We start from the raw sequence: 72,089 nt of genomic DNA on the forward strand, positions 1-72,089 counted from the left end.
TAAAACTAATTAATACTTAAACATACAAATTTAATTAAACTAAAACTAATTAATATTAAACATAAACCCTAATTAGGTTAATTAATAATAATAATTAAATTAAAACCCTAAAACATAATTAATGCACTCTAAGGTTGCAGCTGTCAGACAGCTCCGTGAGTGCTGATACTAGCTGCCCAAAAGTACCGCGAGTACGGAGGATGCAGGTTCAAGTGAGCTGCAGACCCAAATTATGCAGGTTCAGATTTTAATATTTTTTTTCTTTTTATAACTTTTCACAATAAATAAAAATATAAACTTTTTAATAAACTTAAAAATATAGATGTAGATTTTCTTTTCTTTTTTTATGTTTTTATATTTTTGTTTTTAATATTTAAAACTTATATTTTTACAAAAATAGATTAAAACTTAATAAAAATCTCTTTTTTTTATATAGCGTTTCGCTTCGGCGTTGAATTGTCCCCGGCAGCGGCGCCAAAAATACTTGATGTGTGCAGAGGTATATACGAAATAGTTATATTTTTGTTGCGAAATACTATTAAATATGATACAATTTTACACAAGTTATTTATTTATTTATAGGGTGGATATACCTAAACCTTGCTACAACACTTATAGGCAGTGTACCTAATCATACAGTAGTGTAGTTTTTAGTAAGTCCGGTTCGTCCACAGGGAAATAGCCAAGTTTAACGCAATATTTTTAAAATTATATTTGTATATATATATATATATATATATATATATATATATATATATATATATATATATATATATATATATATATATATAAAAGTAGTATTATTATTATAAAAGGGGGTTTTTACCGTTTAATGACCGGTTTGTCGATTTTATGTCTTAAGTTGCAATTAAAACCTAATGTAAAATATTAAATATACAAATGACTTAATTTAAATCGTAAGTAAACGACGATAATAAAATTGCGATAATTAAAAGTGCGATAAATAAAATGACAGTAAATAAAAGTTGCGATAATTAAAAAGTACGATAATTAAAAGTGCGATAAATAAATTGACAGTAAATAAAAGTGCGATGAAATATGAAATAAAGAAGTTATGCTTATTTAAACTTCCGTAATCATGATGTTTGACGTGTTGATTTTAGTTTATTACCATGGGTTAATTGTCCTTTGTCCTGGATTATTCGATATGTCCATCTGGTTTTTGTCCATAACAGTCCATCAGTCATAAATATAAAGTGCGAGTTTCCTCGTCAAATTATCCTTATACCTGAAGTCAAATATTCCAACTAATTGGGGATTTAAACTGTAATAAGGTTTTAATACATTGTTAATGATTACACCAGGTTTTCGACTGTGTGCAATCCAAGATTTTAATACTTTATTATCAATTACACCAAGTGTCCTTGTATGTAATCCACCCCTGTTTTAATGAGTCCATTGACTATTAATCCATTCCTGTGTCCGGTTAAATGAACGATTATTAGTACTTATAAATATCCCGCCCATCGTGTCTGATCGAGTGTATGTGGTTATTTATAGGTACGTCCAATTGTAAATCTTTATATTAAATTAACGAACTATCATTCAATTAAACAAATATAAAGCCCATTAATAGCCCATAGTCCAATTTCCACAAGTGTCATTCTTTTGTCCAAACCCCAATTATGGTACAAAGCCCAATTACCCCGTCTTTAATATTTAGCCCAACATCATGATTACTTCGATTTAAATAAGCATAATATTAACTTAGGTACGAGACATTAATTTAAAAAGGTTGAACATAACTTACAATGAGTATTAATAGTGTGACGCCCCGTACAAAATCATCGTATACGTATCATCAACAACAGGATCATTACAAGGTCAAACACTATATGCTATTTGAAAACCAGTTTTGCATTCATGAAAAGATAGCGTTTTACAAAAGATGAATAGGAAACATTAACATGAGTACATGATACTAAGGTCATTACAAAGCTATTATTTTGAAAATAACATAAGTTGCGAATGCAAAGTAAAAGTTCCATGCTTGAGACATCTCTAAGTAATGCAGCGGATAATCTAACACAGCAGGTCCGTAACATCAAGTCTATAACACCAAGATAGCAAGTCTAACAGTGGAAGCAACAACGTCTAAGCACCTGAGAAATACATGCTTAAAAAGTCAACACGAATGTTGGTGAGCTATAGTTTGTTTGTATTCAGTAATGTAATGTAGACCACGAGATTTCAGTGCTTCAAACAAGCGTTTCAAATCAGTAATTCATATCAGTATGACAAAGTATATGTATAACCGTAGGCACCCGGTAACTAGACTTAACGTTTATAACCCCCTGAAAGTACACTTGGCGAGTTCGTACGTCTACGAAGTATTAAACACCTGTTAAATGCTAGCGCTACTAGCCCGAGTGGGGATGTCAAGCCCTATGGATCCATACCTTAATATGCACGTCTACGGGTTCAAAGACCAATAGTTAAATGTTACCGTACCTAGGGGAATATTTATGCCGTTGTATAACCCACACACATATAAAGTTTAAGTACTCGTGCCTAGCATGTAAAACGTAAAAAGGCGCATGTATTCTCAGTCCCAAAAATAGTAAAAGTAGTAAAAAGGGATGCTATAACTCAAAGTGAATAAGCAATACAAGTTGATACGAAAGTGTGCAAGTAGAAAGTCGGTCCGAAAGGTCATCAACCTAAATCAAAGGTTACTAGGTCAGTAGGTTGTCTTTATAAGTTCTAATAGTTCATAAAATAAGTTTAAGTGTCATCATCATCATCATTCATCATCATAAAAGCTAAGTAAGTTAATCAAGTATAGTGGTCAAAACAATAGGCTGAATTGAATCAGCTGCTACGACCTCTACGTAAATCGAAAAGACACAAAATCAGTGGCCATGGCTCCGTATGGGAGTCCTATAGTTGCTGACCAATTTCTAGACTCAAACTCATCTTAGTTTGACCGTGGTGATGGTCTAAGTGCGAGTAGGTCCGAATTTTCAGCACAACGTTACAAAGGAGTATTGACTTTCGGAAGGCCATTGATCCTAAACCGTAACTCGGATTAAGACGAGGTCTAAACGGAAAATCATCTACTCGAAATGAACTAACTGAAAATCAACTTTCCAGTAGCCCAAGTGGTCTGATAAGATACAGAAAATAGTAGGTAAGGTGCTCCGGTGAGGTTCTTAGTACTTGATGCTCATCACGGTTCTCATCCTTGATGCTTGTAGCTTCAAGTGTACAACTCGTTGATGGTTTAGCATCACCTTGACTAAGATTCCACCATCAATACACAATATGTTAAGACCAAGTAAGAACACAACCCATGTATGAGTCTTAGATGGATGATGAACCAAGGTTACATCATATCCTTAGTCTTAACACAATTACAAGTCACAATTACAACTAAAGCTACAAACTTTACATCAAACAAGCAAGTATAAACATAATATAAGTTAAATGAGGTGATGGAACCCTAAGCTAGAGAGCTTGGATCCATTTCACACAAGTTTCAAGGTTACAAAGCTAGAAAGCTTGAACCTTTGAGTGTTCTTGAAGATCTTGAAGCATAAAGCTTGGATCTTGAAGATACATGAAGATTACAAACAAAAGTTTGAATCTTTTTCACAAAACAACATGATCAAAGCAAAAAGAACTTAGATCTAACAAAAAGATATGAAGATTCAAGCTAGAAAGCTTGCATCTTAATTGTTCTTGAAGATCTTGAAGCATAAAGCTTGGATCTTGAAGATACATGAAGATTACAAATAAAAGTTTGAATCTTTTCAACAAAACAACATGAATAAAGCATAAAAGAAATAGATCTACAAAGTTGATGAAGATTCAAGCTAGAAAGCTTTAATCTTCCATGTTCTTGAAGGATTCATGCTTGAATCAACAAGATATAATCAAGATCAAGTTAAAGGAACTTAATCTCCATGAAAGAATGATGATGATACACGAAAATGATGAAGGAAAAGAAGAAGAAAAAGTACAAGTAATACTAGAAAGGAAAGAAAGAAAGAAAGAACAAGTGTGTGTGAAAACCAAATGAGAGCAAGTGTTTGAATGAGGGAAAATGACTAGTATTTATAAGCAAAATAAATGACAAGGATTGATGACTTGGAAAGCCCTTAGGCCGTGGGTTTTGAGGGAGGGGGAGGGGAGACACCATTTTGCTTTTTGGATAATGGTTGTCTAAAGCATGTACTTATGCTAGAATCCCATGTGACAATATGGATAATCCTTATCCAAATGGCTAGTATGACTCATTAATTAATTTATTTTATTTATATTATTATTATGGGTCACTAGTAATAATAATTGGGCTAATTAATTGGGTCACTAGCTAGAGTAGGGTGGGCTTAAGCCCAACAAGGTAGAAAATCCAACAAGACTAACTATTGGGCTCTAGTAAATAAATAAATAAAATTAAGCATCCAAAGGCCCAAGTAATTATTATTATAAAATAATAATTAATATTTCGTTGTCATAATATTCCGGTTATGACAAAAGTCAAACGTGCGCGCAGTTCGCGCTTTATTCGAAACGTCAAGTAACGCTAACGGTTATAAAGGCATCCAATGATCAAGTTATGTATCCTACGTACTCTAAGGCACGTTTTAACATATAAATGGAAGTAAACCACATATATCAAGTTTCCAGAGTATAAAGTAACACAGTACGCACAAATACGCAGTTTCGCTAAAATACAAAGCATAAAAGCTAGTCGAAAAAGTCGGGTCGTTACATTACCCACCTGTTAATGGAAATTTCGTCCTGAAATTTGAGGAGTGACCAACAATGGTACTGTATTTGAATAAGAAGGAGCGTATCAAAGTTCTGTGAGACTCGTGGGCTTAGAAGTGAGTTATTTACCTTGAAAGGTACTTGGTCGTATAAAAGTAAGAATAGGTATATGCCATTGATTAAGTCTCTTATCCTAAGAGATCAACACATTGATTTCATTTCTGGTTAACATGAGTATGTCATCCGAATATATCCACAAAAGTAAAGATGTTGTTTTTAGCCTTACAGGCATCTTCAGAAGGTTGGATGCATGAATTACATCATGAATGTTACTAAACTCATCTAAAACATTGAGCGCTTATGTCGCAATACAAAGTTGACAGGTAGAATGGAAAACATGGTGATCATAACCATGCGATTTGATGTATGGATAGTGTTAGCCACGGATTTCACTAATCCCTTAATTTCGAAAGGAGACCACAGGCATAAAGAACTCGATATTTAAGAACGTTTCGTTTGACTAAATGAACTGAAATTTTAGCTGAAAGTGACTATTCGGACTTATATGTAATGCAAGCCATATTTATAGTGTCTTCAGGACGATCAGAACGAACAATGAAGGATACCGCCCAGTTTACCATACTGCAGGTGAACTTATCCTTAGATGGAATGAAAGCACAGTTCCATATTGTAACTTTATCCCTTCAGTTACATGTTGAAGTTAGGGTTAACATCGACTAGAACAACATATAGTTGCAACCAACGAAGGAAGAAATATATAGGGTAACCACATCAGTGTCGTAGATGTTATAAGCAGTCCCTTCCAAGAGGGTAACAAGATTCATAGATTCCTAAAGCATCTTACACTACAATTCCGAAAGAAAATAGCACGAAAGGTGTGGTTCTTGAATGAGAGTGAACTCTGAGCGGTTCGTTCTGAATTTATCCTTATACTTAAGGTTTAACGACCCGTCAAAATCGCTATTGACGCAGCCCGTTATCATCGGTCCCAAAAGCACGATCACGACCTCTATAAACAGCGGAAGCAATATCTAAATACCTGAGAATAAAACATGCGAGTAAAAGTCAACAAAAATGTTGAGTGAATTATAGGTTTAGTATAACAACTGTATAAAAATTAGACCACAAGATTTAATGTTGAGAAACATCTTAAAAATATTATTACATCTATCCCGTGAGCACCTGGTAACCCAACTTAACTCGTTTTATCTACCCTTTTATGGACCATACACCGTAGAAGTGTATCTTCTACGAAGGACTAAACATTCCCTTGAAAACTAGCGCGACTAAGAAGGAATGGGGCGGTCAGGCCCGATAGATCTATCATTAGGATTCGCGTCTACGGTACAGAGCTCGCAGTTATAAGTTACCAAGTTAAGGTATATTTTTGTACAACCCACAGATGAATAATTTTCCATTTTTGATTACTTATGTCTAACATGTAAAAATGAAAAACATGTATTCTCATCCCAAAAAGATTCAAAATAGTAGAAAAGTGTGGGACTATAACTCACCTTAGAGTGCAAAGTAGATATTAATACAACAAGCACAAGATAAAATGATCATGGATGATCAAAGACTCTAACCTAATTACGAAAGTAAGTAAGTAAAAGTCTAACTTAGGTCGGGTCAATGCATGATAGTCCTAGTGCTTGAAGTGGCTTTGGAATTATGTGACGAAAAGTTTGAATAGGTATTTATTTCGATATATTATAAGTTTAATTATTGGATTAATTAAATTATATAGCATAGGTTAAAATTAAAGATTTATTAAGTACAAATCATAAGTTTTATAACTTAAGTATTGGATTATTTTAAGAAATATTATTTTATCCTAAGTTAATTCAAAAAGTCTTATTCAGAAAGTCAGCAGTAGCGGTCAACAATCAACTTAAAAAAAATCAACACTCAACGTTAAAGTCAACATGGCCTAAAAATGATCTTTAAAACTTATTTATACTCATTTCAATCTTTAAAACTTATTTATACTCATTTCAACATCATATTATCATAATATTAGTCTTGCTAGTTAAAAGACTTAGAAGAATTATAATTTCAAAAATATTATAAAAATGACTAAACTGTCCACTATGAGAATTTTTATAAAAATCAGTAGGACCTCACTTGACAAACGGCCAATTCCCAGTGCTACGTTTTACCACAAAGAGACTACACAAAAATTTTCAGGAGCCAACTCGATTTGAGTAACTCGTGACAACCGATTCCATTTCGAAATTTCAATGATTTTGTTTTAGCTTTTCAGAAAAAGTATAAATATGACCAAGTGACCTACTTTGACTATTTTTATAAAAATTCACAGATCTTGGATTGACGAACGTGCAAAGTCGAGAGCCTCTCCTTACCACAAAGTTACAACATGATTTATTGTAGCACCTAATTCGTATTCAAATGATCTCGACGTTCGAAAAGATTTTGACATTTTAAGTTTCTGATTTTCAGCATTTCAGAAAAATGTACAAGTGCGCTCAAGTGAGCAACTTTGACAATTTTTAAAACGACGCTCGAAACTCAGTTTGACAAAAGAGCAGAACCAAGAGCTTCCCCTTGCTATCAAGATACTACATGATTTATTTGACGATTTTTACAGCTTTTAAATGATCGCGGTGATCGACACGATGACAAAAGTTCATTTTCTTCATCAGCATTCTAATAAGAAAATTTATTATTATAAACTTTGAAAAATCATAACTAATTCATAAAAATTGCAAACGACATGAATCAAGAGTTCAAACTTATTAATTTTTCGACGCGCACGCAACCGTAAACCCAGAAATTTGATATCAGGTCGCTCGCATACCGAGGTAACCCGATCAGACCTGAATATTACTATATATACGTATTAAAAATGTATGAATTTGATTTGGCCATAACTTTTGACTCGTTTATCGGATTTTGATGAATCTTATATACTTTTGCGTCTACACATCAATCCCAACACCATGGTCCCATCAAATCATCCTAGAAGTGGCACAATTTTCAAGGTCATGGCTGCTGTAAATTATATTAAATTAATTAATTATATCAAACTTAAATCATTCATATTTTTCATTCCGTTAATCCGTTTAACATGAATCCTAAACGAAAATCGCACTACTCGATGAGAGGAACTCAATGAGCTACAAATTTTCATCGTAAAGTCATGGTTCGGTTTCCAAAATTGCTATTTATAGATATGATCTGTTTTGATTAAACCGAAAAATCAAGTTTTTAACAATTTCCATTAAACCAAGTTTCACCACAACCATTAATCAAGCACTATACTAATCATACAATTTAATTAACATGTAAATAATAAATTATTGAAAAGTTAGGGTTTATAAAAATTACCTAACAAGAAAAGTAGAACTATAGAATCGTAGATCGGATCGAGAGAAGCACAAATACGCTAATCAACTTGGACGAAGCTTAACAATTATGAAAGTGAGTTTGTAAAATAGTGATGATGGTGATGGTGGAAACTCACAGCCATGATGAGGAAAAAGAGAGGAAAACGATTGTATTTGTGATTTAATTTTTATCTCTAATTCAATATGTTAACTATTAAATAATTCAAAAAAATTAAAATCTCACCAAATCCCCCAAGTGTCGGCCGCCCCTTTTTGGAGAAATTTTGTTATACTCTCTTTTTTTTTTTAAATCTTAATCTTATTATATATAATTTTAATAGAGTATTAAATAAATTTTAAACAAAAGGGTTTAATAATTTAAAAAAATGGAAAATATTATAAATTGCTAAAATGTTGAGGATCACCCATGTAACCGTCACTTTTTGTTTCCTTTCTCTTTTTATTATTATTATTTTTTAAATCTTATCTTTATTTTAACCTTATCCCAAATTTTGAATTTGCAATTTGATTAAATAAACACATGTTAAATTTTTAAATTAAATAAAACCAAACTAAATAATAAATTTTTTTTAAAACTAGTATATATATATTTATATTATATATTTTTTATATACATTTATTTAATGTATTTAAGATTACAGGTGGCTAAATACACTTTAAAAGAAAAAGATGGACTAGCCTATTGAGCTATCAAAATGATTCGACTATATTGGGCCAAATTGGCCCAGCTCAAAAACTTGGCCTTTTGACCTTAACCCGAACAATAAAATGAACTCGATTCGAATAAATAGAGCATCACGCGATTTATGATACGCGAGACGACTAAAAATGTATGAATTAATATAAAGGAATATTTTATTATTTCATTTGGCATAGAATGTCCTATAGAAGAATTCAGATTTTGTAAACACGAATATCTAATCGTTGGTTGAGAAACCAAAACGATTCTTCGAATAGAAACCATTACACGTTGAAACGTAATAACACAAAATCACAAAATTTTCATTAAACAATTAATATTGAAATATTATTTAATTTATTCATAATATAATTAGTCACATAAAAATGACATGGCAAGAATACCAATTAACGATAGTTAAATATTCATGGAAAAGATAACGGAAAAAGTAGGGTCGTGACAGTACCTACCCGTTAAAAGAAATTTCGTCCCGAAATTTGATTGTGGTCATCATGGCTAACAATAAAAATGTTTTCATTACGAACATGAGTTGAAAGATAGAGTTTTATCACTATTGAGTAATAAAACAATTCGATTACGTGAAGAGTATGAGTGAATCTATCACAAAAGAGTGAAATGAGGAAATTAAATGTTGCTGTAGTCATGATTGATTTCCGAAATTCAAGGGATTTAAAGAAAATATTGGTAATCTGTATAAAATTTGATTTTCCGGTAATTAAGGAAATTGGGATTTTCTTTGATTAAATTCGTAATCTACCTCGATTACTATGTCTGATATTTCTGCTATAAATTAACCTCTTCCGTTTCATTATTTTCACCACTCCTATACTTTCTTACTCAATTCATACTTCCAAAGATTATGAAAATGCTTAATCTAGTTCTGATCCTTGATCTTATTCTGACTATCGCAACAATCATCCTTCTATTCTAACTCCCACATGAGGAATCTGTTTACTTCTACTTCGCTCTTGGAGTAGTGGTTTTCATAATCCTTCTTTGCATCTGTCTTTCCATAATTATCGACATCTAGGGTAAATGATCTCTCCTATTTGCTGTGATTTATACTCCTATTTATTTTTCGAAGCTTCATGCTTTTGTTTTCTCTTTTCGACTTTAAGTACTACAAGTAATGGTCCAGAATTTGCAGGTATGGAGTTTCAAATGAACCTAATGTTCTAAGCAGGAAGGAACGTAATATCACAATTTGATTTGTTAAATTACCAGAATCACTGAGGATAGAACTATCAAGAATATATTTTCTTGATATGTTCAGAGATTAAGTAGAATGAAAGAGTCGTGTACATGGCACATGATGATTGTAAGGTCTGTGAGTCATCATGTTCCTTTAAAAATTTAGCATGACTTACTGTAATATAATCACGTTGGCCCGACGTCATTATAGTATACTAACTCATGCTTCAATTCCTAACACTTCTCCAGAAATCATTCATAATTTAAACTCAAATTTTACATAATATAGAAACTTAAACAGTTTCCTTTATAATGTAATAAAGATATCGTAAAGAGATAATTAATTGCAGACAAGAATCGTTATGAAGATATCTTCAGAAATATCGAGGATATTTATAACGAAGGATACGATGATATTTTAGAATTTCTAAAAATATTTAAAACCAAAGGATTATGATGAAAATTCTTCTGTAAAGATTTAGAATGCGTAAAGAGATCTTTTGTGATTTTCATCAGAAATCGAATCATCTAGATTCTTTGAATTTAGGTTTAGTCCTTGTGATTTATCCACAATCTCCTTCATGGTTTGCTCAATCCGTCTTTCAGTTCCAAATTTTTTTCATTGAGCATTTCCAACACTCCATTCTTTATTATTAAGCTTCTGGTCATTAAGACCATCTACGACTTTTGCTTCTTCATCAGCATTCTCAAGGTTAACGAATCTGAATCATCGGTTATAGTTCTGAGGTGTTTTCAAGAATTTTGAATTTAAGTGTTGAACGCATGATGTAATCGTCAACGGATCTAACGGTTGTCGAAGAAATGTTGTAAATTTCAAAAGTAATGAATGGTAATTTCAGTGGTTTGATGTGATAATTCATCACAGAATACGAATGAATATAATTCATGAATGTAGTGATCTTTAGGAAGATAACACCTGCTAAAGCTTTACTTGGATTCCGATATGTCAAAATCAGAATATGTAATTGAATTTGTATGAAAATGGTTGTTCTTTAGTGAACGGATACATATATCTTGTGAATGTAAGTAGTATAGTTAGTGACTGTTGAATCATAATTGAAGAATGTACAATGTAACATATCATTGTGAAATCTAAATATCTGTCGGGTATTACCTACCTGTTAAAATATTTTCACCATCAACAGTTTGTACAACAAAATATTTAATTACAATCTTTATGAAAATATACTTACATATATATTTTCCTTCAGATGTAATCATGGATTTAATGAGTTAATGTAATATTAAACTCATTTGATTTACGGTTGGAACGAGAATAAATAATCTCTAAAACTTTTTAGAAACGACATATTCTCCGCAGAATATTTCTCCAATCAAGTTATGAATCAATACTTCATCGTTTATTATTATTGGTATTCCTTGGTGTTTATGGTGCGTATGATATTGATGCTTGAGGTACAGATTGTGGTGTTGAGGCTTGCGATGCGGATGTTGTTTTTGGTGGTGTTGCTGTTGCTGATACTGGTGGTGCCTGTGATGCTTGTGATGCTTGCAAGTTGTGCATCATATTCTCCAAAGCCACCACTCAAGTGCGAAGCTCGTTGACTTCTTCTATTACACCGGGATGATCGGAGGTTTGGACGAGTGGATGAATAAGATCTAGAATTCTAGATATTATATACTCGTGGCGGGATATCTTGGAAATGAAGGTGAAAATGGTATTCCGAACTGGTTCGCCGGTAAGTGCTTCAGGTTCTTCGCCAATAGGGAAATTCGATGAGTGGAAGGGATCTCCTTCTTCTCACCTCCATTGATTAAGTCAGCTACGAACCCATCCCCAATTCATCCAGAAAAGATGATGACTGATTGGTTCGTTCGTTCCGGTTACACTGTCTATGGAGCTCGAGGAATCAAGTTAAAAATCCATATTATATGATCGGATAAAGGGTTTTCGTTATGAGATGAGTGTTGAATACTGAATGATATATTTGTCTCCTCGAATACGTATATATAGCAAAAATATTTTCGTAATTTACAGAGGGAATTTAAGAAAAGTGTCAGACAAAGTCTACTAGGATAAATATGATAAGATATGATTTGTCTATACTCCATTTATGCAATAATTGCAGTATGACATGTCGAGATAAAAAAATGATAAGTATGTAATCAGATAATCTTTCGATTAAAGACTTTCAATTCGTAATGGCCTATTCAGGTCTAGGGGCTTGAGCTATAGGATCCTTTAAATCGGTAATCCAAACCCTTTCCTCCTAGAGTTTCGTAGACGCCATCCGTCAAGAAAGTTCAATGATCAAAAATAACGAGAAAACAAAAATTTAAAAGTAATGAATATGAATAGTGATGACATTATAATGTCTTTGAGTTATCGAGAATCTTTATGAGTCAATAATGACATTTTCCGGTTTGCAAACCGATGCACGAAGGCATAAGGCACATAGGTACGTAATATAACAGGGAGTTATATACGTTTGAGTATAAGTAGTAACAAACATAGAAATTTCAAAAATCATGGATAACATTTCATGTATACATACGTAATGCACAAAACTATGATAGATGACATAGGAATGTCAAGAATTTCAGAAATCATGAGTGACATCCCTTGGTTCCCTTAACCAAAGTGGTCTTATAAAGATAACTCGCGTGAGTTATAGAATATTGTGAATCACAATGGGAGTTCCTCCCGGAGTGACAGAATAAGAGATATGTATATGTATAATGCAAGTAATAATATTTTAAAGCTATAGGTCAGGCTGTAGACTAGACTTTAATGCACCCTATAAATCTGGGTTATCCATGAGAATTTCAGCCAACATGGCCTGGATGGCCCACTCATAAAAATTTGATTTTATAAATTGGCCCGAACAATTAAACAAGCGCGATCCGAGAAAAATACCGCTATGCAAATTAAATACGCGAAAAGAATAATAATTCAAGAAATAAAACATTGGAATATTTTATTAACTCATATAACATCGGAATATCGTATTAAAATAATTCGGATTTGGAAATCTCGAAAGTCTAATCGTTGGTTTGGAAACCGAGACGATAAAAACGTTATACGTAGGAACATACAAACACATAGTCACACCTTTTTATTTAATATATATAATATAGGAATATTAGAATATAATTTAGTCACATAAAATGACTTCATAAAACTTTTCAAAATTTTGAGACTCATAATAACAAGTTTGCTTATCGAGTCGAAAGCATTCAATCATATAGAGAATTGACTTAAAAATAAGTTGAAATTTTTCTGCAAGAAATGATAAGTAAAATTTAAAATAAACACGTACGATCAAAGTCCAGACTCACTAATGCATCCTAACAACTACCGGTTAGACACACTAATGCAAATTCTGGTTCGCTAAGACCAACGCTCTGATACCAACTTTAACGACCCGTCAAAATCGCTATTGACGCAGCCCGTTATCATCGGTCCCAAAAGCACGATCACGACCTCGATAAACAGCAGAAGCAATATCTAAATACCTGAGAATAAAACATGCGAGTAAAAGTCAACAAAAATGTTGAGTGAATTATAGGTTTAGTATAACAACTGTATAAAAATTAGACCACAAGATTTAATGTTGAGAAACATCTTAAAAATATTATTACATCTATCCCGTGAGCACCTGGTAACCCAACTTAACTCGTTTTATCTACCCTTTTATGGACCATACACCGTAGAAGTGTATCTTCTAAGAAGGACTAAACATTCCCTTGAAAACTAGCGCGACTAGGAAGGAATGGGGCGGTCAGGCCCGATAGATCTATCATTAGGATTCGCGTCTACGGTACAGAGCCCGCAGTTATAAGTTACCAAGCCAAGGTATATTTTTGTACAACCCACAGATGAATAATTTACCATTTTTGATTACTTGTGTCTAACATGTAAAAATGAAAAACATGTATTCTCATCCCAAAAAGATTCAAAATAGTAGAAAAGTGTGGGACTATAACTCACCTTAGAGTGCAAAGTAGATATTAATACAACAAGCACAAGATAAAATGATCATGGATGATCAAAGACTCTAACCTAATTACGAAAGTAAGTAAGTAAAAGTCTAACTTAGGTCGGGTCAATGCATGATAGTCCTAGTGCTTGAAGTGGCTTTGGAATTATGTGACGAAAAGTTTGAATAGGTATTTATTTCGATATATTATAAGTTTAATTATTGGATTAATTAAATTATATAACATACGTTAAAATTAAAGATTTATTAAGTACAAATCATAAGTTTTATAACTTAAGTATTGGATTATTTTAAGAAATATTATTTTATCCTAAGTTAATTCAAAAAGTCTTATTCAGAAAGTCAGCAGTAGCGGTCAACGATCAACTTAAAAAAAATCAACACTCAACGTTAAAGTCAACATGGCCTAAAAATGATCTTTAAAACTTATTTATACTCATTTCAATCTTTAAAACTTATTTATACTCATTTCAACATCATATTATCATAATATTAGTCTTGCTAGTTAAAAGACTTAGAAAAATTATAATTTCAAACATATTGTAAAAATGACTAAACTGTCCACTATGAGAATTTTTATAAAAATTAGTAGGACCTCACTTGACAAACGGCCAATTCCCAGTGCTACGTTTTACCACAAAGAGACTACACAAAAAATTTCAGGAGCCAACTCGATTTGAGTAACTCGTGACAACCGATTCCATTTCGAAATTTCAATGATTTTGTTTCAGCTTTTCAGAAAAAGTATAAATATGACCAAGTGACCTACTTTGACTATTTTTATAAAAATTCACAGATCTTGGATTGACGAACGTGCAAAGTCGAGAGCCTCTCCTTACCACAAAGTTGCAACATGATTTATTGTAGCACCTAATTCGTATTCAAATGATCTCGATGTTCGAAAAGATTTTGACATTTTAAGTTTCTGATTTTCAGCATTTCAGAAAAATGTACAAGTGCGCTCAAGTGAGCAACTTTGACAATTTTTAAAACGACGCTCGAAACTCAGTTTGACAAAAGAGCAGAACCAAGAGCTTCCCCTTGCTATCAAGATACTACATGATTTATTTGACGATTTTTACAGCGTTTAAATGATCGTGGTGATCGACACGATTTTGACAAAAGTTCATTTTCTTCATCAGCATTCTAATAAGAAAATTTATTATTATAAACTTTGAAAAATCATAACTAATTCATAAAAATTGCAAACGACATGAATCAAGAGTTCAAACTTATTAATTTTTCGACGCGCACGCAACCGTAAACCCAGAAATTTGATATCAGGTCGCTCGCATACCGAGGTAACCCGATCAGACCTGAATATTACTATATATACGTATTAAAAATGTATGAATTTGATTTGGCCATAACTTTTGACTCGTTTATCGGATTTTGATGAATCTTATATACTTTTGCGTCTACACATCAATCCCAACACCATGGTCCCATCAAATCATCCTAGAAGTGGCACAATTTTCAAGGTCATGGCTGCTGTAAATTATATTAAATTAATTAATTATATCAAACTTAAATCATTCATATTTTTCATTCCGTTAATCCGTTTAACATGAATCCTAAACGAAAATCGCACTACTCGATGAGAGAAACTCAATGAGCTACAAATTTTCATCGTAAAGTCATGGTTCGGTTTCCAAAATTGCTATTTACAGATATGATCTGTTTTGATTAAACCGAAAAATCAAGTTTTTAACAATTTCCATTAAACCAAGTTTCACCACAACCATTAATCAAGCACTATACTAATCATACAATTTAATTAACATGTAAATAATAAATTATTGAAAAGTTAGGGTTTATAAAAATTACCTAACAAGAAAAGTAGAAATATAGAATCGTAGATCGGATCGAGAGAAGCACAAATACGCTAATCTACTTGGACGAAGCTTAACAATTATGAAAGTGAGTTTGTAAAATAGTGATGATGGTGATGGTGGAAACTCACAGCCATGATATAGAGAAGAGAGGAAAAAGAGAGGAAAACGATTGTATTTATGATTTAATTTTTATCTCTAATTCAATATGTTAACTATTAAATAATTCAAAAAAATTAAAATCTCACCAAATCCCCCAAGTGTCGGCCGCCCCTTTTTGGAGAAATTTTGTTATTCTCTCTCTTTTTTTTTTAATCTTAATCTTATTATATATAATTTTAATAGAGTATTAAATAAATTTTAAACAAAAGGGTTTAATAATTTAAAAAAATGGAAAATATTATAAATTGCTAAAATGTTGGGGATCACCCCATGTAACCGTCACTTTTTGTTTCCTTTCTCTTTTTATTATTATTATTTTTTAAATCTTATCTTTATTTTAACCTTATCCCAAATTTTGAATTTGCAATTTGATTAAATAAACACATGTTAAATTTTTAAATTAAATAAAACCAAACTAAATAATAATTTTTTTTTAAACTAGTATATATATATTTATATTATATATTTTTTTATATACATTTATTTAATGTATTTAAGATTACAAGTGGCTAAATACACTTTAAAAGAAAAAGATGGACTAGCCTATTGAGCTATCAAAATGATTCGGCTATATTGGGCCAAATTGGCCCAGCTCAAAAACTTGGCCTTTTGACCTTAACCCGAACAATAAAATGAACTCGATTCGAATAAATAGAACATCACGCGATTTATGATACGCGAGACGACTAAAAATGTATGAATTAATATAAAGGAATATTTTATTATTTCATTTGGCATAGAATGTCCTATAGAAGAATTCAGATTTTGTAATTGTAAACACGAATATCTAATCGTTGGTTGAGAAACCAAAACGATTCTTCGAATAGAAACCGTTACACGTTGAAACGTAATAACACAAAATCACAAAATTTTCATTAAACAATTAATATTGAAATATTATTTAATTTATTCATAATATAATTAGTCACATAAAAATGACATGGCAAGAATACCAATTAAAGATAGTTAAATATTCATGGAAAAGATAACGGAAAAAGTAAGGTCGTGACATAAGGGGATGCGCGTATGAGAAGATACGTGTGAAATGTCTCGTTCTTATTGATTAAAAACATTCCATATTAATTGATTTCGTTGCGAGGTTTTGACCTCTATATGAGACGTTTTTCAAAGACTGCATTCATTTTTAAAACAAACCATAACCTTTATTTCATAAATAAAGGTTTAAAAAGCTTTACGTAGATTATCAAATAATGATAATCTAAAATATCCTGTTTACACACGACCATTACATAATGGTTTACAATACAAATATGTTACATCGAAATCAGTTTCTTAAATGCAGTTTTTACACAATATCATACAAACATGGACTCTAAATCTTGTCCTTATTTTAGTATGCAACAGCGGAAGCTCTTAGTATTCACCTGAGAATAAACATTCTTTAAACGTCAACAAAAATGTTGGTGAGTTATAGGTTTAACCTATATATATCAAATCGTAACAATAGACCACAAGATTTCATATTTCAATACACATCCCATACATAGAGATAAAAATCATTCATATGGTGAACACCTGGTAACCGACATTAACAAGATGCATATATAAGAATATCCCCATTATTCCGGGACACCCTTCGGATATGATATAAATTTTGAAGTACGAAAGCATCCGGTACTTTGGATGGGGTTTGTTAGGCCCAATAGATCTATCTTTAGGATTCGCGTCAATTAGGGTGTCTGTTCCCTAATTCTTAGATTACCAGACTTAATAAAAAGGGGCATATTCGATTTCGATAATTCAACCATAGAATGTAGTTTCACATACTTGTGTCTATTTTGTAAATCATTTATAAAACCTGCATGTATTCTCATCCCAAAAATATTAGATTTTAAAAGTGGGACTATAACTCACTTTCACAGATTTTTACTTCGTCGGGAAGTAAGACTTGGCCACTGGTTGATTCACGAACCTATAACAATATATACATATATATCAAAGTATGTTCAAAATATATTTACAACACTTTTAATATATTTTGATGTTTTAAGTTTATTAAGTCAGTTGTCCTCGTTAGTAACGTACAACTAGTTGTCCACAGTTAGATGTACAGAAATAAATTGATAAATATTATCTTGAATCAATCCATGACCCAGTGTATACGTATCTCAGTATTGATCACAACTCAAACTATATATATTTTGGAATCAACCTCAACCCTGTATAGCTAACTCCAACATTCACATATAGAGTGTCTATGGTTGTTCCGAAATATATATAGATGTGTCGACATGATAGGTCGAAACATTGTATACGTGTCTATGGTATCTCAAGATTACATAATATACAATACAAGTTGATTAAGTTATGGTTGGAATAGATTTGTTACCAATTTTCACGTAGCTAAAATGAGAAAATTTATCCAATCTTATTTTACCCATAACTTCTTCATTTTAAATCCGTTTTGAGTGGGTGCAGCTGCAGCAGGATTTGAAAAAGGAATTGATCGTGATTTTGAACCTGTTCTTTCCATGACCCCTCTTAATTGAGACAGGAGATCAAAGACTTATGAATCTAAACAGAAAAAGTATTGAACTCTATTTTATGAATCTAAACAGAAAAAGTATAGGTTTATAGTCAGAAAAATAAGTTACAAGTCGTTTTTGTAAAGGTAGTTATTTCAGTCGAAAGAACGACGTCTAGATGACCATTTTAGAAAACATACTTCCACTTTGAGTTTAACCATAATTTTTGGATATAGTTTCATGTTCATAATAAAAATCATTTTCCCAGAATAACAACTTTTAAATCAAAGTTTATCATAGTGTTTAATTAACTAACCCAAAACAGCCCGCGGTGTTACTACGACGGCGTAAATCCCGTTTTACGGTGTTTTTCGTGTTTCCAGGTTTTAAATCATTAAGTTAGCATATCATATAGATATAGAACATGTGTTTAGTTGATTTTAAAAGTCAAGTTAGAAGGATTAACTTTTATTTGTGAACAAGTTTAGAATTAAATAAACTATGTTCTAGTGATTACAAGTTTAAACCTTCGAATAAGATAGCTTTATATGTATGAATCGAATGATGTTATGAACATCATTACTACCTCAAGTTCCTTGGATAAACCTACTGGAAATGAGAAAAATAGATCTAGCTTCAAAGGATCCTTGGATGGCTTGAAAGTTCTTGAAGCAGAATCATGACACGAAAACAATTTCAAGTAAGATTTTCACTCGAAATAAGATTGTTATAGTTATAGAAATTGAATTAAAGTTTGAATATGATTATTACCTTGTATTAGAAAGATAACCTACTGTAAGTAACAAAGGTTTCTTGATCTTGGATGATTACTTGGAATGGATTTAGAAAACTTGGAAGTAAACTTGCAATCTTGGAAGTATTCTTGATTTTATGAAACTAGAACTTTTGAAATTTATGAAGAACACTTAGAACTTGAAGATAGAACTTGAGAGAGATTAATTAGATGAAGAAAATTGAAGAATTAAAGTGTTTGTAGGTGTTTTTGGTCGTTGGTGTATGGATTAGATATAAAGGATATGTAATTTTGTTTTCATGTAAATAAGTCATGAATGATTACTCATATTTTTGTAATTTTATGAGATATTTCATGCTAGTTGCCAAATGATGGTTCCCACATGTGTTAGGTGACTCACATGGGCTGCTAAGAGCTGATCATTGGAGTGTATATACCAATAGTACATACATCTAAAAGCTGTGTATTGTACGAGTACGAATACGGGTGCATACGAGTAGAATTGTTGATGAAACTGAACGAGGATGTAATTGTAAGCATTTTTGTTAAGTAGAAGTATTTTTATAAGTATCTTGAAGTCTTTCAAAAGTGTATGAATACATATTAAAACACTACATGTATATACATTTTAACTGAGTCGTTAAGTCATCGTTAGTCGTTACATGTAAACGTTGTTTTGAAACCTTTAGGTTAACGATCTTGTTAAATGTTGTTAACCCATTGTTTATTATAACAAATGAGATGTTAAATTGTTATATTATCATAATATTATGATATATAATATATCTTAGTATGATATATATACAGTTAAATGTCGTTACAACGATAATCGTTACATATATGTCTCGTTTCGAAATCATTAAGTTAGTAGTCTTATTTTTACATATGTATTTCATTGTTAATACACTTAATAATATATTTAATTATCATTTAACATAATTAACCAAGTGTATCAATATCTTAATATGATTCATATGTACCTAGTAAGACGTTGTTATAACGATAATCGTTATATATATCGTTTTTGAGTTTCTTAAATTAATAGTCTCATTTTTATGTATATAACTCATTGTTAAAATACCTAATGAGATACATACTTATAATAAAATCATGTTAACTATATATATAACCATATATATATGTCATCGTATAGTTTTTACAAGTTTTAACGTTCGTGAATCACCGGTCAACTTGGGTGGTCAATTGTCTATATGAAACCTATTTCAATTAATCAAGTCTTAACAAGTTTGATTGCTTAACATGTTGGAAACACTTAATCATGTAAATAACAATTTCATTTAATATATATATAAACATGGAAAAGTTCGGGTCACTACAGTACCTACCCGTTAAATAAATTTCGTCCCGAAATTTTAAGCAGTTGGAGGTGTTGACGTATCTTCTGGAAATAAATGCGGGTATTTCTTCTTCATCTGATCTTCTCGTTCCCAGGTGAACTCGGGTCCTCTACGAGCATTCCATCGAACCTTAACAATTGGTATCTTGTTTTGCTTAAGTCTTTTAACCTCACGATCCATTATTTCGACGGGTTCTTCGATGAATTGAAGTTTTTCGTTGATTTGGATTTCATCTAATGGAATAGTGAGATCTTCTTTAGCAAAACATTTCTTCAAATTCGAGACATGGAAAGTGTTATGTACAGCCGCGAGTTGTTGAGGTAATTCAAGTCGGTAAGCTACTGGTCCGACACGATCAATAATCTTGAATGGTCCAATATACCTTGGATTTAATTTCCCTCGTTTACCAAATCGAACAATGCCTTTTCAAGGTGCAACTTTAAGCATGACCATCTCTCCAATTTCAAATTCTATATCTTTTCTTTTAATGTCAGCGTAGCTCTTTTGTCGACTTTGGGCGGTTTTCAACCGTTGTTGAATTTGGATGATCTTCTCTGTAGTTTCTTGTATTATCTCCGGACCCGTAATCTGTCTATCCCCCACTTCACTCCAAAAAATCGGAGACCTGCACTTTCTACCATAAAGTGCTTCAAACGGCGCCATCTCAATGCTTGAATGGTAGCTGTTGTTGTAGGAAAATTCTGCTAACGGTAGATGTCGATCCCAACTGTTTCCGAAATCAATAACACAAGCTCGTAGCATGTCTTCAAGCGTTTGTATCGTCCTTTCGCTCTACCCATCAGTTTGTGGATGATAGGTAGTACTCATGTCTAGACGAGTTCCCAATGCTTGCTGTAATGTCTGCCAGAATCTTGAAATAAATCTGCCATCCCTATCAGAGATAATAGAGATTGGTATTCCATGTCTGGAGACGACTTCCTTCAAATACAGTCGTGCTAACTTCTCCATCTTGTCATCTTCTCTTATTGGCAGGAAGTGTGCTGACTTGGTGAGATGATCAACTATTACCCAAATAGTATCATAACCACTTGCAGTCCTTGGCAATTTAGTAATGAAATCCATGGTAATGTTTTCCCATTTCCATTCCGGGATTTCAGGTTGTTGTAGTAGACCTGATGGTTTCTGATGTTCAGCTTTGACCTTAGAACACGTCAAACATTCTCCTACATATTTAGCAATATCGGCTTTCATATCTGGCCACCAAAAATGTTTCTTAAGATCCTTGTACATCTTCCCCGTTCCAGGATGTATTGATTATCTGGTTTTATGAGCTTCTGTAAGTACCATTTCTCTCATATCTCCAAATTTTGGTACCCAAATTCTTTCAGCCCTATACCGGGTTCCGTCTACCCGAATATTAAGATGCTTCTCCGATCCTTTGGGTATTTCATCCTTTAAATTTCCCTCTTTTAAAAATCCTTGTTGCGCCTCCTTTATTTGAGTAGTAAGGTTAGTGTGAATCATTATATTCATAGATTTTACTCGAATGGGTTCTCTGTCCTTTCTGCTCAAGGCGTCGGCTACCACATTTGCCTTCCCCGGGTGGTAACGAATCTCAAAGTCGTAATCATTCAACAATTCAATCCACCTACGCTGCCTCATATTCAGTTGTTTCTGATTAAATATGTGTTGAAGACTTTTGTGGTCGGTATATATAATACTTTTGACCCCATATAAGTAGTGCCTCCAAGTCTTTAATGCAAAAACAACCGCGCCTAATTCCAAATCATGCGTCGTATAATTTTGCTCGTGAATCTTCAATTGTCTAGACGCATAAGCAATCACCTTCGTCCATTGCATTAATACACAACCGAGACCTTGCTTTGATGCGTCACAATAAATCACAAAATCATCATTCCCTTCAGGCAATGACAATATAGGTGCTGTAGTTAGCTTTTTCTTCAATAATTGAAACTCCTTCTCTTATTCATCCTTCCATTCAAATTTCTTCCCTTTATGCGTTAATGCAGTCAAGGGTTTTGATATTTTGGAGAAATCTTGGATGAATCTTCTGTAGTAACCAGCCAATCCTAAAAATTGACGTATATGCTTCGGAGTTTTTGGGCTTTCCCACTTTTCAACGGTTTCGATCTTTGCCGGGTCCACCTGGATACCTTCTTTGTTCACTATGTGACCGAGGAATTGAACTTCTTCCAACCAAAATGCACACTTTGAAAAATTAGCGTACAGTTTTTCTTTCCTCAATACTTCTAGCACTTTTCTCAAATGTTCTTCGTGCTCTTGATCATTCTTTGAGTAAATAAGTATGTCATCGATGAAAACAATGACAAACTTGTCAAGATATGGCCCACACACTCGGTTCATAAGGTCCATGAACACAGCTGGTGCGTTAGTCAATCCAAACGGCATAACCATAAACTCGTAATGACCATAACGCGTCCTAAAAGCAGTTTTTGGAATATCATCCTCCTTTACTCGCATTTGATGATATCCAGAACATAAATCGATCTTCGAATAAACCGACGAGCCTTGTAGTTGATCAAATAAGTCGTCAATTCTTGGCAGTGGATAACGGTTTTTGATGGTAAGTTTGTTCAACTCTCTGTAGTCAATACACAACCTAAATGTACCATCCTTCTTCTTGACAAACAAAACAGGAGCTCCCCATGGTGATGTGCTTGGTCGAATGAAACCACGTTCTAATAGTTCTTGCAGTTGGCTTTGCAGTTCTTTCATCTTGCTGGGTGCGAGTCTATAAGGAGCACGAGCTATTGGTGCAGCTCCTGGTACAAGATCTATTTGAAATTCAACAGATCGATGTGGAGGTAGTCCCGGTAATTCTTTCGGAAATACATCGGAAAATTCTTTTGCGACGGGAACATCATTGATGCTCTTTTCTTCAATTTGTACTTTCTCGACGTGTGCTAGAACAGCATAGCAACCTTTTCTTATTAGTTTTTATGCCTTCAAATTACTAATAAGATGTAGCTTCATGTTGCCCTTTTCTCCGTACACCATTAAGGGTTCTCCTTCTTCTCGTACAATGCGAATTGCTTTTTTATAACATACGATCTCTGCTTTCACCTTCTTGAGCCAGTCCATGCCAACTATTACATCAAAACTCCCTAACTCTACTGGTATCAAATCAATCTTAAATATTTTGCTACCCAGTTTAATTTCTCGATTCCGGCATATATTATCTGCTGAAATTAATTTACCGTTTACTAATTCGAGTAAAAATTTACTATCTAACGGCGTCAATGGACAACTTAATTTAGCACAAAAATCTCTACTCATATAGCTTCTATCCGCACCCGAATCAAATAAAACATAAGCAGATTTATTGTCAATAAGAAACGTACCCGTAACAAGCTCCGGGTCTTCCTGTGCCTCTGCCGCATTAATATTGAAAACTCTTCCGCGACCTTGTCCATTCGTGTTCTCCTGGTTCGGGCAATTTCTAATAATGTGGCCCGGTTTTCCACATTTATAACAAACTACATTGGCATAACTTGCTCTGACACTACTTGCTCCACCATTACTCGTTCCGACACCATTTGTTCCTTTCGTTCTGTTAACCCCTGGTCTGTAGACCTCACACTTCGTCGCGCTATGACCATTTATTTTACACTTGTTGCAAAATTTGGTGCAGAACTCCGAGTGATACTTTTCACACCTTTGGCATAGCTGCTTCTGATTGTTGTTGTTGTTGCGGTTGTTATTGTTGTTGGGATGATTGTTGTAGTTGCTGTTGTTGTTGTTGTTGTTGTTGTTGTTGTTGTTGTTGTTGTTGTTGTTGTTGTTGATGTTGTTGTTGTTGTTGTTGTTGTTGTTGTTGTTGTTGTTGTTGTTGTTGTTGTTATTGTTGTTGTTGTGGTTGTTGTTGTTGTTGTTGTTGTTGTTGTTGTTGTTGTTGGGCCGTTTGTTGTAGTTGCGATTGATGTTGCGATTGGTGGGATAATTGTTGCGATTATTATTGTAATTGCTGTTGTTGTTGTATTGGTGATTCTTATCACCGTTTTCCTCCCACTTTCTTTTGACTTGCTTCACATTGGCCTCTTCAGCCGTCTGTTCTTTAATTCTTTCCTCAATCTGGTTCACTAGTTTGTGAGCCATTCTACATGCCTGTTGTATGGAGGCGGGCTCGTGTGAACTTATATCTTCTTGGATTCTTTCCGGTAATCCTTTCACAAATGCGCCGATCTTCTCTTCCTCATCTTCGAACGCTCCCGGACACAATAGGCACAATTCTGTGAATCGTCTTTCGTACGTGGTAATATCAAATCTTTGGGTTCGTAACCCTCTAAGTTCTGTCTTGAGCTTATTGACCTCGGTTCTGGGACGGTACTTCTCGTTCATCAAGTGCTTGAATGCTGACCACGGTAGTGCGTACGCATCATCTTGTCCCACTTGCTCTAGATAGGTATTCCACCATGTTAACGCAGAACCTGTGAAGGTATGCGTAGCGTACTTCACTTTGTCCTCTTCAGTACACTTACTTATGGCAAACACCGATTCGACCTTCTCGGTCCACCGTTTCAATCCGATCGGTCCTTCAGTTCCATCAAATTCCAAAGGTTTGCAGGCAGTGAATTCTTTGTAGGTGTATCCTATACGATTTCCTGTACTGCTAGATCCAAGGTTATTGTTGATATGTAGCGCAGCCTGTACTGCGGCTATATTTGAAGCTAGAAAAGTACGGAATTCCTCTTCATTCATATTCACGGTGTGTCGAGTAGTCGGTGCCATTTCCTTCAAAATAGTCAAATGGAACAAGTTAATCATACAGAATATTAAGAGTAGTTAATAGTATTTCGTAGCATAATATGAACTCATTTATAAAAGCTTTTTCTTCATATTAGCGTTTTATAAGTTTAAATTCGGGTAGTACCTACCCGTTAAGTTCATACTTAGTAGCTAATATACAATTCAACTACTACAATTCTATATGAAAAACTGATTATAATAATATTTCGCGTTCAAACTTTTATACAATATTTTACAAACTTACAATACCGCTTATTTTACATAAAGCATGAAATATAGCACACAATAACTTTGATACAAGATAGTTGTGAAGATAATTCTAGCTGGTACACAAGTCGTTCAGCAAAGGCAATAAATACACGTAATTCATACGTCCAGAAACAAGTCATGCATTCTGGTTTTACTAGGACTACTTCCCATCCTTGGTCTTGTGGAACATAACCGTTATGGTCGTTGATAAGACAGCATGTTGTAACGTCGTCAAAGGGACGAGGGTTACGTAATGACCAACAGTCTCGTAATAACCTAAAAACCTCATTTCTTACCCCAATTACCGACTCCGTCACTTGTGGGAACGTTTTGTTTAATAGTTGTAGCCCGATGTTCTTTTTCTCACTTTGGTGAGAAGCGAACATTACTAAGCCGTAAGCATAACATGCTTCTTTATGTTGCATGTTAGCCGCTTTTTCTAAATCGCGAAGTCCTATATTTGGATATATTGAGTCAAAATAATTTCTTAACCCGTTGCGTAAAATAGCATTTGGGTTCCCCGTAATATATGCGTCAAAGTAAACACATCGTAACTTATGGATTTTCCAATGTGATATCCCCCATCTTTCGAACGAAAGCCTTTTATAAACCAAGGAATTCTTGGAACATTCTTCGAATGTCTTACAAACTGATCTCGCCTTAAATAGTTGTGCCGAGGAATTCTGACCGACTCTAGACAAGATTTCATTAATCATGTCTCCGGGTAGGTCTCTTAAAATATTGGGTTGTCTATCCATTTTGTGTTTTTATACTGTAAAATAGACAAGAGTTAGATTCATAAAAAAAATACTTATTAATACAAGCAATTTTTACACATATCATAAAGCATAAGCACACTATATTACATATATTACACCACACGAATACAACTATCTTATTCCAACTCGCTCGTTTCTTCTTCTTCGGTTTAGAAAAACCTGGTGGTTTAGAGGTTCCCGGGTCATTGTTACAACTTAAGGGCTTCGGGGGTTGACGATACATATAAAGTTCATTGGGGTTGGAATTAGATTTCTCTATTTTTATGCCCTTTCCCTTATTATTTTCTTTTGCCTTTTTAAATTCAGTTGGGGTAATTTCTATAACATCATCGGAATTCTCGTCGGAATCCGATTCATCGGAGAATTGGTAATCCTCCCAATATTTTGCTTCCTTGGCGAAAATACCATTGACCATAATTAACCTTGGTCGGTTGGTTGAGGATTTTCTTTTACTTAACCGTTTTATTATTTCCCCCACCGGTTCTATTTCCTCCTCCGGTTCCTCCTCTTCCGGTTCTAATTCTTCTTCCGGTTCTGATTCTTCTTCCGGTTCTGATTCTTCTTCCGGTTCTTCTTCGGGAACTTGTGAAACAGTCCAATATATATTCGACTCTTCGTTATTATTAGGTGAGTCAATGGGATTTGTGCTAAAGGTAGACATCTATCACACAATATCAAACATGTTAAGAGATTAATATATCACATAATATATACATGTTAATAATATATAGTTTCCAACAAAAATGTTAAGCAATCATTTTTAAAGAAAACACGGTCGAAGTCCAGACTCACTAATGCATCCTAACAAACTCGATAAGACACACTAATGAAAATTTTCGTGTTTCCAGGTTTTAAATCATTAAGTTAGCATATCATATAGATATAGAACATGTGTTTAGTTGATTTTAAAAGTCAAGTTAGAAGGATTAACTTTTATTTGCGAACAAGTTTAGAATTAACTAAACTATGTTCTAGTGATTACAAGTTTAAACCTTCGAATAAAATAGCTTTATATGTATGAATCGAATGATGTTATGAACATCATTACTACCTAAAGTTCCTTGGATAAATCTACTGGAAATGAGAAAAATAGATCTAGCTTCAAAGGATCCTTGGATGGCTTGAAAGTTCTTGAAGCAGAATCATGACACGAAAACAATTTCAAGTAAGATTTCCACTCGAAATAAGATTGTTATAGTTATAGAAATTGAATTAAAGTTTAAATATGATTATTACCTTGTATTAGAAAGATAACCTACTTTAAGTAACAAAGGTTTCTTGATCTTGGATGATTACTTGGAATGGATTTAGAAAACTTGGAAGTAAACTTGCAATCTTGGAAGTATTCTTGATTTTATGAAACTAGAACTTTTGGAATTTATGAAGAACACTTAGAACTTGAAGATAGAACTTGAGAGAGATCAATTAGATGAAGAAAATTGAAGAATGAAAGTGTTTGTAGGTGTTTTTGGTCGTTGGTGTATGGATTAGATATAAAGGTTATGTAATTTTGTTTTCATGTAAATAAGTCATGAATGATTACTCATATTTTTGTAATTTTATGAGATATTTCATGCTAGTTGCCAAATGATGGTTCCCACATGTGTTAGGTGACTCACATGGGCTGCTAAGAGCTGATCATTGGAGTGTATATACCAATAGTACATACATCTAAAAGCTGTGTATTGTACGAGTACGAATACAGGTGCATACGAGTAGAATTGTTGATGAAACTGAACGAGGATGTAATTGTAAGCATTTTTGTTAAGTAGAAGTATTTTGATAAGTGTCTTGAAGTCTTTCAAAAGTGTATGAATACATATTAAAACACTACATGTATATACATTTTAACTGAGTCGTTAAGTCATCGTTAGTCGTTACATGTAAACGTTGTTTTGAAACCTTTAGGTTAACGATCTTGTTGAATGTTGTTAACCCATTGTTTATTATAACAAATGAGATGTTAAATTATTATATTATCATGATATTATGATATATAATATATCTTAGTATGATATATATACAGTTAAATGTCGTTACAACGATAATCGTTACATATATGTCTCGTTTCGAAATCATTAAGTTAGTAGTCTTATTTTTACATATGTATTTCATTGTTAATACACTTAATAATATATTTACTTATCATTTAACATAATTAACCAATTGTATCAATATCTTAATATGATTCATATGTACCTAGTAAGACGTTGTTATAACGATAATCGTTATATATATAGTTTTCGAGTTTCTTAAATTAATAGTCTCATTTTTATGTATATAACTCATTGTTAAAATACCTAATGAGATAAATACTTATAATAAAATCATGTTAACTATATATATAACCATATATATGTCATCGTATAGTTTTTACAAGTTTTAACGTTCGTAAATCACCGGTCAACTTGGGTGGTCAATTGTCTATATGAAACCTATTTCAATTAATCAAGTCTTAACAAGTTTGATTGCTTAACATGTTGGAAACACTTAATCATGTAAATAACAATTTCATTTAATATATATATAAACATGGAAAAGTTCGGGTAACTACAACGTGAACCCTAGGTCATAAAGAATGATTTACTCCAAGTCAAGAGAATCTCCAACAATGATTTCTTGTACCTCAACATAATGAATCCTAGAGATGATGTTTACGAGGGTGTTGCGATTAGCTGTGAAATATTGAGAGTAGAAACCTAACTAGTTCCTTTCCTTCAATCGGGTAACCACTGAGTGTACATCAGAAGACTGATTTATTGGCTCGCGTTTTTGCCAAGTCTAACCTTAAGAGGAACATTTCATGAGCGCAAAGACTTCTTAACAAATTTTTAAAAATCTGCCACCCAAAGTGGCTCAAGCGTTTTTAACAAAGATTTTAATAGTAAGCTTGATCCCTAACGGAGGGCGAAAAGAAGTGTGATCCATACATGGTGCAGTTTAATACGAAAACCTTTAATAAAGTCAACCAAGGAAGTTTTGAAAAACCTTTATACGTTTGATGTGACAACATAACGGAACGAAGTTCTTAGTAAATTTAGAAATATGTACAACGTGTACCATTTTTCATAAAACTATTTGACTTAAGTTAAACAACTCATGAAAGGAGCGATTGTTAAATAATTTGAAGGTATAACTTAGTAGGTATTAGCCAAAATAAGTAAGGGTAAATTTGTTAACTTAATTATATACATACATATATGATTTTATAAATCGCATAAGTGATCGAAAAATTTTATTACTTTCATTTGTCCATAAATCTCGTGAGGACCGCGTAAATAAACAACGTGTAAAAATTTTGATAAACATAGTTTTTCGTATTTCGGAGGTTATGAATTGAAAAAGATTGAGTGATAAATCTTTGAATCATCGGGTGACACATTACTAGGTAATGAAAACTAATGAATTAAATGTAGTTTTGATAACATAAGTCTTTGGGCAAAAATGTTCACGTGTGAAGCCGTTGCTAAAAAGTGAATTACGAAGGATAGAGCGTGAGGATGAGAAGTTAATCGCTTCTTGATTTTGCAGAATGCCAAACAGGTTATGACTAATATTAGAGTCGGAATACTGATGGTGTTAATATCACTAGATGAGAATAAGTCAGGACTTAGAGTTATGTATGAAAGAGCATCGTTCCACAGGTGTGGCAAATAAGATCCTTGGGGTAACGCAATAGCTTTGAATGGTTTAAGTGTTAGTGGATGCCCGAAGGCTCTGCATGACGTGGTGGTAAGTGTCTTCATCACATACGAACACACATGAATCTCTTGGTTTCGACGGTTGTAAGGTCTTCACGATGACTTGGATACGAATAAGCAACGAAAAATTTTATATTGACAAGCAACGAAAATTTTATAGGATTCGTTTAAGGTGACGATGTAAGAAAAGAAACGAAGTTCTTAGCAAACTAGGGTTATGTACAACACGTACCATTCAAGGTAAAATATCTTTTGAATAAAAGATTTGATTTGTAAAAGTGAAAGTAAAATTTCATATGTATTTGTCAAAAAGAAGTAATTATTTACTTTATTTTATATAACGTATACGATTTCAAAAATTTGCACGAATGGCAAATAAAATAAATTTATTTTTATTAAGTTTTGAGAGGATAGCAAAGTAAAATAGTGTAAGTAAAATTTTGGCAAACAAAATTTTCATATTTCGGAGGTTACAAGTTGAAAAAAGATTGATGAGAATCGAGTAAAAAGACTTTTGAAAATATCGGGTGATATTTGAGCAAAAATGTTACGAGGTAATGAAATATGTTGAATTTAAATGTGGTTGATGACTATTAGTAGGGCATAAGCCCTTTGACCAAAAATGCTTAAGTATAAAGTTGTTGCTTATAAGTGAGACACGAAAGGGAGAGTATGAGGACGGGAATTAACTACCCATTGATTTTAGAATTTCCGAATTGGTATGACTAATATTGAAGTAAGAAGGGTGATGGTGTGATTATTATCGATTAAGATATCTCTCAGAATAAGTTAGGACTTAGAGAAGCGTAAGAATGAGTATTAATTAAGATTCTTTGGTAGCATAGAATTTGAATTGCCGAAGTGACGGGATACATTTTCCTTTATGTGTCGTTGTGCAGGTTTTTCCATTGCATTGGTTACTTTTGTGGTTAGAAAGTGAGCAGATTTAGTGAGATGGTCAACAATAATCCAGATAGTGTCATAACTGCCTATTGTTTTCAGTTGCTTCGGGATGAAATCCATTGTCATCCCTTCCCATTTCCATTGTGGGATCTCAGGTTGTTGAAGTAACCCAAATGGCATTTGGCTCACTATTCTCGCGAGGTATACGAATAATCTTCTTACTATAAATAACTTTCGCTTTCATCCTTGAAAGCCAGTCCATTCCAACTATCTCATCAAAGCTTCCTAACTCAATGAGTATTAGGTTAACCCTAAAGTTCATTCCAACTTTTACATCAATCTTCCTAACCTGACGAGTATTAGGTTAATCTTAAGGTCCATTCCAACCAAATCTTATTATACTGCCGTGAAAATTTTTATCAACCTTCTCAAATAACATCTGCTTGTGCGCAGGTAACTAATCCTTTCCAACTACTACTGTAAAACTTCCAAGTTTTGTTGGCATGAGGTCATCTCCAAATGACTCACCTGTTAATTTTAAGGTACTACCTTAAATTATTCCTCTATCTCTGCCAGCTTACCATTAGTTTGTCATATAGAATACTTAACTCTCATGGTTGTTAATGGCTTACCAGTCATAACACTATGGTTCTTAGATGTAAGGTTTCTATCACTCTAGTATTAATCAACTTCGAGACGATAAACGTTGTGAAGAAATGTACCCTAACTAAAATCAGGATCCATGCGAGTCTCCATAACTGAGATAAAAATTGCTCTACCGCAAGTAAGGTTTTTCCTATTTGAGAACTTTTTCCTTAAGTGTCTAGGGTGTCTATATTTATAACAGATTTTCGGGTTATCAATTCCGCAATCAAGGCCATTCTTGTACAGTATCTAGCCTACGTGGTTATTCTTTCCCTACCTCTAACAGACCAGAATGCGTATGCTCAAGTGGTTCCTACCAAAATTTCCCTTGAATCACTTTATATTCCTTATATAGTAACATTGGGACTTCTGCATGATTCACTTCAATATAATTACGCTGGCCTGGCATCATTATATTGCACTAAATCGTACGTTCATTCCAATATCACTCCATATGGTCAATGTATCGTGATCACTTCCAGTTCTACTTAATTTCATCCAACAGTGCTTTACCTATGCTATCTCAAAACGAAATCTACATAATTAATCTCATGATTATCTCGGTGTGGGTGCGTAGGTTCCGCAGGTCATGCATCAATGCCTAAATGTCCCGAAATTTCTTCAAAATGTTCGGGTTCAGGTAATGTCATGATGTTCCTTTCTAGAAATTCAATCTGTATCTCGTATTGAGTTGTACGTGTAGCAAGTAGTAACATGATATGTTTCGAGGCGACTCCCAAGTCTTTGGGTATGGCTGAGCATCAGTAGAAGACACTATGACCTTATGAAAGGAGATGTCCTTCCGACTTCTCCAATTCCTAAGAGTGTTGGGGACCTAAGTCCAGAAGTGTCGTTAGATCGTCGAGTAGAAGTGTAGAATGAAAGAGATAAGTGACGGTCATGGAAGCGTACGGGATACGGGTCACCTTGCAGAAACTGAACAACCTTCTAATGTTCATACATTGTACGTGGCTAATTAGAGTGAGCTTGGGGTGCGGTTACTCTGACAAGTCCTCACATATCTCCTCCTCCGAGGATCAACTTTAGTGGGCTTGTAATCCGAGGGGTACTCCTCCTAGATTGCGTGAAGTAATGTTTCGATCTCTGGAAATGTGGAACGGTAGTAACAGGTGGATTACCATACTAATCCTTAGGGTTAGACGTGTGGGAACAGGGTTCAGAAAAACATCTGAACTAGGAAAGGTAAGTTTTCCAAGTCGGTACAGCGAATAGCAGGCATGAAGCAAGCACGTAATCAGGCACTACAGCAACCTAGATCGTCTATAGCAGTGCATAGCATGGCAATGAAAACGGTTCTAAACATAAGTAACATGCAAAAGTAGATAGTAGCATGCAGTAACGAGAATAAGTAGCAGCATGCAGTAAGTTTACATAACAGTAAAAGGAAACGGTAGCATGCAACAAGTTCATACAGCAGTAGAGGTAAGCAGTGGCATGCAGTATTAGTAAGCAGTGACATGCAGTAATATAACACAGTAGCATGCAGCAGGTTCCGCAGAAACAAGTAAACAAGCAAGTTGTAGATTAGTCCTATTAGCGAATCCTGACGGTCAAGACTCACTAATGCAACCTAATTCCCTACAACCAATGCTCTGATACCAACTGTGACACCCCGTACAAAATCATGTGTACTGATCATCAACAACAGGATCATTACAAGGTCAAACACTATATGCTATTTGAAAACCAGTTTTGCATTCATGAAAAGATAGCGTTTTACAAAAGATGAATAGGAAACATTAACATGAGTACATGATACTAAGGTCATTACAAAGCTATTATTTTGAAAATAACATAAGTTGCGAATGTAAAGTAAAAGTTCCATGCTTGAGACATCTCTAAGTAATGCATCGGATAATCTAACACAGCAGGTCCGTAACAGCAAGTCTATAACACCAAGATAGCAAGTCTAACAGTGGAAGCAACAACGTCTAAGTACCTGAGAAATACATGCTTAAAAAGTCAACACGAATGTTGGTGAGCTATAGTTTGTTTGTATTTAATAATGTAATGTAGACCACGAGATTTCAGTGCTTCAAACAAGCGTTTCAAATCAGTAATTCATATCAGTATGACAAAGTATATGTATAACCGTGGGCACCCGGTAACTAGACTTAGCGTTTATAACCCCCTGAAAGTACACTTGGCGAGTGCGTATGTCTACGAAGTATTAAACACCCGTTAAATGCTAGCACGACTAGCCCGAGTGGGGATGTCAAACCCTATGGATCCATAACTTAATATTCGCGTCTACGGGTTCAAAGACCAATAGTTAAACGTTACCGTGCTAAGGGGAATATTTATGCCGTTGTATAACCCACACACATATAAAGTTTAAGTACTCGTGCCTAGCATGTAAAACGTAAAAAGGCGCATGTATTCTCAGTCCCAAAAATAATAAAAGTAGTAAAAAGGGATGCTATAACTCACAGTGAATAAGCAATACAAGTTGATACGAAAGTGTGCAAGTAGAAAGTCGGTCCGAAAGGTCGTCAACCTAAATCAAAGGTTATTAGGTCAGTAGATTGTCTTTATAAGTTCTAATAGTTCATAAAATAAGTTTAAGTGTCATCATCATCATCATTCATCATCATAAAAGCTAAGTAAGTTAATCAAGTATAGTGGTCAAAACAATAGGCTGAATTGAATCAGCTGCTACGACCTCTACGTAAATCGAAAAGACACAAAATCAGTGGCCATGGCTCCGTATGGGAGTCCTCTAGTTGCTGACCAATTTATAGACTTAAACTCATCTTATTTTGACCATGGTGACGGTCTAAGTGCGAGTAGGTCCGAATTTTCAGCACAACGTTACAAAGGAGTATTGACTTTCGGAAGGCCATAGATCCTAAACTGTAACTCGGATTAAGAAGAGGTCTAAACGGAAAATAATCTACTCGAAATGAACTAACTGAAAATCAACATTCCAGTAGCCCAGGTGGTCTGATCAGATACGAAAAACAGTAGGTAAGGTGCTTCAGTGAGGTTCTTAGTACTTGATGCTCATCACGGTTTTCATCCTTGATGCTTGTAGCTTCAAATGTACAACTCGTTGATGGTTTAGCATCACCTTGACTAAGATTCTACCATCAATACACAATATGTTAAGACCAAGTAAGAACACAACCCGTTTATGAGTCTTAGATGGATGATGAACCAAGGTTACATCATATCCTTAGTCTTAACACAATTACAAGTCACAATTACAACTAAAGCTACAAACTTTACATCAATCAAGCAAGTATAAACATAATCTAAGTCAAATGAGGTGATGGAACCCTAAGCTAGAGAGCTTGGATCCATTTCACACAAGTTTCAAGGTTACAAAGCTAGAAAGCTTGAACCTTTGAGTGTTCTTGAAGATCTTGAAGCATAAAGCTTGGATCTTGAAGATACATGAAGATTACAAACAAAAGTTTGAATCTTTTTCACAAAACAACATGATCAAAGCAAAAAGAACTTAGATCTAACAAAAAGATATGAAGATTCAAGCTAGAAAGCTTGCATCTTAATTGTTCTTGAAGATCTTGAAGCATAAAGCTTGGATCTTGAAGATACATGAAGATTACAAACAAAAGTTTGAATCTTTTCAACAAAACAACATGAAAAAGCATAAAAGAAATAGATCTACAAAGTTGGTGAAGATTCAAGCTAGAAAGCTTGAATCTTCCATGTTCTTGAAGGATTCATGCTTGAATCAACAAGATATAATCAAGATCAAGTTAAAGAAACTTAATCTCCATGAAAGAATGATGATGATACACGAAAATGATGAAGGAAAAGAAGAAGAAAAAGGAAACTTACAAGTAATACTAGAAAGGAAAGAAAGAAAGAACAAGTGTGTGTGAAAACCAAATGAGAGCAAGTGTTTGAATGAGGGAAAATGGCTAGTATTTATAAGCAAAATAAATGACAAGAATTGATGACTTGAAAAGCCCTTAGGCCGTGGGTTTTGAGGGAGGGGGAGGGGAGACACCATTTTGCTTTTTGGATAATGGTTGTCTAAAGCATGTACTTATGCTAGAATCCCATGTGACAATATGGATAATCCTTATCCAAATGGCTAGTATGACTCATTAATTAATTTATTTTATTTATTTTATTATTATGGGTCACTAGTAATAATACTTGGGATAATTAATTGGGTCACTAGCTAGAGTAGGGTGGGCTTAAGCCCAACAAGGTAGAAAGTCCAACATGACTAACTATTGGGCTCTAGTAAATAAATAAATAAAATTAAGCATCCAAAGGCCCAAGTAATTATTATTATAAAATAATAATTAATATTTCGCTGTCATAATATTCCGGTTACGAAAAAAGTCAAACGTGCGCGCAGTTCGCGGTTTATTCGAAACGTCAAGTAACGCTAACGGTTATAAAGGCATCCAATGATCAAGTTATGTATCCTACGTACTCTAAGGCATGTTTTAACATATAATTGGAAGTAAATCACGTATATCAAGTTTCCAGAGTATAAAGTAACACAGTACGCACAAATACGCAGTTTCGCTAAAATACAAAGCATAAAAGCTAGTCGAAAAAGTCGGGTCGTTACAAATAGCGTAGCGTTACACGGACAGAATTTCAACTTACACACTTACAACATTCGCCACTATAACCTTATTATTATTAATCTTAAATTAAAATTAAAATTATAAATATAAATATATATATAAATTGAGAGAGAGATAGATAAAAGGTGTGTTCATCGAGCAGAATTCGCGGTCTTTTATAGGCCCACGTTTCACTGTACAGCTCCGCGAGTGCGGAGCTTTTGTGCTTCACAGCTCCGCGAGTGCGGAGGTTCGATTTCCAGCTCACACAATTTGGATCCTAGCTTGCCGACGGTTTTTAATATATAAATATAATATATATATATATATATATATATATATATATATATATATATATATATATATATATATATATATATATATATATATATATATATAATTTTATAGAATTAATTATATATTATATTATATTTATATGCATAGTTAATTTGTAATTTTAGGTCCGTTGCATCGCGCGTTGATAGTTGGTTCATGTCCCGGTTCCGAATTTTCGAACGCCTTTTCGTACGATTTAATATCTTGTACTTTGTGTTTCACGGCTTGTACTCTTGTAATTTTTAGACGTTTCTCATCAATAATTTGAACCACTTGGATTGTACTTTGTACTTTTTAGCTTTTTGGTCATTTGCGTCTTCAATTCGTCAAATCTGTCTTTTGTCTTCACTTTTATTATTTAAATGAATATCACTTGTAAATAGAACAATTGCAACTAAAAGCTTGTCTTTCTTGAGGGATAATGCTATGAAATATATGTTCGTTTTTAGCATTATCAGAGAGCTTTGAAGATTTGACTCTCTTGCATGCTTCAACTCTAATTCATCAGAAAATCACAAGATCATAATTCATATATATTTATGTGATTAGCAATAGAAGTTCTACGATCTCATAGATTGTAGAACTGTTGTAAACTTACTATCAAATTACTATCTTTGTGAGTTTACTTAGTGTTGTATTATCCTTTGAATTGTCCTAGGATTTTCATCACTAAAAGGGTGAGTCTTGTACTTTGTAACTAGAAGCATACGCTAGCTTAGCTATCATCTTCCTTAAAGGGAACTAGGAAGTTGATTAATTCCATTGGGGATTAATAGTTGGCCAAGGTGAAGACAAGTTGATCTAAGTTAGAGGTAATCTTTCAAAGGGATAAGAAGATTAGGTTTGTTGTCTACAAAGAGTACAAGACTTGTAAATTGGATCTCCAACGGGTTTGGAGAAAAAGCTTAGTGAAGCAAAACTCCCGATTAGTGAATCGGGGAGTGTATTAAGGTGGATTAGTTAACATCCATCCGAACCACTATAAATCCTTGTGTTTATGTTCTTTACTTTACTTTCCGCATTACTTCAAACATAAACACTACACACATTGAATTTGAGTTGATTAAGTTGATCAAGGATTGATCAAATCTTGTTGATCATCGAAAAAGTTATAAAAATTGTATTAAGTAAATATTCACCCCCCTCTAGTTGCTTACAGAAGGAATGATTGCAGCAGCCGTTATTTGCGTTGGAATTGACATCATCCTCGTAATTATTTTTGTTTGTATATATGTGCTCAATCCGGAGACGCTTTGACTTTTGCCCACTCTCTATGCTTGTAGACCCCTGAACTTCCATGGGAATTTATTTTTCACCGAAGAAATTTTCCCCGACCGCAACTCCGACATCTTTTCGGTCATCAATTCCAGCTGAAAAGTCATTTACAATAATATTTTCCTCTTTATCATCAAGGGGGTTACGAGAGCCGTCGTCTAAAAAACTTTTTCAAGCGGTAGAGTAGGTCTTATCCTCGTCGCAACCTGAGTTACCTCCATTGTGATTTCAAGAATGTCCTTTACGTACTCTACGACATGGACATAAAAGAAACATCTGTTATCAACGATTAATTTCACCGTTCCCCTCATAATTTCTGGATCCCAGATCTTGATCGGAACGATTAGACTTTGATTCCCTTCCACCTTACAATTTCTTGTGTCTAGAACTTTACCCACCATCCGACTATGGGTCTGAATGAGCTTTCCTTCCAACATGATGTTGGAACACTACTGATAGATAACCACATTAGCCTACACGTGGAGCCATGTGTCGTATACCAGTACTTGAGATTTGTTAGCCAATTTCGTACGCAATGATCCTCGTTGTCCATTATTGTATTTGCATGATTTGGTTCATCGAAAATCATCATAAGCTCCATTGCTCCCAAGTATTTGATGTTGAATCCTTTAATGTCTTCTGATGCGCGTAACTCCCTAAAAAGTTTCACGTTTTCTAACTTTTGACTTCCCTAATCATTGCATGCTCTAGTAATTTTCTGTTGATATGATCACCTCTGATCGTAACCGTTCTCTTCTTTTGTTTCTCTTTCCAATCTTGTTTAGTGTTACCATTTGGTTGTGACTTAACAACGTTACCTTTTACAATCCATAAACTTGCTTTGAAACGTGACGGTTGGTGATTGTTTAGGTTTGGGAATGTTGAGCCCTTGGTGATAATGTTTGTGAGCTCCTTCATTGCTTTGCCTAGGCTTTTGGTTTCTATCCTAGACCTTGTAAGCTTTGAGTGGTAACCCCTAGCATTCATATTATTTAAGGTTTTGATAACCTATCTTCATTAGAGACCCGAATATCAGTATACCGTACGAATCAAACCACAAAATATTTTTCAATCTTTTCGAAGGTGGAACAAACACTTCTTTTAGTGTTCCATATTTCTTGAAAACCCTTTAGAGATTAGTGTTGTTCCAAGCCTCCGGAAAATTGAAAAATATGAATGATGTGACATTACATCCAAAGAATCCGGGGTTCTTAGTAGCATTGTCATGTTGTGCCTTCCGATCTCCATCCATGCCCGCCGTTGTGTGATTGCTACTTCACGAGCCCTTGGTGTCGCCTCTTTTGCTTCCGGTTGTCGCTCTCACTCCTCTCACCATTAACCCTAAACTATTAAAGTTGAGATATTGACAACTAAAACATTTATTTATATATCAATATAATTATACTGTAATATGTAATATTTTTATTTTTTTTTAATTTATTTTAATAGAAATTGAAACTCAAGTTTATATTTTATTTTACGACTAAAGTTTAATACCTGTAGTTTAAGTTTATAGTTTATCAAACAAAATACCAAAAAAGAAACTGTAACAAGTCTCACGGTTATCAAAATCATTGAAAAATCAAATCAAATTTTTTGTTAAGACAAACCTATTTTTTTTTATCTAAACAAGAAAGCATTGAATGACAACAAGAAACATTATTTAAAACAAGTTAATTAAAGTCCACACAATTCCCTCAAAAGTAAATTTAATGTAAAAGCCTTGATATATTAATTTTAACCACCGGTTAAACTAATACCTCAAATTACTAAATTACCCTTTTGTCAACCTTGAAAGACCCCCTTTCTTCTTCTTTGTGTAATCAGTCCCCACCTATACATACACAAAAACCTTTATATACTTACACCCTAAAAAAACAAAAAAAAAACAATAAAATAAAAACAGAGAGTGGGGGCAAAGGTGCAGCGTTTGGTCTCTGCAATACTCAGCAAACTCTCCTTTTTTAAAGTGTCTCCGGTCTTCTTCCTGTCCCCTCTTTCCATTTCCACCTTTTTCATTTTTTTAACTTTATTTTTTCATTTTCCGGTAACATTCGCCGGAAACCACCACTCTCCGCCACATTCACTGTTAATAATCTAACACCGATGTTACTCTGATATGCTGTATTCTCTTCTTTCATTAATTTTCATATATAAACAATAATCGCTGATCCGGATTTACTTCAATGAAGACTCCGGCGAACGTTACCGGATCTATTTTAACGACGGATAATCCAGGCGAAGGTAAGATTTAACATATTCTCCGTATATACCTCATTTTTTGATTAAATAAATTAATTAAATAATCTTCAATTAACTAATCAGCAAGCTGTTGTTATTAACGATCTCCGTCAACAACAATAAGTGTATGTATATATTTATATCACTATAATGAATCTGATAAATATAAATAATAAATATAATACACAGAGAAGAAGACTGTAATAAATCCGGAGCTATGGCAAACGTGCGCCGGACCTCTGGTGAATTTACCGGCGGCCGGAACTCATGTTGTTTATTTTCCTCAAGGTCACAGCGAACAGGTTATTAGTATTTTATATTTAAATTTTATACAGTACTAAATTGCATCTTTATCTTTATGAGCTGCTATATTACGCATTCTCTCTATTAACGTGCGCTGCAACCTGATCATCCTTTTTACACTATAGTTTGTGTTTTTTTTGTGTTCATATGTTATATCATGTTTATTTTATTTTATGTTTGGTTAGAAATTTGTGTAATAATTTTTTTTCCAGGGACTTGTACCGTACAAGTTGGTTATGCTGTATGCCACCGAATTTTGATTTGGTTTGGCGGTGGTTAGAATTTGGACCAAAATGGTTGTACGGTACAAACGTGTAATGCGAGGCAATAATTTATTATTTATGGTTTTGTATATGTTATTCGAATTCGAATTGGTAAAAACTTTGATTTGATTTCATGTTTTTGAAAATAAAAGAATTTGTTATATAATGAAATAAAAACAAATTTAAAATCTGCTGCTAAAGTGCGCCTGCCATGGTGATGGTTGGTGGAAGAAGAGAATCTCTTTGTGCAAATTCCCTTTAGAATTTGCTTTCTTTAAAGCCTTTTATGATGAAAAATGCATAAATCTTTTAGTGAGTTGTTATTTTTATTTTTTCATGATCATTGCAAAGGTGTCTTGTGGGACCTACTACATTATTATTTGCATTAAACAGAATTGTTTTGACTATATTACTTGTGTACTATCATAAGTTTTTTGATTTAGATAGATAAGTTGATTATATTGATTTAGGACCCCTGTTAAAGGCCATTTTAAATATTATAAGTAAACACACGTATTTCGAAAGTAACGTTTTGAATTAGAAGTTACCATAATTCAGGGACAAACAAGAAAAATAGAGATAAAGTGCAGACTAATTTGCACTGATGACAAGGACATTCATATAAAATAAGAATTTTAATATTTTTATTTTTAACAAGTGAAGTATAAGTCATTGTTATAGAATTAATGATTATGTTATGTTGTACTACTAGTAACTAGTAATAGTAATACGGTTGCAACTTAAATAAAATATTTCTATATGTGATATGTGATATCATTATACTTTTGTGGCAATATGAACCCACCATGTTAAAAGCGTTATAGTCGAATATGTGTGATTGCCATTTTATGGTAAAACTAGAATAGTACCTATCAAAAGTGGTTGGCTCATTTTAATCCAATTAGAAATATATAAAAAATTAAATGTAAGCTTATTTCTTTATCGAACATAAATGACATTTTTATTCATTTGTTATACCGAAACACTAGTAAATTTAGTATTTTTGTCGGTTATTCGGTAGCACAAGTCTTTATACATATTGTAGTATTATTTTTTGTTACAATGTTATTACTATACCTACTGCTGTTCCTACGGGTGAAATATATAGTTAAACATTTTTGCGATTATATGTGCGTACAGGTTGCAGCATCAATGAAAAAGGATGTGGATGCACAAATTCCAAACTATTCAAATCTCCAATCAAAGTTGTTATGCATCCTTCATACTGTCACGTTGCATGTACGGAATTTATTATCAATAATGAATTAATTCTTATTATAATTTTTTTGAACAGCGAATAAGTTCTTATTAAGTGATTTCTTTGTATTATATTTTAGGCTGACCCTGAAACAGATGAAGTGTACGCTCAGATGACACTCCAGCCTGTTCCTTCGGTATATGCATGAATAATGAATATGTGGTAACTCGTTATATACGTTTCTAGATTAGTAATTTAACAAGTTGATGTTTTTATTGTGTGTAGTTTGATAAAGAAGCATTATTGAGGTCAGATTTTTCAACGAAAATAAATAAGCCTCAAACGCAATTTTTTTGCAAAACGTTGACTGCGAGTGACACAAGCACTCATGGAGGATTCTCTGTTCCTCGTCGAGCAGCTGAAAAGATATTCCCTCCTCTGGTAAGCCAGATTTCGTACCATGTAAATTGGTTTAATCATAGAGGTGTCAAAACGGGCGGGGCGGGTAACAGGTCAAAATGATTACAATCGATAGGTGAACTAACCTATCTATAAGTTAATTAGCAGAATTATTTGCCTATGCTTATTTCCTTATAATCTTTATCTTATTGTTTTACGTTTATGTAGGATTTTTCAATGCAACCACCGGTGCAAGAGCTTGTAGCTAGGGATTTGCATGATACCCAATGGACATTTCGTCATATATATCGCGGTTAGTTTATAATATTTTTCATAAAGTCAAATACTCATGAACTTTATTATTAGCAAATTTGGTGTTAATAATGTTCTCCAACTTAAATTCAGGGCAACCAAAACGTCACTTGCTCACAACTGGTTGGAGCCTATTTGTTAGTGGAAAAAGGCTATTTGCTGGCGACTCGGTCCTGTTTATTAGGTAATTTCACTAAATACAAAGTAATAATATTTATATTTATATAACTATTAGATATTAGAAATGAGATTAGAAAATTATCAAGTATTAAATTTGTTTGGCATATACTAGGGATGAGAATCAGCAGCTTCTATTGGGTATTAGACGAGCTAATAGACAGCCGACCAATTTATCGTCATCAGTTTTATCGAGTGATAGTATGCATATCGGAATCTTGGCTGCTGCGGCCCATGCAGCTGCAAACAACAGTCCTTTCACCGTCTTTTATAATCCAAGGTATATTAATAATTATTTAAAAAATTGACATATATATTTACCAACAATTTCATATGTGTTAAATTCTTCAAAACAGGGCTAGTCCTTCTGAATTCGTTATCCCGCTAGCCAAGTACTACAAATCAGTATGCAGTAACCAAATATCTCTCGGGATGCGTTTCCGGATGATGTTTGAAACCGAAGAGTCAGGAACAAGAAGGTAAGACCATTAATCTTATAAAATGCTACATGTTCTTCATCTTTTGTGCCCTAAATTTTATCTCGAATCATAATGTAAATTTGTGTAAATTGCAGGTATATGGGTACAATTACAGGCATAAGTGATCTGGACCCCGTTAGATGGAAGAACTCACAATGGCGAAACCTACAGGTACATTTATTATCTGACCTGCTTAACAAAAAACACAAGCCAAATCAGCTCATTCGTATGTAATGGGTTGAAATCGCCAGATGTGTTATGAATACTGCGTTTTGCTCATTGGTACTAACCGATTTATTATGCGAGTAGATTGGGTGGGATGAGTCGACTGGCGGGGAAAGGCGTACTCGTGTTTCCGTTTGGGAGATCGAACCCGTAACCGCTCCATTTTTCATCTGCCCCACACCTCCATTTTACCGACCAAAGCGTCCAAGGCAACCAGGAATGCCAGGTATGTTGATTAACTCATAATATTTAATTTATACTTTAATTTACAACCAATGTTGCATAACTCAGAATTACTCGATGAGTACTCGGTCAAACCCAGTCGAAACTCAGTCAAACTCGGCCAAAACTTGGTATTACTCGAAAAATTGGTCAAAACTGGTCAAAATAGGTTAACGTTGGTCAAAGTCAAACTTGGTCAACATAGGAAAGTACTCCCCGAGTTGCCTGAGTACTCCTTAAAAAGTCCCATCCAAGTACTCCCCGAGTAGCGATTTTTGCAACCTTGTGTACAACTTATAAGGCTTATTATTTTATTACAATAGATTAAGTAACAGAATTATCAAAGTTTGACTAGAATAAGAATAATAATAATTCCATTTTATGCAAACTTTATGGTATTGTCCGGTCCCCATCATACAATCATAAAAAATTGCATAAAAAGCCACAATGCCTTTTGGGATATATTTTACTGTTGTTCTGTCATATTCATTTTTTGACCAACTTGAACAGCAGTAACTTTTAAGTCAACAATAGATTATTACTGTCAGGAAAAAGTAAAAAAATAAAAAAAAAAAATCTTTTAACTTCTCATAATCATTTGAGCTATAAAAATGTACAGATGACGAATCAGCTGATCTCGACAATTTATTTAAAAGAACCATGCCTTGGCTCGGTGAAGATATGGCACCAAAAGATCCTGGTCTAAGTTTAGTCCAATGGATGAACATGCAGCAAAGCTCATCACTTTCTAACCCAGTACAACCCAATTATTTGAACCCATTATCCGGATCCGTTTTGCAACATTACGGAGCACCTCAAATGCTTACTCAAAACAACTTACAGTTCAATGGTCAAAGGTCAACACAGATTGATCAACTACAAAAGATGCCACAAACCGCCACCATGAGCCCATTAGCCTCAATGATGCAGCCTCAGCAACCGTTAACCGACCCAAGTCAGCAACTTATGAGACAGAATTTGACCAGTCAAACAATGCCTCAAAACCAAACTCAGTCCCAAAACCTTCCTCAGAATTTGTCAATGCAGAATCATCATCTATACAAAACAGTAGTTAGTCAGAGCCAGAGTCCAAGTCAAAGTCAAAGTCAAAGTCAACAAAACAACTTGTTGCCACCTCAGTTTTCAGATCAACAAGTTAGTCATCAACAGTTACAGATGTCTGATAATCAAATTCCTCTTCAACTTTTACAGAAGCTTCATCAACAACAACAATCACTTATGGGTCAACAATCTGCAACACAACAGTCACAAGATCAGCAGAAACCGTTGATTGACGTTGGTCAAAGTCAAAGTTTCTCGAGGTCAATGTCAACAAGTCAAACACTGGACACGAGTCAAGCTCCGGGCACACCAGTGTCTCAACAGATGTCAAGAAACATTAGCCAAGGGAATATGCGGTTTTCCCATCTTTCTAACCAACCGAAACTTTACCCGACCAATCAGATTTCGACAAATGGCAACAGCTTATTGACCGGGACTGTAGGTCAATCTGTGATCACGGACGATGTTCCGTCATGTTCCACCTCACCTTCGACTAATAATTGCCCAACGATGGTTCCATCAATGATAAATTCTGTTCATTTAATGAATAATGGTGTAGAAAATGGCAACTTTGTTAAAGGTTCTCCATCGATCAACGTTTCAAAAGGTCAAAGTCAACGGTTTTTGTCCCCCATGACATATTTGAATAATGTTAACGGGACCCACATGGAATTTTTGGATAGTTCATCTTCAGCTACATCAATTTGTGTACCTCAAAACGATAATCATATGCATCAGAACCAGAATCAGTCTTCGAATTCTCAACCAGCAATTCAAGATGATGAAGTTCAAGATATTCCATACGGAGTCAACAACATTGACAACCCTTTAGGGATGCCATCAATGATTCTTGACACGTTGACCACAAAAGGAATGGTGGGGTCCAGTAAAGATTTTGAAAATAATCTCAGCCCAGAAGGCATGAATCAGCTTGAACTCTCGTCATCAATGGTTTCTCAATCGTTTGGAGTACCCGATATGCCCTTCAACCCAATTGACCCCACCTTAGATGACAGCGCGTTGTTGAACACCGATATGTGGGCTCCACCTCCACAGCAGTTTCAACGATTGCGGACATATACCAAGGTTTTATTTTTAGTCACTTATTATGATTATGATCATGAGTAATGAGTATTGTGGGAGTCAACTTTGTGGGACTTACATATTGATTTTGTACATGTAGGTTTACAAACGCGGAGCAGTTGGAAGATCGATTGATATTTCTGCTTATTCAGGTTACGAGGAGCTTAAACAAGATCTGGCTCGAAGGTTCGGCATCGAGGGTCAACTAGAGGATCGACAACGAGTCGGTTGGAAGCTTGTTTACGTGGATCATGAGAAAGATGTTCTTCTAGTGGGAGATGACCCTTGGGAGTATGTCCATTTTCTTTCGTCTATTTGGGCAAAAATTTTCCCTTTTTATATCCTTTATCTTTATGCTATATTATACCTTGCAAACGGGCCAGGCTCGGTCAGTTTGGGTAACGGGTCAAACGGTATTGGGTTAAAATGTTTCATGGGTCAAACGGGTCAATTTTTTAAACAAGGTCCAAATGGGTCAAATTGGGTCGGTTTGGGTAACGGGTCAAAACGGTTTTGGGTTGAGATGTGTCATGGGTAAAACGGGTCAGATTTTAAACAGGTCCAAATGGGTCAAATTGGGTCGGGTTGGGTAACGGGTCATAATGGTCTTAGGTTAAAATGTGTCATGGGTCAAACGGTCAGTTTTTTAATCTGGTCTAAATGGGTCAAATTGGGTCGGGTTGGGTAACACGTTGAAACGGGTCTATATGCGTGAAAAAGTTTGTCAATAACAGGTTGTCTTCATCTAATTTGTCTTCATCTACACATTATATAGCGGCTATATATATATATGATTTTGTGTTACAGAGAGTTTGTGAGCTGTGTTCGGTGCATCAAAATCTTGTCGCCTCAAGAAGTTCAACAGATGAGTTTGGATGGAGATTGTGGTGGAGGAAGTGTTCTTCCGAATCAAGATTGCAGCAGCTCGGATGGCGGAAACGTTTAAAAAGAATCGTGTTATAACTTATAGTTAGGAATTTGTTGTTACCTAAGTTAACTATGGGATCCTGTTGTTTGGCGGTTATTTAGCCATTAAAAGGGTTTGTTCTCCTATACAGTTTCTCTGATGCAGCTTCAAAAACAGGCTGAATTTGAGAAGAATGAAAGGAAGAGCAGTGCTAGAGAAAATGTAGTTTTTATTTATTGGTTTCAGAAGGTAAATTGGACTCGAATGATAATTGTTTCATCATAGTGCTACAAAATGTTGTAATCTAGGTAGAGAGAATTGAGAGTGTATAGATGTGTAGACTTTTGTGTTGAAAGAAGCCTAATTAACGATAAATGTTCAATGCTTTTTTAATTGTTTGTTTAAAAACATTATGTCATTCAGGGTTGTTTATCGGGTCAATTATTTAAGATTACTCGGTTCGATTTGTTCAGTTTTCTGAAAATGAATTGAAAATCTAATTTGAATTCATTTTGATTCAGTTAAAACTGAAAAACTAAAAATATCATAACATAACCAAAACAATCATAAAAAATGATTTTAATTTAATTTTGAAATCGATTCGCGGTGGATATATTAACCATTTTAACATTTATAAAACTAGTTATGGATGTGAATTATTAATTTGAAATAAGTCAAAAAAGTATTTCAACTTTTAAATTGGGACATATCGAGTATTTTGAGTATATCATTAGTTGAATACGATATTTAGTTTAACCAAATTCAAAAAGGTAATATCGAAAATCAAACCCATTCGGGCTAAACTGTTTGAATTCATTTTTCGGTTTAACCAATTCTAAAAAGTAAAAACGAAAATCTAACTGAAAAAAATCGAATTCAGATATTTGAATTCAAATTCAGTTTATTATTCTTTTGGGTTTGGTTTAACATTAAACTATTTGAAAATATAATATTGAACACATTCTGTTTTTTTTATACTACGAGTAATTTTAAGCTTTTCACTATGCTTGAAAAACTAGAGGCAATACGTATAAATCTCATAGCTATCCTTGTATGAGCCAATTGTACCTCTTCATTTTTGTTACCAGCTTTTTTTCAATCTTTCTCCCTAAAATCCCCATTTCTCATCAAAATCTCATTCACCCTTGCCCTTTTTCATGCCCACAAGAACCCAATTCATCTTCAAGATTTTCGAACCCACCCGCACGAGCCATTGTTGTCAATTCTCTTCATTGTCTCCAGTGGGTGAGCCTCCGTCATTGTCATGACGGCGGCTCAAGCCCATTCGAGTCTGCACCACCTCCTTTATCTTTTCGCATTTCTTTCCTTCATGAAACAAGGAAATAGTTTAGACAACGACACCCTTATCGAGTTAAAGAATTCGCTTATAAACGGAGATAAGTTAACCACTTGGGACCCATTAACCGCACCATGCGATGGCAATGAACCCATTTGGGAAGGTATTCTTTGTGCCAATGACACAATTTGGGGTATTCGACTAGAAGGAAAAGAACTTGGTGGTAACATTGATACGGAAATCTTGACGAAATTGCCATTTTTGATTACAATAAGCTTTCAAAACAATAGTTTGGAAGGTCAATTTCCTGAATTTAAAAGGTTACATAGATTGAGAAGTATTTTCTTGACAACCAACAAGTTTTCAAAAACAATTCCGATGGACGCTTTTAATGGGATGAAGAGGCTTAAGAAGGTTTATTTGGCTAACAATGATTTCGAAGGTCAAATACCTTCGTCGTTGACTACATTACCAAAACTAAGAGATTTAATGCTTGAAAACAATCGATTCGAGGGTGCAATTCCTAAGTTCGTGAGCAATTACTTAACCAATGTAAACTTCGCAAACAATAATCTAAGCGGTCATGTCCCTCAACGCCTTCAAAAGTTTCCTAAAAGCCAATTTTCGGGTGAGTTACTTTGAAAGCTGACATATATGTAATCTTTTCTAGCTCCTTGCCAGTTGTTTTCATAAAATTCGCCGTTCAAAAAAGTAAAATAAACGTTACAAAAGACTAATTCTTGTAACTTTTTTATTATTATTATATGTTGATGATTAGGTAACGGCGAGTTTTGTGGGCCATCGTTTGGAGAGTGCAAGGCGATGATCACCACCGCCATGATCATCATGGTAGCATTGGTGTTGGTTGCTGCCCTTGTAGCGATTAGTGCAGCTATTTGTATCCTGCAACAATCTAGTTCATCTTCAAAAGATGATCTTCAAGTACTCCCCTACAAAACGGGTGTTTCATCTAACCATGATCAAATGGAGCAAGGTGTTGGTAAAACCACAGTTACTGCCAACAACGTTGACTTGTCTCTGACGTTAAATTTCTTGAAAGACGACACGGAAAAGTTTGACTTGGCGGATTTGTTGAAAGCATCCGCAGTGATCCTTGGTGGTGGGGTGTTTGGATCGAGTTATAAGACGACTATCACCCGCCAAAAAGTGCTAGTTGTGAAGAGATACAATCAAATGAATAATGTTACAGAAGATGAGTTTTTCAAGCATATGAGAAGATTAGGAAAGGTGGATCACCCGAATTTGGCGCCGGTTATCGCTTTTTATTATCGAAAAGAAGAGAAACTATTTGTTACAAACTATTTTGAAAACATCAGTTTGGCCGTTCATCTTCACGGTATAATAGCTTTCGTAAACATGATAATTTGAAGTGACAAGATGACAGGTTCGGGTAATGGGTCAAAACAGATTCAGGTTGCAATGGGTCAAGTTTGTGCTTAAGTACCCATACACACTTATGTCACATTTCTAAATTTCTTTTATTATTAAAAATCAACAATGCATTCAACCCATTCTACTCACGACACGTTCCATTATACTTCAATTAGAATTTGACCCATTTGAGATAAAACACCATTATACTTCAATTAGAATTTGACCCGTTTGAGATAAACAGACCCATATGGACACCATCCAAAGTTCCACTTCTGATCGTATTCATATGCATGGTGTTATCACAATTTAATGGTGATAAAAATTTCTTTCAGGAAGTCGGTCCGCAACACGAAAACTAGATTGGCCTACTCGATTGAAGATTGTGAAAGGTATAGCAAGAGGTCTTCTACACCTTTACGACAAGCTACCAAGCCTAATTGCACCTCACGGGCACCTCAAATCGTCAAACGTTTTACTGAATCGTGATTTCGAGTCACTCCTCACAGACTACAGTTTAGCTCCTATAACCAACCAAGAACACGCACGAGATGTCATGATCGCCTATAAATCACCAGAATACAAGAATCAAGGCCGCATAACAAAAAAGACGGATGTATGGAGTTTAGGAGTGTTGATTCTAGAGATCATGACTGGTAAGTTTCCTGCGAACACGTTACATCAAAGCAAAGGTGGTGACGTTGAGTTCATAAAGTTTGTAGACTCGATGTTGAAAGAGGAGGTGACGATCGACATGTTTGATAAAGAAATAGGAGCGTTTAACGAGCATAATGAAGAGGAAATGTTGAAATTGTTGAACATAGGGTTGAGTTGTTGCGAACCGGATGTAGAAAAGAGGTGGGACATTAGAGAAGTTGTTGATAGGATAGAGAAGGTAAAAGAAACGAGCGAAAACGATGACAACAAAGAAAGTTAATGACACAAAAATGGAATATACAACTTTGTTGTTGTTCATCTATCACCATTGAAGGTGATAAATCCATGGTTTAAGATAGCAATGTTTGATGAATCTAAAGGTATCTTCCATGGAGTTTTGGATCTAAAGTGAAAGATTACTTTGTTCCCTTCCTTCTTTCTTTGGCCTTTTAAAGGTTTAAAGAGTTGTTGGCCCAAGAATGTGGTGGAAATTCAAGAAGGTTTTAGTGGGAATTGGATCAAGAAGACAAGGCATGAAGGTTGAAATTATACTAGGTGATAGGTACACATGATGTTTTTCATACTTATGTAGTTAGTAGAAGTGTTTAAAATGTTAGTATGAATTAAAAAGTACATGTTATCTATTTTGTTTTAAGATTTTGCTACTTCAGTACTTCACACATACTATGCTTCTTAGTATGTCTCTAAACATAGTTTTGACATCATCATAGGAGATACAAGAAAATTTGTGAAGTCTTAATGTTATCTAGGATTTTTTCTAACCACAAAAAAACCATACCCAAGAGTTTCTTGATGACACAATCATAGGATAATACTGTTAGGCCGCATACATGTAAGTAAAAATGTCACAGGACCCTAGGACCCTGTTAGATCGCGTACATGTGAGTGAAAATACTCTAATGGTAAAAAAAAGCTTAACCTTATCTGTTTTTATGCTTATCCGATAACCTCAGGAACGATCATATATAACTTGGCTCGACTAACCTTATCAAATTATAGGACACTAACTTTAAGTTAGGTAGGTATCATCAACGGCTTATGCGAGTTGTATTTTGGAACAGCGGCCAACGGATTTACTTGATACGAGAAAGCAAATTGCCACAAGTCTATGACAATTTTCTTCACAAACATAGCCAAGCCCCTTGAGAATACAGCAAGAATGAATATAACCAATCATCATTTAACATAACTGAATAGTATATGACTATAAATTATGCCTACTTTGTTTATGAAAAACTAACTAATGCTTAAACTTGGATTACTAGAACCATATCTTTAGAAGAATAATCCAAGTTTCAAATAAAGAGTTAATTACACTGATGGTCCCTGTGGTCTTGGTTAAATTACGTCGCTAGTCCATAACTCTTAAAAATTATATGCTTCGTCTCTGTGGTTATAAGTCCAAACGGCGGTGGTCCCTGTGATCTTGGTTAAATTACGTCGTTAGTCCATAACTCTTAAAAATTATATGCTTCGTCCCTGTTGTAGTGACCCGAACTTTTCCATGTTTATATATATTAATTGAGATTGATATTTACATGATTAAATGTTTCCAACATGTTAAGCAATCAAACTTGTTAAGACTTGATTAATTGAAATATGTTTCATATAGACAATTGACCACCCAAGTTGACCGGCGATTCACGAACGTTAAAACTTGTAAAAACGACATGACGATATATATATGGGTATACATATGGTTAACATGAGATTATGATAAGTAAGTATCTCCATAAGTATATTAACAATGAGTTATATACATATAAACAAGACTACTAACTTAAGGATTTCGAAACGAGACATATATGTAACGATTATCGTTGTAACGACATTTAAATGTATATATATCATATTAAGATATATTAATATATCATAATATCATGATAATATAATAATTTAACATCTCATTAGATATAATAAACAATGGGTTAACAACATTAATTGAGATCGTTAACTTAAAGGTTTCAAAACAACACTTACATGTAACAACTAACGATGACTTAACGACTCAGTTAAAATGTATATACATGTAGTGTATTTAAATGTATTAAAATACTTTTGGAAGACTTCAAGACATATATCAAAACACTCATACTTAACGAAAATGGTTACAGTTACTTTTCCATTCTTTTCTTTCATCAAGAATTCTAGTCGTATTCTTACCCGTATTATACACAGCTTCAAAACGTACTTACTATGAGTATATACCAATAGGAACTAGCATGGGATTCCACTCTTGATTATGTCATGTATGACTAATCAATTTTAACTTCTACCATGAGCTAGTCAACTAACTAGAACTCCTTTTAACCCCACTCACCACTCACCAATTACCACTCATCATTCACTCCATTTCACTTCCAATTCTCTTTCTAATTCTCTCTCAACACACACACACACACACTATTATGAACGTATTTTTTCAGTAGTTAATCATCATCTTCATCAAAAATCACTTCAAGAATCAAGCTATAATCATCATAGGAAGAACACTTCAAGAACACTTCAAAAATCTCTTCAAGTTTACTAATTTACTTCCAAGCTTTCTAATCCATTCCAAGTAATCATCTAAGATCAAGAAACCTTTGTTATATACAGTAGGTTATCTTTCTTATTCAAGGTAATATTCATATTCAAACTTTGATTCAATTTCTATAACTATAAACTATCTTAATTCGAGTAAAAATCTTACTTGAACTTGTTTTGTGTCATGATCCTACTTCAAGAACTTTCAAGCCATCCAAGATCCTTTGAGGCTAGATCATTTCTTGTCACTTCCAGTAGGTTTACCTACTAAACTTGAGGTAGTAATGATGTTCATAACATCATTCGATTCATATATATAAAACTATCTTATTCGAAGGTTTAAACTCGTAATCACTAGAACATAGTTTAGTTAATTCTAAACTTGTTCGCAAATAAAAGTTAATCCTTCTAACTTGACTTTTAAAATTAACTAAACATATGTTCTATATCTATATGATATGCTAACTTAATGATTTAAAACCTGGAAACACGAAAAACACCGTAAAACTGGATTTACGCCGTCGTAGTAACACCGCGGGCTGTTTTGGGTTAGTTAATTAAAAACTATGATAAACTTTGATTTAAAAGTTGTTATTCTGAGAAAATGATTTTTATTATGAACATGAAACTATATCCAAAAATTATGGTTAAACTCAAAGTGGAAGTATGTTTTCTAAAATGGTCATCTAGACGTCGTTCTTTCGACTGAAATGACTACCTTTACAAAAACGACTTGTAACTTATTTTTCCGACTATAAACCTATACTTTTTCTGTTTAGATTCATAAAATAGAGTTCAATATGAAACCATAGCAATTTGATTCACTCAAAACGGATTTAAAATGAAGAAGTTATGGGTAAAACAAGATTGGATAATTTTTCTCATTTTAGCTACGTGAAAATTGGTAACAAATCTATTCCAACCATAACTTAATCAACTTGTATTGTATATTATGTAATCTTGAGATACCATAGACACGTATACAATGTTTCGACCTATCATGTCGACACATCTATATATATTTCGGAACAACCATAGACACTCTATATGTGAATGTTGGAGTTAGCTATACAGGGTTGAGGTTGATTCCAAAATATATATAGTTTGAGTTGTGATCAATAATGAGATACGTATACATTGGGTCGTGGATTGATTCAAGATAATATTTATCGATTTATTTCTGTACATCTAACTGTGGACAACTAGTTGTAGGTTACTAACGAGGACAGCTGACTTAATAAACTTAAAACATCAAAATATATTAAAAGTGTTGTAAATATATTTTGAACATACTTTGATATATATGTATATATTGTTATAGGTTCGTGAATCAACCAGTGGCCAAGTCTTACTTCCCGACGAAGTAAAAATCTGTGAAAGTGAGTTATAGTCCCACTTTTAAAATCTAATATTTTTGGGATGAGAATACATGCAGGTTTTATACATGATTTACAAAATAGACACAAGTACGTGAAACTACATTCTATGGTTGAATTATCGAAATCGAATATGCCCCTTTTTATTAAGTCTGGTAATCTAAGAATTAGGGAACAGACACCCTAATTGACGCGAGTCCTAAAGATAGATCTATTGGGCCTAACAAACCCCATCCAAAGTACCGGATGCTTTAGTACTTCGAAATTTATATCATATCCGAAGGGTGTCCCGGAATGATGGGGATATTCTTATATATGCATCTTGTTAATGTCGGTTACCAGGTGTTCACCATATGAATGATTTTTATCTCTATGTATGGGATGTGTATTGAAATATGAAATCTTGGGGTCTATTGTTACGATTTGATATATATAGGTTAAACCTATAACTCACCAACATTTTTGTTGACGTTTAAAGCATGTTTATTCTCAGGTGAATACTAAGAGCTTCCGCTGTTGCATACTAAAATAAGGACAAGATTTGGAGTCCATGTTTGTATGATATTGTGTAAAAAACTGCATTCAAGAAACTGATTTCGATGTAACATATTTGTATTGTAAACCATTATGTAATGGTCGTGTGTAAACAGGATATTTTAGATTATCATTATTTGATAATCTACGTAAAGCTTTTTAAACCTTTATTTATGAAATAAAGGTTATGATTTGTTTTAAAAATGAATGCAGTCTTTGAAAAACGTCTCATATAGAGGTCAAAACCTCGCAACGAAATCAATTAATATGGAACGTTTTTAATCAATAAGAACGGGACATTTCAGTTGGTATCAGAGCGTTGGTCTTAGAGAACCAGAAAATTTGCATTAGTGTGTCTTATCGAGTTTGTTAGGATGCATTAGTGAGTCTGGACTTCGACCGTGTTTTCTTTAAAAATGATTGCTTAACATTTTTGTTGGAAACTATATATTTTTAACATATGAATATTATGTGATATATTAATCTCTTAACGTGTTTGATATTATGTGATAGATGTCTACCTCTAGAACAAGTCCCATTGACTCACCTAATAATAATGAAGAGTCAAATGTAAATTGGAATAATTCGTGGACTGATTCACAAGTTCCCGAAGAGGAACCGGAAGAAGAGTCGGAACCGGAAGAAGAATCGGAACCGGAAGAAGAATCGGAACCGGAAGAAGAATCGGAACCGGTGGGGGAAATAATAAAACGGTTAAGTAAAAGAGAATCTTCAACCAACCGACCAAAGTTAATTATGGTCAATGGTGTTTCCGCCAAGGAAGCAAAATATTGGGAGGATTACCAATTCTCCGATGAATCGGATTCCGACGAGAATTCCGATGATGTTATAGAAATTACCCCAACTGAATTTAAAAAGGCAAAAGAAAATAATAAGGGAAAGGGCATAAAAATAGAGAAATCTAATTCCAACCCCGATGAACTTTATATGTATCGTCAACCCCCGAAGTCCTTAAGTTGTAACAATGACCCGGGAACCTCTAAACCACCAGGTTTTTCTAAACCAATGTGGACAACAACGGCTCGTATTAGGGGAACATCATATATCCCTAGAAACTTGGCAAAACGAACCAAGACCGAACAAGAAGAAACGAGCGAGTCGGAATAAGATAGTTGTATTCGTGTGGTGTAATATATGTAATATAGTGTGCTTATGCTTTATGATATATGTAAAAATTGCTTGTATTAATAAGTATTTTTTTTATGAATCTAACTCTTGTCTATTTTACAGTATAAAAACACAAAATGGATAGACAACCCAATATTTTAAGAGACCTACCCGGAGACATGATTGATGAAATCTTGTCTAGAGTCGGTCAGAATTCCTCGGCACAACTATTTAAGGCGAGATCAGTTTATAAGACATTCGAAGAACGTTCCAAGAATGCCTTGGTTTATAAAAGGCTTTCGTTCGAAAGATGGGGGATATCACATTGGGAAATCCATAAGTTACGATGTGTTTACTTTGACGCATATATTGCGGGGAACCCAAATGCTATTTTACGCAACGGGTTAAGAAATTATTTTGACTCAGTATATCCGAATATAGGACTTCGTGATTTAGAAAAAGCGGCTAACATGCAATATAAAGAAGCATGTTATGCTTACGGGTTAGTAATGTTCGCTTCTCACCAAAGTGAGAACAAGAACATCGGGCTACAACTATTAAACAAAACATTCCCACAAGTGACGGAGTCGGTAATTGGGGTAAGAAATGAGGTTTTTAGGTTATTACGAGACAGTTGGTCATTACGTAACCCTCGTCCCTTTGACGACGTTACAACACGCTGTCTTATCAACGGCCATAACGGTTATGTTCCACAAGACCAAGGATGGGAAGTAGTCCTAGTAAAACCAGAATGCATGACTTGTTTCTGGACGTATGAATTACGTGTCTTTATTGCCTTTGCTGAACGACTTGTGTACTAGCTAGAATTATCTTCACAACTATCTTGTATCAAAGTTATTGTGTGCTATATTTCATGCTTTATGTAAAATAAGCGGTATTGTAAGTTTGTAAAATATTGTATAAAAGTTTGAACGCGAAATATTATTACAATCAGTTTTTCATATAGAATTGTAGTAGTTGAATTGTATATTAGCTACTAAGTATGAACTTAATGGGTAGGTACTACCCGAATTTAAACTTATAAAACGCTAATATGAAGAAAAATCTTTTATAAATGAGTTCATATTATGCTACGAAATACTATTAACTACTCTTAATATTCTGTATGATTAACCTGTTCCATTTGACTATTTTGAAGGAAATGGCACCGACTACTCGACACACCGTGAATATGAATGAAGAGGAATTCCTTACTTTTCTAGCTTCAAACATAGCCGCAGTACAGGCTGCGCTACATACCAACAATAACCTTGGATCTGGCAGTACAGGAAATCGTGTAGGATGCACCTACAAAGAATTCACTGCCTGCAAACCTTTGGAATTTGATGGAACCGAAGGACCGATTGGATTGAAACGGTGGACCGAGAAGGTCGAATCGGTGTTTGCCATAAGTAAGTGTACTGAAGAGGACAAAGTGAACGCATACCTTCACAGGTTCTGCGTTAACATGGTGGAATACCTATCTAGAGCAAGTGGGACAAGATGATGCGTACGCACTACCGTGGTCAGCATTCAAGCACTTGATGAACGAGAAGTACCGTCCCAGAACCGAGGTCAATAAGCTCAAGACAGAACATAGAGGGTTACGAACCCAAGGATTTGACATTACCACGTACGAAAGACGATTCACAGAATTGTGCCTATTGTGTCCGGGAGCATTCGAAGATGAGGAAGAGAAGATCGACGCGTTTGTGAAAGGATTACCGGAAAGAATCCAAGAAGATATAAGTTCACACGAGCCCGCCTCCATACAACAGGCATGTAGAATGGCTCACAAACTAGTGAACCAGATTGAAGAAAGAATTAAAGAACAGACTGCTGAAGAGGCCAATGTGAAGCAAGTCAAAAGAAAGTGGGAGGAAAACGGTGATAAGAATCACCAATACAACAACAACAGCAATTACAACAATAATCGTAACAATTATCCCAACAATCGCAACATCAATCGCAACTACAACAAACGGCCCAACAACAACAACAACAACAACAACAGCAACTACAACAATCATCCCAACAACAATAATAACCGCAACAACAACAACAACAATCAGAAGCAGCTATGCCAAAGGTGTGAAAAGTATCACTCGGGGTTCTGCACCAAATTTTGCAACAAGTGTAAAAGAAATGGTCATAGCGCGGCGAAGTGTGAGGTCTACGGACCAGGGGTTAATAGAACGAAAGGAACAAATGGTGTCGGAACGAGTAATGGCAGAGCAAGTAGTGTCGGAGCAAGTTATGCCAATGTAGTTTGTTATAAATGTGGAAAACCGGGCCACATTATTAGAAATTGCCCGAACCAGGAGAACACGAATGGACAAGGCCGCAGACGAGTTTTCAATATTAATGCGGCAGAGGCACAGGAAGACCCGGAGCTTGTTACGGGTACGTTTCTTATTGACAATAAATCTGCTTACGTTTTATTTGATTCGGGTGCGGATAGAAGCTATATGAGTAGAGATTTTTGTGCTAAATTAAGTTGTCCATTGACGCCTTTGGATAGTAAATTTTTACTCGAATTAGCAAATGGTAAATTAATTTCAGCAGATAATATATGTCGGAATCGAGAAATTAAACTGGTTAGCGAAACATTTAAGATTGATTTGATACCAGTAGAGTTAGGGAGTTTTGATGTGATAATCGGTATGGACTGGTTGAAAGAAGTGAAAGCAGAGATCGTTTGTTACAAAAATGCAATTCGCATTATACGAGAAAAAGAAAAACCCTTAATGGTGTACGGAGAAAAGGGCAACACGAAGCTACATATTATTAGTAATTTGAAGGCACAAAAACTAATAAGAAAAGGTTGCTATGCTGTTCTAGCACACGTCGAGAAAGTACAAACTGAAGAAAAGAGCATCAATGATGTTCCCATTGCAAAAGAATTTCCTGATGTATTTCCGAAAGAATTACCGGGATTACCCCCACAGCGATCCGTTGAATTTCAAATAGATCTTGTACCAGGAGCTGCACCAATAGCTCGTGCTCCTTACAGAATCACACCCAGCGAGATGAAAGAACTGCAAAGCCAATTACAAGAACTTTTAGAGCGTGGTTTCATTCGACCAAGTACATCACCATGGGGAGCTCCTGTTTTGTTTGTCAAGAAGAAAGATGGTACATTCAGGTTGTGTATCGACTACCGAGAGTTGAACAAACTTACCATCAAGAACCGCTACTCACTGCCGAGAATCGACGACTTATTTGATCAACTACAAGGCTCGTCTGTTTATTCAAAGATTGACTTACGTTCCGGGTATCATCAAATGCGGGTGAAAGAAGATGATATTCCAAAAACTGCTTTCAGAACACGTTACGGTCATTACGAGTTTATGGTCATGCCGTTTGGTTTAACTAATGCACCAGCTGTGTTCATGGACCTTATGAACCGAGTGTGTGGACCATACCTTGACAAGTTTGTCATTGTTTTCATTGATGACATACTTATTTACTCAAAGAATGACCAAGAACACGGTGAACATTTGAGAAAGGTGTTAGAAGTATTGAGGAAGGAAGAATTGTACGCTAAGTTTTCAAAGTGTGTATTTTGGTTGGAAGAAGTTCAATTCCTCGGTCACATAGTGAACAAAGAAGGTATTAAGGTGGATCTGGCAAAGATAGAAACTGTTGAAAAGTGGAAAACCCCGAAAACTCCGAAACACATACGCCAGTTTTTAGGACTAGCTGGTTACTACAGAAGGTTCATCCAAGACTTTTCCAGAATAGCAAAACTCTTGACTGCATTAACGCATAAAGGGAAGAAATTTGAATGGAATGATGAACAAGAGAAAGTGTTTCAGTTATTGAAGAAAAAGCTAACTACGGCACCTATATTGTCACTGCCTGAAGGGAATGATGATTTTGTGATTTATTGTGACGCATCAAAGCAAGGTCTCGGTTGTGTATTAATGCAACGAACGAAGGTGATTGCTTATGCGTCTAGACAATTGAAGATTCACGAACAAAATTATACGACGCATGATTTGGAATTAGGCGCGGTTGTTTTTGCATTAAAGACTTGGAGGCACTACTTATATGGGGTCAAAAGTATTATATATACTGACCACAAAAGTCTTCAACACATATTTAATCAGAAACAACTGAATATGAGGCAGCGTAGGTGGATTGAATTATTGAATGATTACGACTTTGAGATTCGTTACCACCCGGGGAAGGCAAATGTGGTAGCCGATGCCTTGAGCAGGAAGGACAGAGAACCCATTCGAGTAAAATCTATGAATATAATGATTCATAATAACCTTACTACTCAAATAAAGGAGGCGCAACAAGGAGTTTTAAAAGAGGGAAATTTAAAGGATGAAATACCCAAAGGATCGGAGAAACATCTTAATATTCGGGAAGACGGAACCCGGTATAGGGCTGAAAGGATTTGGGTACCAAAATTTGGAGATATGAGAGAAATGGTACTTAGAGAAGCTCATAAAACCAGATACTCAATACATCCTGGAACGGGGAAGATGTACAAGGATCTCAGGAAATATTTTTGGTGGCCGGGTATGAAAGCCGATGTTGCTAAATACGTAGGAGAATATTTGACGTATTCTAAGGTCAAAGCTGAGCATCAGAAACCATCAGGTCTACTTCAACAATCTGAAATCCCGGAATGGAAATGGGAAAACATTACCATGGATTTCATCACTAAATTGCCAAGGACTGCAAGTGGTTTTGATACTATTTGGGTAATAGTTGATCGTCTCACCAAATCAGCACATTTCCTGCCAATAAGAGAAGATGACAAGATGGAGAAGTTAGCATGACTGTATTTGAAGGAAGTCGTCTCCAGACATGGAATACCAATCTCTATTATCTCTGATAGGGATGGCAGATTTATTTCAAGATTCTGGCAGACATTACAGCAAGCATTAGGAACTCGTCTAGACATGAGTACTGCCTATCATCCACAAACTGATGGGCAGAGCGAAAGGACGATACAAACGCTTGAAGATATGCTACGAGCATGTGTTATTGATTTCGGAAACAGTTGGGATCGACATCTACCATTAGCAGAATTTTCCTACAACAATAGCTACCATTCAAGCATTGAGATGGCGCCGTTTGAAGCACTTTATGGTAGAAAGTGCAGGTCTCTGATTTGTTGGAGTGAAGTGGGGGATAGACAGATTACGGGTCCGGAGATTATACAAGAAACTACCGAGAAGATCATCCAAATTCAACAACGGTTGAAAACCGCCCAAAGTCGACAAAAGAGCTACGCTGACATTAAAAGAAAAGATATAGAATTTGAAATTAGAGAGATGGTCATGCTTAAAGTTGCACCTTGGAAAGGCGTTGTTCGATTTGGTAAACGAGGGAAATTAAATCCAAGGTATATTGGACCATTCAAGATTATTGATCGTGTCGGACCAGTAGCTTACCGACTTGAGTTACCTCAACAACTCGCGGCTGTAGATAACACTTTCCACGTCTCGAATTTGAAGAAATGTTTTGCTAAAGAAGATCTCACTATTCCGTTAGATGAAATCCAAATCAACAAAAAACTCTAATTCATCGAAGAACCCGTCGAAATAATGGATCGTGAGGTTAAAAGACTTAAGCAAAACAAGATACCAATTGTTAAGGTTCGATGGAATGCTCGTAGAGGACCCGAGTTCACCTGGGAGCGTGAAGATCAGATGAAGAAGAAATACCCGCATCTATTTCCAGAAGATTCGTCAACACCTTCAACAGCTTAAAATTTCGGGACGAAATTTATTTAACGGGTAGGTACTGTAGTGACCCGAACTTTTCCATGTTTATATATATTAATTGAGATTGATATTTACATGATTAAATGTTTCCAACATGTTAAGCAATCAAACTTGTTAAGACTTGATTAATTGAAATATGTTTCATATAGACAATTGACCACCCAAGTTGACCGGCGATTCACGAACGTTAAAACTTGTAAAAACGACATGACGATATATATATGGGTATACATATGGTTAACATGAGATTATGATAAGTAAGTATCTCCATAAGTATATTAACAATGAGTTATATACATATAAACAAGACTACTAACTTAAGGATTTCGAAACGAGACATATATGTAATGATTATCGTTGTAACAACATTTAAATGTATATATATATCATATTAAGATATATTAATATATCATAATATCATGATAATATAATAATTTAACATCTCATTAGATATAATAAACAATGGGTTAACAACATTAATTGAGATCGTTAACTTAAAGGTTTCAAAACAACACTTACATGTAACGACTAACGATGACTTAACGACTCAGTTAAAATGTATATACATGTAGTGTATTTAGATGTATTAAAATACTTTTGGAAGACTTCAAGACATATATCAAAACACTCATACTTAACGAAAATGGTTACAGTTACTTTTCCATTCTTTTCTTTCATCAAGAATTCTAGTCGTATTCTTACCCGTATTATACACAGCTTCAAAACGTACTTACTATGAGTATATACCAATAGGAACTAGCATGGGATTCCACTCTTGATTATGTCATGTATGACTAATCAATTTTAACTTCTACCATGAGCTAGTCAACTAACTAGAACTCCTTTTAACCCCACTCACCACTCACCAATTACCACTCATCATTCACTCCATTTCACTTCCAATTCTCTTTCTAATTCTCTCTCAACACACACACACTATTATGAACGTATTTTTCCAGTAGTTAATCATCATCTTCATCCAAAATCACTTCAAAAATCAAGCTATAATCATCATAGGAAGAACACTTCAAGAACACTTCAAAAATCCCTTCAAGTTTACTAATTTACTTCCAAGCTTTCTAATCCATTCCAAGTAATCATCTAAGATCAAGAAACCTTTGTTATATACAGTAGGTTATCTTTCTTATTCAAGGTAATATTCATATTCAAACTTTGATTCAATTTCTATAACTATAAACTATCTTAATTCGAGTAAAAATCTTACTTGAACTTGTTTTGTGTCATGATCCTACTTCAAGAACTTTCAAGCCATCCAAGATCCTTTGAAGCTAGATCATTTCTTGTCACTTCCAGTAGGTTTACCTACTAAACTTGAGGTAGTAATGATGTTCATAACATCATTCGATTCATATATATAAAACTATCTTATTCGAAGGTTTAAACTCGTAATCACTAGAACATAGTTTAGTTAATTCTAAACTTGTTCGCAAATAAAAGTTAATCCTTCTAACTTGAGTTTTAAAATTAACTAAACACATGTTCTATATCTATATGATATGCTAACTTAATGATTTAAAACCTGGAAACACGAAAAACACCGTAAAACCGGATTTACGCCGTCGTAGTAACACCGCGGGCTGTTTTGGGTTAGTTAATTAAAAACTATGATAAACTTTGATTTAAAAGTTGTTATTCTGAGAAAATGATTTTTATTATGAACATGAAACTATATCCAAAAATTATGGTTAAACTCAAAGTGGAAGTATGTTTTCTAAAATGGTCATCTAGACGTCGTTCTTTCGACTGAAATGACTACCTTTACAAAAACGACTTGTAACTTATTTTTCCGACTATAAACCTATACTTTTTCTGTTTAGATTCATAAAATAGAGTTCAATATGAAACCATAGCAATTTGATTCACTCAAAACGGATTTAAAATGAAGAAGTTATGGGTAAAACAAAATTGGATAATTTTTCTCATTTTAGCTACGTGAAAATTGGTAACAAATCTATTCCAACCATAACTTAATCAACTTGTATTGTATATTATGTAATCTTGAGATACCATAGACACGTATACAATGTTTCGACCTATCATGTCGACACATCTATATATATTTCGGAACAACCATAGACACTCTATATGTGAATGTTGGAGTTAGCTATACAGGGTTGAGGTTGATTCCAAAATATATATAGTTTGAGTTGTGATCAATACTGAGATACGTATACACTGGGTCGTGGATTGATTCAAGATAATATTTATCGATTTATTTCTGTACATCTAACTGTGGACAACTAGTTGTAGGTTACTAACGAGGACAGCTGACTTAATAAACTTAAAACATCAAAATATATTAAAAGTGTTGTAAATATATTTTGAACATACTTTGATATATATGTATATATTGGTATAGGTTCGTGAATCAACCAGTGGCCAAGTCTTACTTCCCGACGAAGTAAAAATCTGTGAAAGTGAGTTATAGTCCCACTTTTAAAATCTAATATTTTTGGGATGAGAATACATGCAGGTTTTATACATGATTTACAAAATAGACACAAGTACGTGAAACTACATTCTATGGTTGAATTATCGAAATCGAATATGCCCCTTTTTATTAAGTCTGGTAATCTAAGAATTAGGGAACAGACACCCTAATTGACGCGAATCCTAAAGATAGATCTATTGGGCCTAACAAACCCCATCCAAAGTACCGGATGCTTTAGTACTTCGAAATTTATATCATATTCGAAGGGTGTCCCGGAATGATGGGGATATTCTTATATATGCATCTTGTTAATGTCGGTTACCAGGTGTTCACCATATGAATGATTTTTATCTCTATGTATGGGATGTGTATTGAAATATGAAATCTTGGGGTCTATTGTTACGATTTGATATATATAGGTTAAACCTATAACTCACCAACATTTTTGTTGACGTTTAAAGAATGTTTATTCTCAGGTGAATACTAAGAGCTTCCGCTATTGCATACTAAAATAAGGACAAGATTTGGAGTCCATGTTTGTATGATATTGTGTAAAAAACTGCATTCAAGAAACTGATTTCGATGTAACATATTTGTATTGTAAATCATTATGTAATGGTCGTGTGTAAACAGGATATTTTAGATTATCATTATTTGATAATCTACGTAAAGCTTTTTAAACCTTTATTTATGAAATAAAGGTTATGGTTTGTTTTAAAAATGAATGCAGTCTTTGAAAAACGTCTCATATAGAGGTCAAAACCTCGCAACGAAATCAATTAATATGGAACGTTTTTAATCAATAAGAACGGGACATTTCAGTTGGTATCAGAGCGTTGGTCTTAGAGAACCAGAAAATTTGCATTAGTGTGTCTTATCGAGTTTGTTAGGATGCATTAGTGAGTCTGGACTTCGACCGTGTTTTCTTTAAAAATGATTGCTTAACATTTTTGTTGGAAACTATATATTTTTAACATATGAATATTATGTGATATATTAATCTCTTAACGTGTTTGATATTATGTGATAGATGTCTACCTCTAGAACAAGTCCCATTGACTCACCTAATAATAATGAAGAGTCAAATGTAAATTGGAATAATTCGTGGACTGATTCACAAGTTCCCGAAGAGGAACCGGAAGAAGAGTCGGAACCGGAAGAAGAATCGGAACCGGAAGAAGAATCGGAACCGGAAGAAGAATCGGAACCGGTGGGGGAAATAATAAAACGGTTAAGTAAAAGAGAATCTTCAACCAACCGACCAAAGTTAATTATGGTCAATGGTGTTTCCGCCAAGGAAGCAAAATATTGGGAGGATTACCAATTCTCCGATGAATCGGATTCCGACGAGAATTCCGATGATGTTATAGAAATTACCCCAACTGAATTTAAAAAGGCAAAAGAAAATAATAAGGGAAAGGGCATAAAAATAGAGAAATCTAATTCCAACCCCGATGAACTTTATATGTATCGTCAACCCCCGAAGTCCTTAAGTTGTAACAATGACCCGGGAACCTCTAAACCACCAGGTTTTTCTAAACCAATGTGGACAACAACGGCTCGTATTAGGGGAACATCATATATCCCTAGAAACTTGGCAAAACGAACCAAGACCGAACAAGAAGAAATGAGCGAGTCGGAATAAGATAGTTGTATTCGTGTGGTGTAATATATGTAATATAGTGTGCTTATGCTTTATGATATATGTAAAAATTGCTTGTATTAATAAGTATTTTTTTTATGAATCTAACTCTTGTCTATTTTACAGTATAAAAACACAAAATGGATAGACAACCCAATATTTTAAGAGACCTACCCGGAGACATGATTGATGAAATCTTGTCTAGAGTCGGTCAGAATTCCTCGGCACAACTATTTAAGGCGAGATCAGTTTGTAAGACATTCGAAGAACGTTCCAAGAATGCCTTGGTTTATAAAAGGCTTTCGTTCGAAAGATGGGGGATATCACATTGGGAAATCCATAAGTTACGATGTGTTTACTTTGACGCATATATTGCGGGGAACCCAAATGCTATTTTACGCAACGGGTTAAGAAATTATTTTGACTCAGTATATCCGAATATAGGACTTCGTGATTTAGAAAAAGCGGCTAACATGCAACATAAAGAAGCATGTTATGCTTACGGGTTAGTAATGTTCGCTTCTCACCAAAGTGAGAACAAGAACATCGGGCTACAACTATTAAACAAAACATTCCCTCAAGTGACGGAGTCGGTAATTGGGGTAAGAAATGAGGTTTTTAGGTTATTACGAGACTGTTGGTCATTACGTAACCCTCGTCCCTTTGACGACGTTACAACACGCTGTCTTATCAACGGCCATAACGGTTATGTTCCACAAGACCAAGGATGGGAAGTAGTCCTAGTAAAACCAGAATGCATGACTTGTTTCTGGACGTATGAATTACGTGTCTTTATTGCCTTTGCTGAACGACTTGTGTACTAGCTAGAATTATCTTCACAACTATCTTGTATCAAAGTTATTGTGTGCTATATTTCATGCTTTATGTAAAATAAGCGGTATTGTAAGTTTGTAAAATATTGTATAAAAGTTTGAACGCAAAATATTATTACAATCAGTTTTTCATATAGAATTGTAGTAGTTGAATTGTATATTAGCTACTAAGTATGAACTTAACGGATAGGTACTACCCGAATTTAAACTTATAAAACGCTAATATGAAGAAAAAGCTTTTATAAATGAGTTCATATTATGCTACGAAATACTATTAACTACTCTTAATATTCTGTATGATTAACTTGTTCCATTTGACTATTTTGAAGGAAATGGCACCGACTACTCGACACACCGTGAATATGAATGAAGAGGAATTCCGTACTTTTCTAGCTTCAAACATAGCCGCAGTACAGGCTGCGCTACATACCAACAATAACCTTGGATCTGGCAGTACAGGAAATCGTGTAGGATGCACCTACAAAGAATTCACTGCCTGCAAACCTTTGGAATTTGATGGAACCGAAGGACCGATTGGATTGAAACGGTGGACCGAGAAGGTCGAATCGGTGTTTGCCATAAGTAAGTGTACTGAAGAGGACAAAGTGAACGCATACCTTCACAGGTTCTGCGTTAACATGGTGGAATACCTATCTAGAGCAAGTGGGACAAGATGATGCGTACGCACTACCGTGGTCAGCATTCAAGCACTTGATGAACGAGAAGTACCGTCCCAGAACCGAGGTCAATAAGCTCAAGACAAAACTTAGAGGGTTACGAACCCAAGGATTTGATATTACCACGTACGAAAGACGATTCACAGAATTGTGCCTATTGTGTCCGGGAGCATTCGAAGATGAGGAAGAGAAGATCGACGCGTTTGTGAAAGGATTACCGGAAAGAATCCAAGAAGATATAAGTTCACACGAGCCCACCTCCATACAACAGGCATGTAGAATGGCTCACAAACTAGTGAACCAGATTGAAGAAAGAATTAAAGAACAGACTGCTGAAGAGGCCAATGTGAAGCAAGTCAAAAGAAAGTGGGAGGAAAACGGTGATAAGAATCACCAATACAACAACAACAGCAATTACAACAATTATCCCAACAATTATCCCAACAATCGCAACATCAATCGCAACTACAACAAACGGCCCAACAACAACAACAACAACAACAACAACAGCAACTACAACAATCATCCCAACAACAATAATAACCGCAACAATAACAACAATCAGAAGCAGCTATGCCAAAGGTGTGAAAAGTATCACTCGGAGTTCTGCACCAAATTTTGCAACAAGTGTAAAAGAAATGGTCATAGCGCGGCAAAGTGTGAGGTCTACGGACCAGGGGTTAATAGAACGAAAGGAACAAATGGTGTCGGAACGAGTAATGGCGGAGCAAGTAGTGTCGGAGCAAGTTATGCCAATGTAGTTTGTTATAAATGTGGAAAACCGGGCCACATTATTAGAAATTGCCCGAACCAAGAGAACACGAATGGACAAGGCCGCGGACGAGTTTTCAATATTAATGCGGCAGAGGCACAGGAAGACCCGGAGCTTGTTACGGGTACGTTTCTTATTGATAATAAATCTGCTTACGTTTTATTTGATTCGGGTGCGGATAGAAGCTATATGAGTAGAGATTTTTGTGCTAAATTAAGTTGTCCATTGACGCCTTTGGATAGTAAATTTTTACTCGAATTAGCAAATGGTAAATTAATTTCAGCAGATAATATATGTCGGAATCGAGAAATTAAACTGGTTAGCGAAACATTTAAGATTGATTTGATACCAGTAGAGTTAGGGAGTTTTGATGTGATAATCGGTATGGACTGGTTGAAAGAAGTGAAAGCAGAGATCGTTTGTTACAAAAATGCAATTCGCATTATACGAGAAAAAGAAAAACCCTTAATGGTGTACGGAGAAAAGGGCAACACGAAGCTACATATTATTAGTAATTTGAAGGCACAAAAACTAATAAGAAAAGGTTGCTATGCTGTTCTAGCACACGTCAAGAAAGTACAAACTGAAGAAAAGAGCATCAATGATGTTCCCATTGCAAAAGAATTTCCCGATGTATTTCCGAAAGAATTACCGGGATTACCCCCACAGCGATCCGTTGAATTTCAAATAGATCTTGTACCAGGAGCTGCACCAATAGCTCGTGCTCCTTACAGACTCGCACCCAGCGAGATGAACGAACTGCAAAGCCAATTACAAGAACTTTTAGAGCGTGGTTTCATTCGACCAAGTACATCACCGTGGGGAGCTCCTGTTTTGTTTGTCAAGAAGAAAGATGGTACATTCAGGTTGTGTATCGACTACTGAGAGTTGAACAAACTTACCATCAAGAACCGCTACTCACTACCGAGAATCGACGACTTATTTGATCAACTACAAGGCTCGTCTGTTTATTCAAAGATTGACTTACGTTCCGGGTATCATCAAATGAGGGTGAAAGAAGATGATATTCCAAAAACTGCTTTCAGAACACGTTACGGTCATTACGAGTTTATGGTCATGCCGTTTGGTTTAACTAATGCACCAGCTGTGTTCATGGACCTTATGAACCGAGTGTGTGGACCATACCTTGACAAGTTTGTCATTGTTTTCATTGATGACATACTTATTTACTCAAAGAATGACCAAGAACACGGTGAACATTTGAGAAAGGTGTTAGAAGTATTGAGGAAGGAAGAATTGTACGCTAAGTTTTCAAAGTGTGCATTTTGGTTGGAAGAAGTTCAATTCCTCGGTCACATAGTGAACAAAGAAGGTATTAAGGTGGATCCGGCAAAGATAGAAACTGTTGAAAAGTGGGAAACCCCGAAAACTCCGAAACACATACGCCAGTTTTTAGGACTAGCTGGTTACTACAGAAGGTTCATCCAAGACTTTTCCAGAATAGCAAAACTCTTGACTGCATTAACGCATAAAGGGAAGAAATTTGAATGGAATGATGAACAAGAGAAAACGTTTCAGTTATTGAAGAAAAAGCTAACTACGGCACCTATATTGTCACTGCCTGAAGGGAATGATGATTTTGTGATTTATTGTGACGCATCAAAGCAAGGTCTCGGTTGTGTATTAATGCAACGAACGAAGGTGATTGCTTATGCGTCTAGACAATTGAAGATTCATGAACAAAATTATACGACGCATGATTTGGAATTAGGCGCGGTTGTTTTTGCATTAAAGACTTGGAGGCACTACTTATATGGGGTCAAAAGTATTATATATACTGACCACAAAAGTCTTCAACACATATTTAATCAGAAACAACTGAATATGATGCAGCGTAGGTGGATTGAATTATTGAATGATTACGACTTTGAGATTCGTTACCACCCGGGGAAGGCAAATGTGGTAGCCGATGCCTTGAGCAGGAAGGACAGAGAACCCATTCGAGTAAAATCTATGAATATAATGATTCATAATAACCTTACTACTCAAATAAAGGAGGCGCAACAAGGAGTTTTAAAAGAGGGAAATTTAAAGGATGAAATACCCAAAGGATCGGAGAAACATCTTAATATTCGGGAAGACGGAACCAGGTATAGGGCTGAAAGGATTTGGGTACCAAAATTTGGAGATATGAGAGAAATGGTACTTAGAGAAGCTCATAAAACCAGATACTCAATACATCCTGGAACGGGGAAGATGTACAAGGATCTCAGGAAATATTTTTGGTGGCCGGGTATGAAAGCCGATGTTGCTAAATACGTAGGAGAATGTTTGACGTGTTCTAAGGTCAAAGCTGAGCATCAGAAACCATCAGGTCTACTTCAACAATCCGAAATCCCGGAATGGAAATGGGAAAACATTACCATGGATTTCATCACTAAATTGCCAAGGACTGCAAGTGGTTTTGATACTATTTGGGTAATAGTTGATCGTCTCACCAAATCAGCACATTTCCTGCCAATAAGAGAAGATGACAAGATGGAGAAGTTAGCATGACTGTATTTGAAGGAAGTATTCTCCAGACATGGAATACCAATCTCTATTATCTCTGATAGGGATGGCAGATTTATTTCAAGATTCTGGCAGACATTACAGCAAGCATTAGGAACTCGTCTAGACATGAGTACTGCCTATCATCCACAAACTGATGGGCAGAGCGAAAGGACGATACAAACGCTTGAAGACATGCTACGAGCATGTGTTATTGATTTCGGAAACAGTTGGGATCGACATCTACCATTAGCAGAATTTTCCTACAACAATAGCTACCATTCAAGCATTGAGATGGCGCCGTTTGAAGCACTTTATGGTAGAAAGTGCAGGTCTCTGATTTGTTGAAGTGAAGTGGGGGATAGACAGATTACGGGTCAGGAGATTATACAAGAAACTACCGAGAAGATCATCCAAATTCAACAACGGTTGAAAACCGCCCAAAGTCGACAAAAGAGCTACGCTGACATTAAAAGAAAAGATATAGAATTTGAAATTGGAGAGATGGTCATGCTTAAAGTTGCACCTTGGAAAGGCCTTGTTCGATTTGGTAAACGAGGGAAATTAAATCCAAGGTATATTGGACCATTCAAGATTATTGATCGTGTCGGACCAGTAGCTTACCGACTTGAGTTACCTCAACAACTCGCGGCTGTACATAACACTTTCCACGTCTCGAATTTAAAGAAATGTTTTGCTAAAGAAGATCTCACTATTCCGTTAGATGAAATCCAAATCAACGAAAAACTCCAATTCATCGAAGAACCCGTCGAAATAATGGATCGTGAGGTTAAAAGACTTAAGCAAAACAAGATACCAATTGTTAAGGTTCGATGGAATGCTCATAGAGGACCCGAGTTCACCTGGGAGCGTGAAGATCAGATGAAGAAGAAATACCCGCATCTATTTCCAGAAGATTCGTCAACACCTTCAACAGCTTAAAATTTCGGGACGAAATTTATTTAACGGGTAGGTACTGTAGTGACCCGAACTTTTCCATGTTTATATATATTAATTGAGATTGATATTTACATGATTAAATGTTTCCAACATGTTAAGCAATCAAACTTGTTAAGACTTGATTAATTGAAATATGTTTCATATAGACAATTGACCACCCAAGTTGACCGGCGATTCACGAACGTTAAAACTTGTAAAAAAGACATGACGATATATATATGGGCAACATATGGTTAACATGAGATTATGATAAGTAAGTATCTCCATAAGTATATTAACAATGAGTTATATACATATAAACAAGACTACTAACTTAAGGATTTCGAAACGAGACATATATGTAACGATTATCGTTGTAACGACATTTAAATGTATATATATCATATTAAGATATATTAATAAATCATAATATCATGATACTATAATAATTTAACATCTCATTAGATATAATAAACAATGGGTTAACAACATTAATTGAGATCGTTAACTTAAAGGTTTCAAAACAACACTTACATGTAACGACTAACGATGACTTAACGACTCAGTTAAAATGTATATACATGTAGTGTATTTAGATGTATTAAAATACTTTTGGAAGACTTCAAGACATATATCAAAGCACTCATACTTAACAAAAATGGTTACAGTTACTTTTCCATTCTTTTCTTTCATCAAGAATTCTAGTCGTATTCTTACCCGTATTATACACAGCTTCAAAACGTACTTACTATGAGTATATACCAATAGGAACTAGCATGGGATTCCACTCTTGATTATGTCATGTATGACTAATCAATTTTAACTTCTACCATGAGCTAGTCAACTAACTAGAACTCCTTTTAACCCCACTCACCACTCACCAATTACCACTCATCATTCACTCCATTTCA

At 34.7% G+C, this 72,089-nt stretch overlaps 2 protein-coding genes across 2 annotated transcripts; both read left to right on the plus strand.

Annotated features, from left to right (window-relative positions):
• The first annotated feature begins 40,237 nt into the window (after positions 1-40,237).
• LOC139898257 (auxin response factor 19-like) lies at positions 40,238-47,053 on the plus strand. Its single transcript, XM_071880988.1, has 13 exons — positions 40,238-40,346; positions 41,751-41,849; positions 41,948-42,004; positions 42,094-42,249; positions 42,436-42,520; positions 42,613-42,703; positions 42,812-42,976; positions 43,053-43,175; positions 43,271-43,346; positions 43,485-43,626; positions 44,242-45,770; positions 45,868-46,058; positions 46,575-47,053. Exons 2-13 carry the CDS (start codon positions 41,763-41,765, stop codon positions 46,711-46,713), a joined length of 2,841 nt encoding a protein of 946 aa, XP_071737089.1. The 5' UTR covers positions 40,238-40,346; positions 41,751-41,762; the 3' UTR covers positions 46,714-47,053.
• An 885-nt stretch (positions 47,054-47,938) lies between these two features.
• On the plus strand, positions 47,939-50,300 carry LOC139901830 (pollen receptor-like kinase 4). The gene is made up of 3 exons (XM_071884503.1): positions 47,939-48,599; positions 48,750-49,328; positions 49,699-50,300. The coding sequence occupies exons 1-3, from the start codon at positions 47,939-47,941 to the stop codon at positions 50,298-50,300; spliced, it is 1,842 nt and encodes a 613-aa protein (XP_071740604.1).
• Positions 50,301-72,089: the final 21,789 nt, after the last annotated feature.

This window comes from Rutidosis leptorrhynchoides, chromosome 3 (genome assembly GCF_046630445.1).
Source record: "Rutidosis leptorrhynchoides isolate AG116_Rl617_1_P2 chromosome 3, CSIRO_AGI_Rlap_v1, whole genome shotgun sequence".
NCBI classification, from domain to species: Eukaryota; Viridiplantae; Streptophyta; class Magnoliopsida; order Asterales; family Asteraceae; genus Rutidosis; species Rutidosis leptorrhynchoides.

What these genes read in the sequence shown, in the direction of transcription:
- LOC139898257 (XM_071880988.1), top strand. Translation starts at nt 41,763, where the DNA reads ATGAAAAAGGATGTGGATGCACAAATTCCAAACTATTCAAATCTCCAA. An exon ending in TTCATACTGTCACGTTGCAT is followed by an intron (nt 41,850 to 41,947) that starts GTACGGAATTTA and finishes ATTATATTTTAG; the next exon opens with GCTGACCCTGAAACAGATGA. An exon ending in CACTCCAGCCTGTTCCTTCG is followed by an intron (nt 42,005 to 42,093) that starts GTATATGCATGA and finishes TATTGTGTGTAG; the next exon opens with TTTGATAAAGAAGCATTATT.
- LOC139901830 (XM_071884503.1), top strand. Translation starts at nt 47,939, where the DNA reads ATGACGGCGGCTCAAGCCCATTCGAGTCTGCACCACCTCCTTTATCTT. An exon ending in TCCTAAAAGCCAATTTTCGG is followed by an intron (nt 48,600 to 48,749) that starts GTGAGTTACTTT and finishes GTTGATGATTAG; the next exon opens with GTAACGGCGAGTTTTGTGGG. An exon ending in TTTGGCCGTTCATCTTCACG is followed by an intron (nt 49,329 to 49,698) that starts GTATAATAGCTT and finishes AATTTCTTTCAG; the next exon opens with GAAGTCGGTCCGCAACACGA.